At 39.1% G+C, this 72089-nt stretch overlaps 1 long non-coding RNA gene across 1 annotated transcript; it reads left to right on the top strand.

The window, feature by feature from the left end:
• The first annotated feature begins 33936 nt into the window (after window positions 1-33936).
• LOC109264756 (uncharacterized) lies at window positions 33937-65405 on the top strand. The gene is made up of 3 exons (XR_002078850.2): window positions 33937-34218; window positions 62210-62362; window positions 64668-65405. It is a non-coding gene; the product is annotated as an uncharacterized LOC109264756 (long non-coding RNA).
• Window positions 65406-72089: the final 6684 nt, after the last annotated feature.

Genomic DNA, 72089 nt, shown 5'->3' with positions numbered 1-72089 from the left:
CCATGCTCTCCCTCCCTGTGGTCACTGACCGAGTTTAAGCTGGACAGTGGTCATTATCTCCTTGCTCATCTTGCCCCCATTCTTTTCTGTAGTCATTGCAGATATCACCTCTTGCAGTTCTGAACTGGCCCCTGTCTCGATTAGAGGGGCAGAGAGAGAGGGAGACACAGAATCGGAAGCAGGCTCCAGGCTCTGAGCCATCAGCACAGAGCCCGACGTGGGGCTCGAACTCACGGACTGCAAGATCGTGACCTGAGCCAAAGTCGGACACTCAACCGACTGAGCCACCCAGGCACCCCCGTCTTCTCCTGATTTTTTTAAAATAAATACTACATACGTTAGGAAAAACCATTCCTTCCTACATCTTTTGTTCTTTTCACGCAAGGGATACTCACTTGGAGGGATGGAGTGACCAGCAAGTTAGAAAATCTGGGAATGTTGAGCTCAGTTTCCTCTGTCCTTCCTCTTGGGAATGGACCTGACTGCAGAAAGTGAGCATATGAGTCTGAGATTCCATGCTTTGACAAGGTGTCTGAATTTGTCTAATTCTGGCATCCATTTAGTGTATCTGAGCTATATTTTTGAGCTTAGTGTTCATTGATAATATGGTATTTTGCTATATAAAGTATGTAACTTCTGTGTATGGCTTTTTTTCCCCCCCCAGCTTAACTCCTTTGAGACCTGTGGTTGACAGAATAATGCTCCCTGCACCTTGAAAGGTGTTCATGCCCTAATCCCTTGAATCTATCAGTATGATACCTCACCAAGAAAAAGGGATTTTGCTGATATGATTAAATTAAAGATCTTTAGATGGGAAGATTATCCTGGATAATCCAAATGGGCCCAATATAATCACAAGGATCCTTAAAAGAGGGAGACACAGAAGTTGAGACGTGGCAATGGATGCTACGGGTTGGAGTGCTACAAGAGAGAGATTGTAAGCCAATGGATGCAGGCAGTACTGAGAAACTGAAAAAGACAAGGAAACAGAACAGGAAACAGAAAAGCAACAGTCTGAAGCCTCTGGAAGGACCGTGGCTTACCTGACACTTGGATTTTAGAATTCAGATCACCAGAACTGTAAAACCGTACATTCGTATTGTTTCAAGCCGCTAAGTTGGTGGTGATTGGTTACAGAAGCAACAGGAAATTAATACAAGATCCATCTTTGTTGTGCATATTCAATAACTTATTCCTTTTTATTGAGGAGTAGTAGGAAGGCTCCAAGGTAGGAAGGCTGCACACAATTTGTTTAATCATTCACCTGTTGATGGACATTTGGGCCATTTCCAGTTTTTAGCTATTATGAATAAACCTGTTATGAAATGTGTCTACTGGCTTTTGAGTGAACGTAAGTTTTCATTCCTTGAAGGTAAATGCTTAAGAATGCAATTGCTAGGTCTTGATGGTATGCACAAATTTCGCTTTGTAAGATACTGCTGTGTTTTTTCCCCTACTAATTTTTTGAGATAACCGAATTGAAAGATACTGCAAGACTGGACTAAAACTGCCTCTGACTATTTGAAGTTTAACATAAACCTTAAGTCTCTTGCGTTGCATAAGCAGAAAGCAGGATGCAGTTTCTAAATCGTCCCTAAGGATTATAAACCTCCCAATTGTTTTGGGTACAGTATAGAGGAGAATGGACAAAAAGGAATTCCTAATAGTGCCAAGGACAAGAAGTTTCCTTCCAAACAGCAGAATTGGGTCTAACCAAGGAACTACTCAATTATAGTGCAGAGAGACCTGATTATACGTGCCCCGTAGGATTTGATCATTGCTTTGAACAAGTGATGGGTATGTACCCCCCACTTTCTCTTTCTGAGCGGATGTGTTTATTGCAGTTCTATTCCTGTCCCTCCATGGTGACAGTGGAGGTGGCAGTGGAAGGGACATATGAATTGTCCTTTGAATTCGTAAATCACTGGATGACAAACAGTCCCATCCAGACCTTGATGCAGAGGCAGGCCTATCTCCTTGAATCTTGACTTTGAACCGATTTTCTCGCCAGATAGGACAAGATAGTGTATTTTCTGTGTGAGAACAGTGGAATAGACTTTTGGTATCTGCAAAAAGGAAGAATCTGTCAGCAACTGCCAGCTGCAGAAAAAACCCACTTTCTCTTCTTACTGAGGCGTCCTCCAAGAAAGTCTACATTTCCCCAACCTCTTGTAGTTTGGGTAGCAAGGCGACCCATTAGCAAAAGCAATAGGCACATGTGCCACTTCCAGGAAGTTCCATAAGAACTTTCCACACGTTATCCTCTCTTCTGTTTCAACTTGACGGGAGTAAATTCCAGACACATCACGTAACGAAGTCTCAAGATGGCAGGAGACTTAACATGGTAAAAGCTCTTAATTCTAAACAGGGACAACTTCACTGATCTGTGTTATAAGTGAGGAATAAGCTTTTATTGTATTAAATTTGGGATTTGTCTGTTAACAGCAGCAAGCATTTCTCTAGCTGATGTCGTATTCCACAAATAATTCTAATATTCCACAAAAATGATGTGTTTTTAGAGTTTGTATAGTCGCGTCTCTTCTTCAGATTAAGGAAGTTTCTTTCTATTCCTGGTCTTCTGAGAGTTCTTAACATAAATGCATGTTGAATTTTATCAAGAGATTTTTTTTTTACCTGCAGCAATTAATATAATTATACTTTTTTCTGCTATCCGATAGAGTGAATACATTTACAGATTTTCCATTGTTAGACTACCCTCACATTCCTTAAATAAAGTCTACTTGTTTCATATACAGTATTGGATTTGGTTTTTATTTGTGATTAAAAACAAAAAAGGGGCGCCTGGGTGGCTCAGTCAGTTAAGCGTCCAACTTCATCTCAGGTCACGATCTTGCTGTCCGTGAGTCCGGGCCCTGCGTCGGGCTCTGTGCTGACAGTTCAGAGCCTGGAGCCTGTTTCGGATTCTGTCTCCCTCTCTCTCTGCCCCTCCCCTGCTCATGCTCTGTCTGTCTCTGAAAAATGAATAAACCTTAAAAAAATTAAAAAAAAAAAAAAGTTTATTTATTTTTGAGAAAGAGAGTGAGAGAGATAGGGAGGGGCAGAGAGAGAAGGAGACAGAGAATCCAAAGCAGACTCTGTGTTGTCAGCACAAGTTCGACATGGGACTCAAACCCATGAACCGTGAGAACATGACCTGAGCAGAAGTCAGATGCTCAGCTGACTGAGTCACCCGGGTGCCCCTTTATTTGTAAGTTTTGAATCTGTAGTAAGAATCTCTCTTGAGGTTTTCAGTGGGACTAGTCTGCACATATATCAAGGCACATGTAGGCTTCTGGGGAAACTCATCCATAAGCAACTGCCTTTATATTCTGAACGGAAGCCACTTCCGCATTCCTTGCTTCTTTGTCCTGGGTTTCTCCCATGTCTTGGCTTATCTCTGGCTTTGGTGACCTATTTGGATCTACCTTCTCTGACTTGCCACACTTACTGTGCTCAGTTTTATGCTCAACCTCACATGTTCAACACTCTCATGGCTTCAAGTAAAAGAGAGCCATACATACATAGAGACTCAACCCCACAAAACCAAAGACCTTGACACAAATAGAGGGACTGATGCGGCAACCCAACAAGACTCTTTAATGTTTGCCTAATACTCTTTGCACATCACTCTCTCTGGCTTTGAATGTATTTGTTCCTCTCCCTGAAATAGCCTTTCTCATTTCTGCGCTTCTAAATTCTACCATTTTTCAAGGTTTGACTGATACGCTCTCTCTTCCATGACATACTTCCTCATAACCTCCATAATACTTTGGGTTTTTCTTAGAAGAGTTTCGGTTATTATTTAGCTATCTATTGCTACAAACGTATGGCAAACTTAAAATGACACAAGCACTGTTATCTCAGTATCAATGGGTCAGGAGTTCAGGAGTGGTGCAAAGTGGTTCTGCCGCAGGGTCTATATGGAGTTGTAGTCAAGGAGTGGGCTTTGCTGGATTTGGAAGATCGGCTTCTATACTTGTTCCCTCATATGGCTGGTAAGTCCACGCCGGCTGTTGGCAGGAGGTCTCAGTTTCTCTCTACATGATCCTTCCATAGGGCGGCTTAAATGTTTTCACAACATGCAACTGACTTCTTCTAAAGCAAGTGGTCCAGGAAAGAGCAAGGAAGAAGCTGCATTGTCCTTTATCACTAAGCCTCGGAAATCACGTACTTACTTCCTCCCTATCGTATCGGTAACACAGATGACGACAGTTCAGCATGGAAGAGGGTTAAGGGAAGGTGTTAAAACCAGGGCGTGACGATCACTGGGGACCATCTTGAAAGCTGAGCACTACACTTATTTTCTGCATTATGATTACTTTTATTTATACCATGACAGATCTAGGCGGAAATTCATTTTGGGGCTCTGATTTTCATCTTTTTTTTTAATCTGTTATGTAATTTTCATACAATAGATCCATAATTCGTGTTTCGTGAGAGAATAAGTAGAAAACAGACGATAGGTAATCCAGGGTGCGCATCGCAGAGACTACCAGTACTCCCATTTAATGGTATCATCCAGACACAGGTATCTTAGTCATAGCGCTCAGAATAGGAGCAGAAGTGCCTGTTTGGAAACTACTATAATTGCAAAAACAAGGTGACCTACCTCTGGCATTTGATTTCTCTTAATATGTTTCATATTTATGTGGGGGAAGGTGCTCATTCCTTGAAATATGGCGTGCTTAGAAATGTTTCTGTCAGAGCTATCTACCATCATAAAATGAATGCTTTCCTTTATGGAAAAACGGATGTCAATTTAGTTTAATCTGTAACATTTTAGTTTTGTACCTATTTATGCCAGTTTTTACGGTTGGCGTTAGAATTAAAAAAAAAAACAAAGAACTAAAACACAAGTCATTCTTTTTGTTGTAAAGGAATTCACAACACATTTCTATACCTACAAAATGAACATGGTGCAGAGTTTATAGAGTTAAGCCAAAGAAAGAAAGCACTGAGGTTTTAACATATTCGATTATCCAGAAAAGCAAATCCATTTTGTTTTTGTTAATGGCACCGAAATTTGCATGCCACTCTTTTAATTAAAGCAGTTGAGAACACATGTTGTTCACTTCATGTCTATATATTTCCTCTGGGAACAAGTCAAGCTTTATGATAAAGCATAATGAAAATAATTTATATGTAAAACAATAAACCCAATTCTCTAACCTAGAATTTTCCAAATGAGCTGTTTTCAGATCACCTGTCTCGGAGCCTCTCTGGGAGCGAGGGTGGTACTGGTTAGATGGTTGATTACTAGGACGCATCTGAAACCTACAAATGGAACCTCCTAGAGAGAGACCAGGGAATTTCACAAACTGGTCAGATGATGTGTAAATACACTAATTTTGGACCCCAACCTTTCAACAGCAGAAATCAGTGTATACAATAAACAATGGAGAGCAAACTTCTGAGGTTTATATGCATAACCTAAAAGACAGAAAAAGAACAGCTCTCTGTACCCTCCCCCATGACCCACCAAGCACCCGGAGATGGTGAAGACTTCCAATATATTTCCCCCAGACATTGTCATATCAATTCTCTCCTTGTGTAGAAGTCACGGCCCGAGAAGAGAATAATAATGCCCATAGCCACAAAATGAGTCAGTACATTCCTACCGAGTCCGGGACAGGAAGCAGAGGGAGGTTTTGAGTTTTTGGTTTTGTTTTCCATATCTCTGCAAGACCTACCACTGCAACAGGTGTGAGTTTGGAGTTTGGTCCAGGGATTTCCTCTGTTGAGGAAACCCTACCTCTCCTTATTTTCTTTAGGCAGCTAGAAGGCAGAGAAGATAGAGAAAAGTTTCAAAAGAAAAGGAAAGGAAAAGACAAAGTAAGTGGTGCTGTCGAGGTTTGCACATCCTTTCCCATAAACACTTCTCATAAACAAAAACACGGAAGGTGAGCAAATTTCTTCAGGTCTCTTTTCCACATGGCTGCGATTCTATTCACTCTGGAATCAGTAGAGGAGAACAGACGAGACCATGGTCATTCACTCTCCCACCCACTAGGTTTCCCTTACAAGAAGAGGTACGTTCAAAAAAGAAAATAAAGGAAGCCTGTGCAGCTCTGTCGTCCGTTAAGTGTCAGATCCTTGATTTTGGCTCAGACCATGATTCCAGGGTCATGGGATCAAGCCCTATGTTGGGCTCCACACTGAGCATGGAATCTGCTTAAGGTTCTTTCTCTCTGTGCCTTTCTCTCACACACTCTCTCTCTAAAATAAATGAATAAATAAATAAATAAATAATAGCTAGATATCAAGCATGCTTTCTTCTAAAAAATAAAAAGAATGCTTCTAGACTGTCAAGGCACCATTTTGTTAAATTTCACCATATAACTGATGTATGTGCACAGTGGTTATAAAGACACTAGAAACAAAACATGCATGTTTTTTAATTATGTTATATGGAATTTTCTAACCTATTCTTAGCTTCGTTTCAATGACTACTAAGGTGTTGCCGCTTTAGTCGGGATAATCCATGGAAGAGAATGGACCCCCAGGTCTCAGTGATAAAACAAGGTTTCTTTTTCTCATAACACAGTCCACTCAGGAATGCAGGTATAACATGACTCTATTCCAGGTTTCCATGACTCTCAAGGCAGGAAAAGGCAACAAGAAGAAACATGTCCAATGTCTTCAAGTATTCGCCCAAAAGTGAAATGTATTTCATTGGGCCAAAGTGTCACATGCCCACACTTAACTTCACAAAGACAGGGTAGTACAACTGTGTTCCAGAAGGAGGAAATGGAGGGATATTTGTTAATGACTACAGTAACACGCAAGCAAACCTAACACCCTCCTTTACCAAGAAATTGGAGTCCCAACTTGAAGCACTTGTAATTTTCCTTTTTCTGTTTTTTTAATTTTCCGTAGACCATGTTTATCATTGGTAGGCATCTATTCAATTTTATTTAATATATCCTCAGACATCTTACTATTCTTTTCCTATTTGGCTCACCTTTTATTAATTGTAATTCATATCAACATTCTCCTACTACCATTGTGGTTTTGCTAAATATTTATATGGATAGATGGTAGATAGATCAATTGATAGATATTAATACCGAGCCGTTTGTCATGTAATGGGTCATGGTTATTATACCATTGTTTACAGATTGTGTCTACATTGTAAATGGAGCAGGAGTCAGTCATATGAAGACAGATGGGTAAAGTTAAGGAGTGCACTCCAGATAAAGGGAAAACCCGTATTCAAGCACACTGACCAGAGATAACATGGAGCTTGTAGATTTACAAGCTTGTAGAATTGCAATCTATCGCTTCTTGCTTGTTAGACAATAGAATTGGCCAGAGAATGGTAAGAAACAGGACTAGAGAGCTGGACAGGAGCTGGGTCATGGTGTAGCTTTTGTCTTTGTTATTCTGAGATGATTAAAATGAAGAGGACGAAAGATAAGTGCAACAGCTGTCACCAAAAATGTTTTGAAATGATGTGATGATTAAAGTCATCTTGAACTGAAAGAAAACAAAGAACGTGTTCAATCAGAATGACTTTAATCTCAGTTACAGAGTCACCGATATTGCCGAAATTAGTATCAGCTTAGGGTTTCGTTATCCTAGAAGCACTAAGCACTATGTTTTGTTGGATCTGGGCACATAAAAATTCATGTTTTATTCCTGCTTTTTGTCACCAGGTAGTTCTATATCTTTAGATAGCTCTGATAACCCTTGTGAATCAGTTCCTTCATAAATAAGATTGATATTTTTATAGTTTTCTTATTTAATGCATAAGGTTATGACATAATGGGTGTGTAAAGGTCCCATGAAAAATAAAATTTAAATTAGCATAAATAATCAAGGTATTCTTGATCCCCATGATAAACAATTCATAGGACATGCCATCAATATTCAAAGTAATAAAAATCTGACATTTAGTTCAGGCCTTCAGTACTGATGAAATATTCTTGTAGTTGTTTTTTTTTTTTTTTTTTTTTTTTTACAATACATTCCATCAAGATTAGAATTGCTTCCTTAATAAAGAAAAATGTATTATTTGAAGATCAAGCCTTTCAAAAATTAAACTAATGTAAATTGGACCAAATTTTAAGCATTTCTTCTAAAGTACATAAGTACATACGATTCGTATAAAAATGTTTCGTCATTACTGGTTGCCTAGACTTTCATTTACAATCTCATCAAAATAATTAGCATGATCACTTTTGATTCTGGAATATGTCATTTTGTCAACTATTGTAATTTTCCATTAATTATAAATGTGACCCTTTGACCAATCAAAACATTTTCTATCAGTCCAATTATTCCTCATGAATCCCATTTACTTTGTCAATAATCCAAATAAATGCCATTAATCATGAACTTTTATGTGCCATTTAATAAAGGTTATGTTAATCTGATAGTTAAACCACTTCTGCATGTCCCTTTTGAATGTGGCGTTCATGTGCTCATTTGCACGTCTGGAGCTAGGAGAATCTTACTAAGCAAAAGTCCAAGAAGTGGCGGGTCATCTGAATAAACCCAAAAGAAGAAGAGCCAGCAGATTTCTCTGTAGAATCCAATGTACTGATAGGGATTAGGCTTTGTCTTCCTTTTTAAACAAAATATTTCATTCACATGTGTTTATGGAGGCCTTAACATACACCACGCACTATAACTTAGAATTTCAGGAACTTAAAATTTTGTTTTGTTTTTCTAACTAAGGCAAAATGTACATAGAGTGAAATGCCCAGGCGTTACATGCACAATTGCATGAATATTGACAAAGGTATTTATCTGTATAACCAACAGCCCAATCGTAATACGTGTCATTTCTGTCACCTCACAGTGTGTCTGCAGCTCTTTCGAGTTAACCTTCACCTCTGATGGGCAACCGCTGTCCTGATTTCTAGTATAGACATTAGTTCGGCCTGTCTCAGAACTACATAGAGATGGACGCCTATAATTTGTATTGTTTGTGTCTAGCATCACTTAGTGTAATGTTCTCGAGATTCATCTATTTTTTATGTGCCAGCAGTCCATTCTTTTTTATTACTCAGATGGTATTCCATTGCATGAACCTGTCGCTATTTGTGGTGTTTTGCATGTTTGAGTGAGTTCCTGTTTTGACTATAATTAATAATAATGATAAATTATAATTATAGTAATAAATAATGTAATTAATAATAATGCTGTTTTAAATATTCTATAATGGACTTTTTGGTGAACATGTCTTTTTTGTTTCCCTTGAGTAAATACCTAGGAGAGAATGGCTGGATTATATGACTGAAGTATGTTTAACTTTAAAGGAAATTCCTAAACAATGTTATAGCAAGGTGGTTATAGCATTTTACACTTAACCAGAAATATTTCATCATTCTGTTGGTCCTTATCCTCATCAACATTTGGTGCTGACAGTGAAGTAGCATCTTATTGTGTTGTGGTTTTTCAAGTTACATTTTCCTTTTCGTGTGCTTATTAGCTGTGTCTATGTATTTATTCTTTTGTGAAACTTCTGTTCAAGTCTTATTTACAGCTTTTAAAATTGGGCTGTTGTGCTGGGCTTTAGGAGTTTATCAAGACACATTCTGACTGTAAGTCTTAGATCAATATATTACAAATATTTCCCTAAGTTTTGGGCTTATCTTTTATGTGTTCTCAAAAAAATTTTTTTAAGAAAGAGAATTGTTTAATTTTTAGGAAGTATAGTTTATAATTTTCAATTTTTGGATGGCTAGTGATTTCTGTGTCTTCTCCTAAATTTTTTTCTTACTATAAGATTGTATACCTATTGTCTCATATTTGCCAGAAATTTCACAATATTAGTTTTTATATTTAGGTCTATGATGTACCTTAAATAAATTTCGTATTTGATGTGAGGTAGAGATCAATGTTCACACTTTTCCATTCATGTATCTACTCATTCCAGTACCACTTACTGAACAAAAACAAACAACTCTCCCACAGTAAACTGCCTTGAAGCCTTGTCGAAAATCCATTGACATCATATTTGGGAATCTATTTCTGGGCTCTGTTCTCCTCCATGGATCGCTGTGTCTATCTACACACCAGTGCTTACTGTCATTGTAACTTTATGGGAAGCCTTGAAATTCAGGTGGCATTAGTCCTCTTTTTTTTCCTGGATTTCTTTGGCTTTTCTAGATCCTTTATATTTCCATATAATTTTTATAACTACCTTGCCAGTTTCAAAAAAATGCTTGCTGAAGTTTTGATTGGAGTTGCATTGAATCTACAGATTCGTTTGGGGAGAAATGGTTTCTTAACAATATTGACTCTTTCAATCCATGAACACACTGTTTGGGCCAGACCTTCATCATCTTCTAGGCCTACATAGAATTTCACATCTCTGTTCAGCTCTCAGTTCTGCAGCAAGCACTTTCTCCTCGGCCTCATGGATTCCATCACTGTATAGGTACAGCCCAACCCTCGGCCAAGAACCCACTGGAAACTCTCATGCAGACTCTGGGCCATTTTCATTCCCTTCAGCAGCACTATATCCCAATCACAGATTTCTCAGCTCAGCAAGACCACCTTGCTCTGCTGGGATCACCTCTGTGTGCACCTGCTTGGAATGTTTTCCCAAGAAGAAAGCCAGAGCAAACAAACATGACACTAAGCTTGTGTTTTCCCCTTTATTCAAAGGTCAGGATCCTATGTTGCCTGCTGTCTGATGTATAAAAACAGTGGGCTCTGATTTTGTCCAATGTTATGGCCATTTATGGTGAGAAGACTAGTCCGGGATCAGGTACGTCATCACGGCAAGTAGAAGAATTATTGCATTTTATAGTTTTAAGGAGTCAAACATCGAATACGTAATTTTGGAATTTCAGAGAGAAATACTGCACCGTACGTTTCTGTGTTTGTCAGTCAAGGGGTACATCTCTACAGTTTAGAGGTTCAAAGGATGCCTCCTGGAGCACTTGATTTTAAGTAAAGATCTTGAAAGTTGAAGTGGAGTCAGGCAATACAGAGAGCAGGGGAGTCAAAATGCTCTGTTTTTTAATTATGAAGCATGGAGGCTGTGATCAGGAGCTATTGCCACGGAATCGGTGGGTAAGGCCCAAGCATGTGTGAACACACCATTGTATTCCTTGAATATCCTTCTCTGAAAGGCCATCATAGATGGATGCTTCTAGATGAGGAACATGCCTCGGACTGCTAAGGACTGCTAAGGATTCCCAGTAACTAAAATTTAAATGGGATTTTTTATGGATGGATACTTTCTGTCTCAAAACAGTTTAGGCCAAATTATCCAGATAATATAGGGTTACTTTTTATGATGCTGTATTTCTAGATAATTGAACAAAGAAATGCAGTTTGAAACCACAATTAACTAAGTGGCCTATCCATGTTCAAAATTTATTGAAGAGCTTCAATATTTAATTTGTTTGATGCATACAGGAATCTCCTATCAGTCTTCACCTCCACTCAAAAAGAGATAACTTCAGAATATATTCATAAATTAAACTATTCCACAAAAGGAAAAAAAAAACAGTATCTATTCTATCGTATAAATGTCAAATGATCGGGTTTATAATCTCTGTCATAGACTGTCCACGGAAACTGGCCCAAGAGGTGTAGAGGAAAGCCCTTCCTTCTCCATCATTTTGCTTTTTGTTATGTGTTGCTTAAGCTCCCTAAGAATATAAAAGACGTGTACGTAACCTACAGGGACTTACTTTTTTTTTTTTTTTTAAGTTTAGCAACGTAAAAGATCAGTACAATTTTCCTGGTATATTCACTCATCTATTGAGAGTTTAAATCACATTAGGAATTCTTGTTTTCAATTAAATTTCATTTTCTATATTCTTCAAATACCAGGAGGGAAAGTATCAGGCCAAAGGAAAAGTTATTAGGTAAGAACGTAATCTCAGTGTGTCTCATTATTCTATGGTTTTTAGTGTCTTTCCTGTCTTCTGCGCCTTAGAGACTGTAGTCAAGCTACATTTGTACTTGCAATCTGATGGTCTATTTTAGATTTGTAGTTTGACCAGTTTTTTGAAAAAAAAAATCTGTTCAGTCTGCAGTCATATATATTTATAGTGCTCTGAAGGATAACTCCTGCTGGAAGCATTAAACTTATAGACTCAGGTCATATTCAGCTCATGTTGTCTGAGGTTCAGAATGTACAAAAATATTTGGTCATTTTGGTTTGTTTTTGAACATGTACTTGCTGCTTGAAATGTCAGCAAACCTGCTCTCAAGTCAAAAGATGAAAAATAGGATTGATTCTTTCCCTGAGTCCACACACCTATTCCTAAGAACTTCTAAAGAAACTCCCAGGGACGGAAATTTGACAAGAAACAAGTTTAGTTTTTTAGAGGGCTTTCATATGAATTTCAAAATGAAATCATGTCTTAAACATTTTTTTTTAAATAAACCTTTCATTTTAGAATAGATTTAGGCTTACAAGAAAGTGGCAAAAGGAAGACCGTTCCCTTATGACCTTATACCCAGTTTCTTGTGTTATGAACATGTTGCATTAGTATGATGCATTTGTCACAATGAGTGAATGAATATTTGTACATTATTATTAACTAGGGTCTGTACTTTATTTAGATTCCTTAGATTTTACCTAATGTCCTCCTTGGGTTCTAGGATTACATTCGCTTTAGTCATCACGTCTCTTTAGGCTCCTGTTGGCAGGAGCGATTTCTCAGATTTTCCTTGTTTTAGATGACCTTGACAGTTTTGAGCGGGTACTAGTCAGGTATTTTGTAAACTGTCTCAATTTCATTTGTCTGATTTTTTTTTTTTTTCATGATCAGCTGTTCTTATGGATTTGGGGCAAGAAGACCACAGACTTAACGTGCCATTACATCAGATCAACGGTGTGTAATATCAATATGATTTATCACCGTAGAGGCTGATTTTTATCAGCTGGCTGAGATGGTGTGTGACAGGTTTCCCCACGTTAAGGTCATATTTTCCCCCTCCCTTTCCATTCTGTTCTCTTTCAAAGAACGTTGCTACGTACTGTTCACAGTTAAGGACTGTAGTGTTATTCTCCACCTCCTGGAGAAAGGAATATCTATAATAAATAATTTGAAATTTTTCTGCATGGGAGATCTATGTGTACTCCCCCCTTTGTTTATTCAGTAATTTATATCAGTATGGAGTCACGGGTATTTATTTATCCTTGGGTTATAATCAAATACTGCCTTATTTATTTTTTACTCACATTCTTCTAGCTTTGGCCCTTGGGAGTTCTGTCATCTGGTCCTTGACATAGCCTCATCATTGTGGTGGTGTTGTTTTCTTTATTTTTGTTAAAATGCAATAACAAAGGAAGTGTTAAAAAATACAGATGAAGTAATTTTTTTTTTTTTTTTGAGCTGGGAGTTTCATTATGAAACCAATACTAGATTGTCCCTGAAATGGTTCCAACAGGACCAAAAATATGCATGAAATTCCTCGGAAATACAAGTGTCTAGGACATACATATTGTAGGCACAATTTTATTGCCCAGTCAGGGAAAACAAATGGATTGAGGTTTTATTTTTTTGTTTGTTTTATTTATTTTTTTTAACATTTATTTATTTTTGAGACAGAGAGAGAGCATGAACAGGGGAGGGTCAGAGAAAGAGGGAGACACAGAATCGGAAACAGGCTCCAGGCTCTGAGCTGTCAGCACAGAGCCCGATGCGGGGCTTGAACTCAAGGACCACGAGATCATGACCTGAGCCGAAGTCGGACGCCCAACCGACTGAGCCACCCAGGCGCCCCTGGATTGAGGTTTTAAATAAACCTCTTTTTTAAGTATTATTTTTCTTTTGGAGGTAATAAACTTAATGTCAGTCTCAGAATTTTTGTGTTGTTTTTATGCCACTTCCTGGTTGAATCTCCTCTGATGATTCCCTTTAGTTAGTCCTGTTTTTTTTTTTTTTTTATTGTTGTTGTTTTCCCATCAGCTACCTCCTTCTCTTCCCTGGTCACTTTCCTCTGCCCTTCTAGACAAGGCTCTGTTATTGGGTCATCCTCTCACAGCGATTTCTCGATACCACCTAGACTTTGAATAAGACACTCTTCTTCCTGGACTTGAACTCCTTCATCTGAAAATATGATATATTCAATTAGCCTATGTTTCACATTCCACGTAGTTCTCAAATTTCACGATGCCGGTAACTATGGAAGTCCCAAGTGCAAAGACCCGACGCTTTGGAATTCCCTTTTCAGCCACAAAGCGGGAAAACGGGTCACACACAAGGGCAAGTGAAGGAGTCAGCAATGGCTCCAGATTTCTGACCAGAAGCCATCTCCTGACCTCTTCACTCTCTTGGGCGTGGCGTGTATTGAGAAGATAGTCACCAAGCGAACCTCTATGGGGTTCGATCTAATGAAGGACTTTATATGCAATTGTTATGGGGCTCTTAAAGGAAGTGACTTTGAGTTACATCTTTATTGGATGGAGGAGGTGATGCTGAGTTACATCTGTAAGGTAGATTAGAACGGTTGCTATATGTGAATGGCACATGCTCAGGAACAGAGGCATGAGAGTCGGGTGTTCCAACAGCTATTTGTTTATAGAATGACAGCTTTTCAGTGATGGGCAGCTTGACTTTTTTTTTTTTTTTTTTCTTTTTTTGCTACAGGCTCTGGGATTATTTACCCTCACAATTTCTCTGGCCTTTATTCCATTCTATTAGATCAGCACCAATAGCTTAAGAAGAGAAAATCATCTTCATGATCCTTGGTATCTGACGCTGTGAAAAGTGCCTTTACTCTTCTCCAAGCAGATTGAAATGCATAATTTTCCAGCCGAAAAGAGAAGAGGAGCAACACGGATTATTTAAAACAGTAACAAATTCCATTTCTCCTTCCAATTAGTCTGGGTTTAAGGAAGTGGAGAGAGAGAAATGCAATGATTTCCAAAGAACTGGCCCTGTTTCAAGTGCCTTAAGAGATAGGAAAGAAACATGAAATACATTCCAGGTATGAAATTAACTGCTTGCCCATAGGCAGGGCAATATGAATATGCTCGAAATGATCCATTTACCATACAACATTATATAGTTGATGACGAAATTGTGTGGCACTGCCCGTCTGCCCACTGTCACACCTAATTAATCCTGGATATCTTTTTGAATACACTTTGGCTCAGAATAAGAAAGTTATAACACGGTGAAAATAACATGAACTACTTTCTTGAGAATAAATGGCTGGCTTTTAAGTTTATTTACCTATTTTGAGAGAGAGAAAGTGTAAGTGGAGGAGGGGGAGAGAGAGAAAGAGAGAGAGAGAGAGAGAGAGAGAGAGGAGAGAATCCCAAGCAGGCTCGGCACCATGAGCACGGAGCCCGATGTAGGGCTCGAACCTATGTGACCTGAGCCAAAGTCAGACACTCAATAAACTGAGCCACCCAGACGCCCCTAGAAGAAGAGTCTGGCTTCTGAGTCATTGTTCATATTTTCTCTTTCGCCCAGTCATTGTAGATGTGAACAGTGCATAGTATAGGGTGCTTTTAAGATACGTTGTCTGAACAGGGGCTTCAAAATAGTTCATGTTCTTGAATACTTGTGATGCAAAGGTCAGCCGATGTGGAAAGATATGGCACCGATGTTGCCATTCGGCAACAGCTCCATAAATCTACATTGTGTGGTGTGCTTTCCAGATGTTCACGAAAGACCTTGTGTTTCCTCTGTTATCACAGAAGTGGGTAAGCAGTGAGGACTCATCAGAACTCACGGAGCCAGCTGCCAAGATTGTGTTTCCTCGAATACCCAGTCTCCGCAGCTGCTCTGTACCCCCTTCACTTGTGCCTGGTAAGGCTCCGGTCCCCATTTCTCAGAATGAGCATGCCAGCCTTCTCTCCATTTCCTTCAAGTCTCACTAGGTCCTTTCGGTCCCACCCTCAGCCAACTTTCCGTGAAGAGAGAAACTGAAGCTGCCTGTCACAACACCTGCATCTTTCGACCTCTGCCTAGAGAGTCTCCAAAGTCCTGCTCACCATTTCCTTCTCTGTACATTTTCTCAGGGGAAAGCTTATCTGCCCTCAATCCACAGTTGGCATCTCTGTCTGCGTCCCTGGACCCTTGTGATGAGTATTCTCATTCCTTAGAATTCCTTTTCCTCATGTTTCATGTAGTGAACTCGGTGGAAGTCTTGCCCCTCCCAGGAAGCATCTCTCCTCAGATCCCTCAAAAGATTGCAGACCCATGACTCTGCCGTTTCATTTGCCCCGTGATCGAAGCCTGTTTCTTCATTAGACCAACTCCTCAAGTGAGGAAGTGTTGGCTGGATAAATGCTACTCTGAAAGTTTTCATGTTTACTTTAATACTTTTTTGTTAGAAGTGTAATAAACCTTTACTGTGGAAAGTTTAGAAACCGGAAACACATAGAGAAGAACATCCTATCTACACTCCACTTCAGAGGAATGATTGCTCTTCAATTTTATAAATTTTTTTCCTGGCGTTTTTCTTTATCAGATGTATGGAAATAACATTCCATTTCCACATTGGTAAATACATATGATTTTATATCTTCCTTTCTTAGCTCAGTATCATATCATAAATAACTATTCATAACACTAAAAACTCTTCAAATGTATAATATGTCTTTCGATAACTTATTTAACCCCTTCTATAATTTTTTTTGCAATTTTTATGTATGTAGAAAGTTAAGGTAAATGTCCCTATATATAAATGTTGTCCACATTGCTTAGGATACGTTGCTTAAAGTAGCATTACTGGCTAAAATGTACACACCTCAAAATATATGATTAAAAATATTTAAGTTTCTTAACTGTTTTTGGCCTAATTGATTTCTAGAAGTTTCATACCTCTATCATACAAAAAATATCAATATCAGTGGCTACTCATTAATATTAATGAGTATTTTTGAAACCTCTGCTAACATGCTTGGAAAAAAATAGCATGTGACTTTGAAAATGGGATTTCCTTCATAGTAAATTGAAACTTTTTAATATATATAGTTACTTGTGTATCTTCCTCTGTGAATCATCAATGCTGGGTTTATGGCGGGTTTGTTTGGATTATTTGTCTATTGGGGTTTGGGTAGTGAACTTTTTAAAAATTAAAGATATCAACATTTATTATTTGAATTTTCAAAAGTTTATGGCTTTTTATATAATTTTTAAAAAAGCACATTTAGGACGCCTGAGTGGCTCAGTCAGTTAAGCATCCAACTCTTGATTTCGACCCAGGTCATGATCTCAGGTGAGATTGAGCAGCCTGTTTGGGACTGTCTCTCTCTCTTCTCTCTCTCTGCCCTTCCCCCGACTCATGCACTCACTCTCTCTCTCTCTCTCTCTCTCTCTCTCTGTCTCTCAAAATAAATAAACACTTAAGAAATCAAATTTATCCTTTTGGCTCTAGTAATTCACTTTACTTCTTTTATGTTTATCAAATACTGTTTTTATTTAGATGAAACAAACACATGATTAAATGTGATATTTTTATGGTTTAGTTATTTACATTTAATTAAAATTTTCTCTAGAGAATGATGTTCGAACCCTGCGCTGGGTTTTAATTTTCATCTCACTTAATTTTCAATAGTATCTCTTAAGTAGCCCACTTTTCACCAGTGTTTCTCATTTTACTATTGTATATATACCAAGTTTAAATATCGTTTATATAAATTTCTCATACATACATATTTGCATGTAATATTCACATTTAAAAAAGCTTATTTATACCTAGATTCACACCTATATAAATTATCTGTATGAAGTGCATATATAATAGATAGCTATTATATACTAATATGTGTTTGCTGTATAGTGTTATATTCATAACTGTGTTGTGTTGTGTGAATGTGTGTGTAAGTTCTCTGGGCTATCCATTCGGGGTCATTGATCTGTTGATGTATTTTTGCCATTGTAATAGTTTGTTTCATTATTGCACTTTTAAAATATCTGCTAAGAAAAGTCCTCCACTTTATTCTTTTCCAATTTTATAGCAATTGCCTATCTCTTTATATAAATAAATTATATTTTATTTTTTCTTATGTCATCTTGGCTCTTCCTTGTCATTTACCACCAGTGTCATTTAAATTCAGTTGAAATTTAATTCATTTTATACATTATTTTGAAAAGATTTGAAATGTTTATAATATCCACTGTTTGTCTTTGGGAATATGACCCTTCTCTCCCGTTTCGTTATCTTTCATATATTTTTTAAGGTTTTATATATAGTTCATATAGATGTAGTTTAATTTGAGGCTAATAGATTTTTTCATGTTTTATTTCTAATTGGTTATTTATAACATACAGAAAGTTATTTGTATATTTATCTTAATCTGATTTCTGGAATTTTATTTATTTATGTATTTATTTATTTCAATGTTTATTTACTTTTGAGAGAGAGAGAGAGGGACAGCGTGACTAATGGAGGGGTAGAGAGGGGGGTGGGGACACAGAATCAGAAGTAGGCTTCAGGCTCTGAGCTGTCAGCACAGAGCCGAAGGCCGGGGCTTGAACGCATGAACTGTGAGATCTGGCTGAAGTCAGACCCTTAACTGACTGAGCCACCCAGGCGCCCCTGATTTCTGGACTTTTTATTTTTTAATTTTTTTTTTTTTTTTTTTTTTACATTTTATTTATTTTTGAGAGAGAGACAGACAGACAGAGCACAAGTGGGGGAGGGGCAGAGAAACAGTCTAAGGTGCTCTGCTTGGGGTAGAAGGTTTTAAGTAGTGTACTTTTGATTTCAAGTTTACCTTCTAAGAATCTCTGACTTGGTTCAAACATTAAGATGAATCTATCCTGTTTCAAGTGAACTTTAATTGAGGGCCGCCTGAGGTAAGAAAATATAAAATATATGGAAGGGGAAAATTCAGATAGGAATTAAATCCTTGCTACGGGTGACTGGAGACTGGGATGTTCTACATGCAAGAATAGTTTCATTGTTCTAAATATGTATTTTGGTTCAGCCCTACATAAAACGAGATGATAAGAAGCAATTGAGCTCACAGTTTAAATTTTATAACATTGTAGGAACAGTGTTTAGACAACATAGAAACAGAGGGAAAGAAATAGGTGCATTAGGATAAAAGTAGAGGCTCACTTTTATCATTACTCTTACACTGCGAAGTTACTCTAACGTCTTGGCTACATCATATGTGTTATTTTAATATGTGCGTGTGTGTGTAATATTTACATGTTTGAACACCATTTGAAACTGTTAAATTTCAGTTTGTCTTAACAGCAGCTATATTTCCTGTCTCCTGGATAATCTTGTAGTCCTTAGGTGAACTGCAGTTTCTTTTATTTTCCTTTCCTTTTTTTTTTTTTTTAACTTGGCTCAGGTATACCTGTTCTATTGGCCTTTGTAACCATAGAAGGAGTATTTTTTATATACTCCTTCTTTCATAAACACTTGTCATTGCCAGTATTGTAGGAAATGCAAACATACCACAAGGCATCTATTTTGCAATTAATTGGAGATATAAAGAAGGAACAGCTTATTTCTCCAATAGCTATTTCCTGAGATAAGACATCATCCTTTTTTTTTTAAAGGTTTATTTACATTTGAGAGAGAGAGAGAGAGAGAGAGAGAGAGAGAGAGCGCAAGGGGGGAGGGGCAGAAAGAGAGGGGGGACATAGGATCTGAAGAGGCCCCCACGCTGACAACAGCAAGCCGGATGTGGGCCCAAACTCATGAACCACGAGATCATGACCTGAGCCCAAGTCAAACTCTCAACTGACTGAGCCACTCAGGCGCCCAAAGACATACTTCTTTACTTACCATTGGCGAATACTTTTCCACGGAGCACCCTGCCACTAAAACAACTAAAAATAAGTCAGCATTTCAATTCTCTCTCTCCTCCCATTGAAAGACAATTAAACCATTACATCACACATACGTCATCATTTCTATAGTCTGTGAATCAGGCCACGAGGTGAAATATTAGACGATGACATCTGAAATTATTGTGACATAGCATGAATCTTTATAAAAGATATATTTAAGTCTTTAGCCATTGTTTTTAGAAAAAAAGGATTAAATACAAACCAACTATTTAGCCACCTTCCTTGTTGGGTTGGCCTGTGTTAATAAACATTAAGAACGATTCAGACTTGGGGCGCTTCTGTGGCTCAGTTGGTTGAGCATTGACTGTGGCTTAGGTCATGAGCTTGTGGTTTGAGCCCCGTGTCGGGCTCTTGGCTAACAGCTCAGAACCTGGAGCCTACTTTGCAGATTCTGTGTCTCCCTCTCTCTCTGCCCCACTCCCGCTCGTACTCTGTCTCTGTCTCTCTCTCTCTCAAAAATGAATCAAAAAACATTCAAAATATTAAAAAAAATAATGATTCACACTTAACTTTGAGGTCACTTTCAGTTGGCTTTCAGTTGCTTTCAGTTGGCAAAAATTGAGAACTATCAAGTCAAAAGATGTACTTTACAAGCTGGTCCATCGAAGGATATCACATGATCCTCCTATATGGTGAAAAAAATCACTAGCTGAACTCAAAATATGTTACGTGCATGAATGGCAATGAGGGAATGCAAGTCAAAATAAATCAGGTTTCATAACTTTTTTCTCCTTTGTGTAAAATCACCTAAGAGTTTACGTAAAATACATGCTTTAACCTAAATAATATATTTACCATTACACTGAAGACAATTAATAATACAAACCTAAAGCCTACTGCTTTGTTGTTTCTCTTGTTTTCATCTAGTTTGGGTGGTGAGCAATCTACTCTCGTTCCTTAAAATGGTGCTTTCTGTCATTTAACCATAATCAATAACTTTACATTAATTCACCAAGGGAACTTTAAGGAGCTTGCTACAAGTTATTAACGGGAAGAGAAAGTCAAAAGCACTAACAGAAGAACACATTTTAAATGTTTTACTCCAATCTGTTATACCTCTACTTTTCCACAGGTTTCTATTTTGTGTTAAAAAACAGTACACTGTGGTCTGAAACTTGACATTCAGGTTACCAGGCTGTAAAGAATATTTGAGACAATAGTTTAAATAGGGTGTTAGGTAATATGAGTTTTATTCATTAGTCAAATGCCATTGGTATATTTAGAAAGATTGATTTCCCTTCAGCACTATGGAAGTTGAAGTATATCCTTTGGCAGCCACATTCTGAGGTGAATCTGAGTAAATTTACATAACATTTCATAACTTCCTAATGGGGGAAGGGAGTTTACAAAGGAATTAAGGGTCCTTAGAAAGAAGGTGCTGCATAGTGCAAACGATTGCGTAAATTAGGTTTTGGTAATAATCACATTCGGGGAGGATTTAATTGAACTTTGGGGGAGAGAGCCAGTTCAGAGGAATGGGGGACTGTAGAACTCAGTGCTTCATTTGTACTCAGCTCAGAAACAAAATTTAAAAAAACTCCAAAGAAAACTAAGACGTGGTGGTTGCTTTCATATTCTCTGTTCTCTATGATATTTCAGAAGGCATGTCGAGGTATCCGATTCACTAGCAAAGATTGAATGCATCTGCACAAGACTCCATAACTAAACCTAGAGATTAATGATACCAGCACTTGAACCAAAAATTCAAAGTCGTGAAAGTCACGGTGACTAATGACAGGGCAGGACTTATGGCTTTAGCAGGTATTGTAAGTATCCTGGGATCCTTCCTTTCAGATCTTCTCTTGACCCTTGACGTCAACTACAACCTGAGCTTGAGCTCACCCTTGAAGCTTACGTCATGCTCACCATACTCCTCAACTTTTCTTTACTCTCTTGTATCTTTACATTCTCCTGTATCCTTACTCCCCTCTGAAATGTAGTCCTTCCCTGAGCTTCATCCCAGAGTTGGAAGAAGTAGCTGTCAGGAATATGGTTGGGCTCAGAGACAGGTTGACTTAACTTGATTAAGCAAAATAACATTCTAAGGTCAATAGTTGTGGTTGTAAGCCTTATATAGACCAGGTATGGAAAGTCAAAATATCCCTACTAGTAAACAATTGAGTGTCAAAATGCCATACCTCCTCTGGAAACATATTTCCTTGGCCAATGGCTTGGTCTTGGGAACTGAGTAATAAATGTGCCATAGATTCTGACTGGTTGTAGCCAGAGGGATACAACTTGACTCCAGGGACTCATTGGGGCCTTATGAGATTGTCACTGCCAGCTTGATTCCAAAGAGACCAAGTTCTAAATTCATCAGGCATTCATCTGCTCAAATGTGGTATAATTAGAATTTGTTCATATGACCTATACAAAGCGGCCATTATTCTATGACCAAGTAGATATTCCTTTCATAAGTGGATCATATCTTTTCCTTAGCATTTTATTATTATTATTATTATTATTATTATTTAAGTAAGACTAGGAAATATTAATTTTTACATTTTTTAGGAATTCAGCTTTTTTTTTCTTTTTCTTTTTCTTTTTTTTTTTTTTTTTTGAGAGAGAGACCACAAGTGCGGGAGAATGACACAGGGAGAGAGAGAGAGAGGGAAAGAGAGAGAGAAGGAGAATCTCAAGCAGGCTGCATGCTCAGTGAGGAGCCCAACACAGGCCTTGATCCGCTGACCATGAGATCATGACCTGAGCAGAAATCAAGAGTCGGACACTCAACCCACTGAGCCAACCAGGCCTTCCTTAGCATTTTAATATTGATGCAGTAGGATCATAAATTGTATAAGCTGAAGAAACTAGAAGGAATCATTTGATTTATTCTTTTTCACTTTTTAAGCAGGTATGCCCCAGGTTGAGTGCCAAATAGGGAGAAAACTTCTCACAGAACTCTGTGTTCCTTGTCACCATTGACCCCCACCATGTTCAGGCACATGGCTAATGGCTGGTGGATTTCTCAAGGTCAAGAATGTTGAGAAGTTGTAGCTGGCCTGCAGCATTAGGGCAAAGTGACAAATTGAGAGTTGGTTTCTTCTGGGCCCTTAATGTCCCCTTTCTTTCTTGTGAAAATCTGGTTATTTATTTTTGGGGGGCATCCGCTTTATCGTGAAGCATAAGGCTTTAAAATAATGTCCTACATGACAGTATAAGTTGGGAAAACAACTATCTCATAAAGCTCTGGATAATGTGTCTGAATCATATATTAAAGGGAAGAGTGGAGAGGGTGGGTGAAAAAGAGAAGCAGGCAGGGAGTGATGGGAGCAGAGAGAGCAAAGCACCTGTTCTTGTGATGAGCACCTTCCCAAAGTGTGACTGAGTTCCCCAATGTTCTCCTTCCCTTCTCTCTGCCCTGGGGTGTTTTAGCATTAGCTACTTGTAAATGACCCCTACATCCTTAATCTTGTTTAATTTTCTAGCCCTTTTGTGGAGGATTGGACTGCCACCCAGACATGGCTTGGTCAGCACACACATCATCTCATCAAACATGAAAAGGGTTCAGGTGGCTCCAGGGAGACAGCATATGGTCTATACAGCAGCAATTCAGCGTGTCCCCCAAAACTTTTTCTTAACTGACCGGGCTTCTGAAAACACACATTCCCCTAACATATTCTACTGAAGTGTCACATCATCTCATATTTACACAGCTACACTTGTATTTAGTAAATGAATGAGGACATTTCTTCCTGAACCAGAAGTTTACCTTTCAGTAAGCAAAGGGATAGCTTTTTTCCTGGGTTTCACAGATACTGTTATTAGCAAACTAAAATTTTAGACCATAGAAGATAGTATGCACTTTTTCTTAGGACATGAAGGAGTGGTCTCTGGAAATAATTTATCGCATTCTAATATATAACTCCTTAAAATATAATGAAAATTAGATTCTAAATATATCACCTGGGAAATCTTTTGAAACATTAAAAATGGACTTGGAAAATGTATTGGTATATTTAATAATAAAGACATAAATCATTGTGGAGAGATGTATGACATAAATAAAATTTAAAATGCAACTTAAAAATTGAAAAATCATTGCAAAGTACATGACCAGGAAGTGTTAATGGTCTTACTGTAAAAAAGGTTCTTATATATGATAATAAATATTGATACAGATAGTAGAAAAATAAACACAAATGGCAAAAAAGTGAAATGCCTAGAAATCTGACGATCGCAAATTGAAAAATATGTAGACTTTTTCAAATCTCAAGTGAGCCTAGGTTACGCGTTTTAACACATTGTTAAAAATGAAGTTTAAGAAAAACTCTAAAATGCTTGTGGGAACTAAGTTATTTTACAAACTTTGGGGAAAGCTTTTTGGGAAAGGTGATTTTGCAATTTGAAAACTCACATCATCTAGTAATTTTGCTTCTAGAAATTTATCTTATGGAAGTTAAGGGTCAAGTTCACCACCCTTTCTTTTGTCAAATTATGTTCATGGCAGGTTTGTGTAATATCGCAAGTAACAGAAACCTACTCCATGGCCAGCAAAAGAGGATTAGAGACATTACAGAGTGTCCATATGCTAGAATATATTAAAAATTATGTCCTCATAAATATTAATGTATTATTAAATGTAAGGTAAAAGGTTTTTCACATAAACAACTTATACAAACAGTATTGGTTGGTAAAAATTGAAATGTACACTACTTAATACAATTCCTTTTAGATTCTTTATATAATATGTGTGTGTATGTGTGTGCATGTGTACATGACAAGGATAGTTAGTTCTAGGTATGTGATGCATAAAGATAGTTTGCTTCCTAGGCTCAACAAACAATTTATTAACTAAATCTTTTCTCTCTTTCTCCTCTATCATTCTCACATACCTAAACGTATATACCCTGACTCTATTGAATGCCCCAGATACCACCAGGAGGCTATGGCGGTATTGGGGCAGAGAAGGAAAATAAAGTTAATACTTGGCTCAGCTTCAGTCCAAAGACAGGCTGTCACTTCCCTTGAGTCTCTAAGAAGCCAGTAGCCCACACCCTCTTCTAGCACCTTCACTGTTCTTTGGCTGGCACTTTCCCTGCTTTGACACCCTTGCAAATGCTCCAGTTGGCTGTGTCCAAGAAAAAGCAGTTCCTTCAAAATCCTCACCTTTCATCCCAAAGAAACACCGGCCTCTTTACCGATCCACAACATAATTTTTACCACTTTATGACTTTTAACAAATACTACAATCAAAAGAAAAATATCTTTAGTTCACCCTGCAAGGTTCATTGTTGGTACTCACTCTCCCAAAATAAACACTTCATGGGAAGTAGGAGAAAGAAGGAGAGGGGGAAGGAGGAGAAAAGGGAAGGAAGAGGCAGTTATCCCTCAGTTTCAGTGACTGTAGCTTCAAGGGTTTCAAAATACTGCTATGGTAGAGGGAGACCAATTTATCCTACATAATTCAAAATTTTAAATAAGGTTTTCAAACTGGATCCATTAGATAAATGACCCTCCTGATTGCTGGTTAGCCGAACACTGTGAGACACTGGGATAGGAAATGCCTCCCAACACATGAGAACACGGGAGCAAAATACTCATAGTTACTTGTGCAAATGTCATGGGAGACATTCTTATGGTCCAGAGAGAGCTGTGAGCCTATCACTACCAGTCACAAGAAAGACCCTGGAGATACCAAATGCTGCAGAAGACAAGGAAGAACAATTTGCTGGGCATGTCTGAAAATATAAGCCAGGAAATAGTTCTAGTGTTAAAAAAAATCATCATCAAAACCTAACATATTTCTACCACACCTAAGTTTTAAGCCTGGTCCACTTTTTATTTTGTTTCTCTTTAGAACAACACAAAAGCAGGTCTTTATTTTTACAGGGGGAACCGATGGGAAATTCAATTCATTCTACATCTAACAGCTTGACCATACTTACCGTAACATGGAGGAGAAAGAGTTGGAAAATGAATATTATTACGAAGGTAGGTTTCCAAAAATAGAACAATCATAGAGGTAAAAATGCATTTAAGCCCGAAAGCTGTAGTTTGAACATAAGGTGAACGTTAACAGTTAGTTAAAACAGTATAAAATTATCGGGAAAGCGTTCATTTGAGTTTACATTTAAACTTCCAGAAGAAAAATAATCTTAAAATAGTCCCAAACATTTGGAGTACTTCTGAATTAGTATTCTTTGAAGCATGAAGATAAATTGGTTCCAGGATGATTCCACAAAGGCACCAAAAAAAAGTTATAAAGCTCCTGAGTGCATACAACTGTTGAATGTTTAGTCTAGGAGTTCAACACATTTTCTAGGCTCAGGATGATGGAGATTTTATTGCAAATGGGCAAGATGGTTTAAGTTAGGGTAAGGTTGTCATTTTGATATACTTGTAAGGCTTAATGTCTCTAATCTTTGAAAAATTCTTAAAATGCAAATGTCAACTGCACCTAATTGGGTCTGAAATTTTGGTTCATTGACAAGATTTACTAAGAGGAAAAATGTTTCTTACCTAGCATCCTGAACTAACTATGTTAGTCAGTTGTGTACCAACATATGTTAAACTCCCTAGTACAATTTTATTAAACAGCTTGAAAATCTCAGATCCAGAATGTATTATGTAAATATAGCAGCTCCTTAGTGTAAATTTTTAGGCATTGTCTTTTTTTTTTCACTTCAAGAATTTGGTTTTGGGGTGCCTGGGTGGCTCAGCTGGTTGAGCATCCAACTCTTGATTTCAGCTCGGACCATGATCTCATGGTTTGTGGGTTCAAACCCTGTGTCAGGCTCTGTGCTGACAGCACTGAGCCTGCTTGGGATCCTCTCTCTCTGTCCCTCCTCTGCTTGTGCTCTCTATCTCTCTCTCAAAATAAATAAATAAACTTAGAAAAAAAAGAATTTGGTTTTGAATGAAGGAAAGAGAACAGTACAGTAAACTATGAATGGCTACCTACAGTCAGTACTTCAAATAGCTTAAGTAAGTCAAAATGCTCATTTGGAGTCTTCTCCTCCCGCGATATTGATTAGGTGCTATAATCTGTATCCAGAAATCTAAAATGGGCTTGGCATTCTACTATGTAGAATCTCGGTCCATGCATCAGTTCCAAAAGAGCCGTTCATGTTTAATTGCATTCTGGGACCACATGCGTGTTCCTGCTTCTTTACAAGTCTCCTCTCCCCAGCTCCCCTGATGGCTTTGTCAATCTGCCATTTATCCTTCCAGTCTCTCAGGGCTCAGTGCCTTCTTCCCTGCAGAGAGAACAGAACAGCTTGTGTACTTCCCACGATTCTTTACAAGGTCTCATTTCTTGATGGTTGCATGGTGGCCTGTTAAGCTACTCTCATGGAGGGTACAGGATGCTGGAGAGGTGAGGAGATGGCACCAGAAGGGAAAGTCTATATGCACAGGTCCATAGACATTTGCATCTCTGAAGATATACTGGAGCTATACTGGACAAAAAGAGAGAATTCTGCCTTTGAGCAGAATTCTGCCACGTGAGCTCCATCCTCTCCTGTTTGGAAGGACAGGCTTGAAAGGTCAGCTTTGATGGCGCAGGACCAGGAATCGGGGCTCAGAGCCAGACTTGAACGATGATTCAAATCTTAGCTTTGCTCTAGGCTACAGTTGCCTTCACTACAAAATGTGGACAAAAATTCCTAGCTTAAAAAGTTACGCTGAATATGAAACAATATATTCTGAATTACATGCTTCCTAGTTAGAATTCAATAAATGGTAGCGATGACTGTGGTTACTACCCTACTCAGTGGTTCAGAAAACCAGTCCAGCTACCTGTCTGCGTACATACCAATGGCTTATGTAACCCTGAGGCCAAGAACGACCTCAGTTATCTTTCAAGAATGACCCAAGTTCATTGGCTGAAGTCCAGAACACGAGAATCCACCTCCTCAATAGTCTAATTCCAATAACCTGATGCTGTAGAAAAGGTTGGTTAACATGGATCAAAATCTGTTTTAAGGGAAATTAAACTCAGAAACCACAATCCAAGGAAAAAGCACCAAAATAAAACTCCCTTAGATTTTTTGGATTTAGGAGTTTGGGTTTCAACATATCCATATACGCTCAGAGAACCCAACATACGCATATGGTGCCATATTAGCCCCATGCTTTGCATTTGTTCTTGATTTTTTTTTTCTGCTGCTGCCTCTAAAACATCATCCAGAGTATTTATGCATATACTTAAATATGTACATACATATATGTGGGTGTTCATTTAGGTATAGGCATAAAAATACATAAAACTACCTGAAGGTTTCACAATCTATCATTAACTGGTAACCCTGGAGAAGTAAGTGGGATGGAGTGCTTGGCGAATGGGGATGTTTAAGATTTATTTTATGTACATCTGTATTTTAATTTTTTCAAAATCATATTTCATGTATTATTTTTTATTTTGACTCTGAAAGAGTAGTACTCATTTACCTTTTCCAACTCTTCATCTTCCATTTACTCGATAACTTACTGAAACCCAACTTCTGTTCCACCATTCCAGAGAAACAACACTCATAAATCTCATCAGTGACCTAGTAATTGTTAAATTCAGCAATCCCACTTAAGTTTTGATTGTACTTGACCTCCTGTAGCATTTGACACAGTTAAGCATATGGCCCCTCTTTGAAACTCTTGCCTTTTTTGACATTACACTCTCTTGCTTCATCTCCTACTTCTCTGATTATGCTTCTTTCTCTTTAATTTTATCCTTTTCCTTTGGTTCCTTAATTAAAAGCATCAATAGACATTTTTTTAAGGTATTCTCTCTTCCTAAGCAAGTTCAACAGTACTCAGGGATCTCACTGTCACCCTTTTTAGCAGAAGAGTCATAAATAGCATCCTAGTCTCTCTCATGATTTTCTGCACTATATTTCCGATTGTATTCCAGAGACTTCTATATCAACATACAAGGGGTAATTTATATTCTATATATAAAATACTGATCACATAATTTCCCTTCTCACAACGTTGTCCCCATCCTTGGTTTCATATCTTACTTATGTCATCTCCCAGGGGGTGAGCTCACATAATCTTCAGTCAAATGGAGTTGGAAAGCAATTCCTCAAATTTATCAGCTATGTCACCGGGAAGTTGTTAAAACTCTCAGAATCTTAGATTTAACATCCAAAAGGGAAATATCAATAATGATAATTTCCTTCAGTGGTTGATGTGTGATGTTTATATAATATGTATGACATATTACAGAAAATGTAAGTTTATATAATATACATTATATATTATATCATATCTATTGTATTTACATATTATATACATTATCCATATCTTTATATAACTCAGCAGGGTGTGAAAATGTTTTTCTTATAATCCTCCCAGACACTGAGACTGGAAACTTTGTGCAAGAATTTCTTTCTTTCTCTTCTCATGATTACCTTTCCCACAACATGCGATTAAAAGGCCATCAATTATTTTGCTAAGTTGTCTACTTATTTTACCCTCTTCCTACAAGGACCTCATGTTTTCTTTTTTTTTTTTTTTTCTTTCCTTTTCTTTTTTCTTTCTTTTCTTTTTCTTTTTTTTTTTTTTTTTTGAGACACACACGCACACACACACACACACATACACACACACATACACACACACGTACACACATGTGAGCAGGTGGGGGAGCAGAGGGAAAGAGAGTGAGAATCTTCACCAGGCTCCTTGCCCAGTATGGAACCCAAGGTGGGGCTCAATCCCAGTACCATATCCTGATCTGAGCCAAAACCAAGAATCGGATACTTAAGCAACTGAGTCACCCAGGCACCCTGGACCTCATTTTTTTCTGCCTTGGTTTATGACAATGCCCTTCATTAGTTTCCTTGCTCAATGTCTCAATAGCATTTGTTAGCTCCTATTGCCATCAGAAAAATGTCCGCATCCATCAACACTGTACTCGAGGACTTGGACCATCAAGACCCAATTTCTCCTTCCAGCCCGATTCCTCACCACCAACTCTATGCTCTAATCATTTTAAACAACATACTTCTTCTTTTAAATCTTCTACACCTTTACTCATGTATATTCCTTTGTCTAAATACCTCTTTTCCTTCTTCCTTTATCTAGTGAAACCCTACTTTAAAGTTCATCTCGAAAGCTTTTCCCACCATTAGACAAGTTCTGATGAACTCTCATTCCATAAATAATTCACTGTCTGCTCATTTTCACGTCCATGGCCATTGGCTTTTACTTCTCTGCCATTTTTACATTATACCTTCTTTCTACATTCATGCATTCATTCATTCAATCAATCCTTTCATAATGGGTTCACTCTGTTGGACACTGTGAATTACTCTGGTGACACAAAGGGGAGCAACCTGTGTTCTTACACTGTTTAAATTCCTGGAAGACACTTCTGAGTTTTTTTCACCTGTCTTCTTACACTCTGGCTCATTCTTTGCCTTCCATAGATGGCTATCAAATGTTCATTGATCAAACCAGGCCAGTAGATACGGCTCTTTCTGCAGTGTCTACCTCTAGAAACAAAGCATAGAGGCAAAGATACTTTCTTCAGAAAACTAGTTTCACCTATTTGCAATCCAATTCTCTCTGAACTTCAAAGAAAGAACTGGGCTTCCTTTTCTCAGGGAGCCCTAACCCTGCCTCTTTGAAGTCCACTTGTGCCACACCTATGAGAGCATACTGACTGAAAGTATGCCTAAGGTCAGGTGTCTCCATGGAAATATCTCTTCTCAGACCTGGAAGTTCCGAGGTACTCCAACAAACATTCCCTTGGGAATATGCTCATTAAGCCTCTGTGGAAATATGTAAACCACCTAGAGCTCTCCAGGAAAGGTGACACCACCATATCGCCAGTCCTAGATGATGTTATCCCTGACTTTTGAAACCTGGATGGCTCTGGTCTTGCCTTAAACTTTAAATCTTTTTAAGGACGGTGAGAAAAGGAAATGAGGGTGTAGGAGAGAGTGATGTTAGGAAAGTCAGAGAGTGAGGGGCTAGTGGGCGCAGGGGCCAAGCAGAGAGCTTGGAATCCTTGTTCTAACTCAGCAGAGCCTGAAGAGGAAGGAGGGTTAGTAGCAAGTTGTGTTTCGCAGACTGTAAATCATGTCTGCACTCCATCGGGTCAAGATGATGTTCCAGATTTCCCTTAGTATCCTGTCGCACGTTACACTCACCTTTTCCATGCAAAACGTTAGAAGTATGTTATTTTTTTTTGTATGTGCACATTTACATACGTAAAATGTCTCTAAAAATTAATTTCATTTAAAAAAAAGTCTTGCACAGGAATTTAAAAATTGCTGTATATTCAAATTCTTATTCTGCTTCTGAACCTTTCAAATATGTAATTCTGTATTCAATCATAATTCATAACCTTGTAACTTTATAAGAGGAAAAGGAACAAATGCTTTGAGAAATAATGATAGCCTTTCTTTTTCAAAGTCAAGTGCTTATTTTTTTAAAGGAGCAGATAAAATTATTAAAATCTGGACTTTTTTGATCTATGTGATTGTACTAATTGGCTCTGTGAATTTTTTATAGTTACTATTCTTACATATATAATATAAATGAAAGGGCTTATTTTTAATTAAAAACAGAGAAATAACTATGAATCTATAATCTCCAGAGAAAGGGAACAATTATATCACTGCAATAATGAACACATATGCGTAAAAGTATTTCTGGGGTAAAGAGTTTTAGCTTTGGAACAAGATCATCAAAGTTTTCAAATCTGACGGAGTGGATGTTGCTTTTTGACTTGTTTAGCAAACAATCTTGAAAATAAGATTAGATAAAGGAAAATCAGGATAACTTGGCAATTGTATGTAGTCATTCTAACATTTACCATTTCGTTAAATTACGTCGAGGGTATCAAAATTAACAGATCAGAATTATCTCGAAACAAATTTGAGGGTTTTGTGGAAAGTGTCTGGACAACCAAAAACAAAAGGATCAGCTTAAAAAGGAAGGGAGGGAAGATAGATAGGAAGGAGTAGGAGGAGAAGGGTTGGGAGGAAAGGAGGAGAGGAGAAGAGAGAGAAAGGAAGGGAGGGAAAGGGGAGTGCGAAAAAGAAAGAAAAGAAGAAATGACATTAAGAAATTCAGGAGTGGTGACAGGACTTTTGTAAACACTTGGTTTCTTGGAGCAAAATAGTTTACTGAATATCGATCTATGGTTTGATCCATACGTTACAGAGTATTTGGACTAAGTGACATCAGGTCTGGTGAATGGTACTTGATTTCCAAATGTCTAGGTGTCTGATGTTGAAACTACTTTCTTAAAACATTTGCCTAAAGTAACAGTAGCTAACATTTATTAAGCACGTGTGATATGCCAAGCTTGGTTTTAAGTTCTTCATGTTCTTCCTTCAAATGAATCACTTCAGGACCCTGTGAGGTGGTTATTATCATCATTTCCATTTTATGGATGCTTTAAGCGCTGTCTTTGTGCATATGAAAGAACACCTTCCATTCAGAAGCAGTCATCACTAAGTTTCTTTTAGTTTTGGAAGACCGAAGTCGTATTTCTGTCCTGCAGAGGCGATTCAAGGGAGGCCGGAAGCAAGAAATAAATGCCATCTTTTTTTTCCCAATCACTTCTAAAATCTTTTCAAGCACTCTCATGATAAACTCCGTATCAGTGTATTACCTACAAATAGTTGCTAAGGTCTAATGTTGGACAAAAGCTTTGAGCTTGAGAAGGTAGATTATTCCTTCTGTTACTTGTCCCCTCTCCCGCCCTGACCAGCTGCATTTAGGAAGTTTGGGTGCACCCTTACCAACGTACTCATTTAAGTTTCAAACATTTAAGCATTTACTCCAGGAAAGTAAAATACTGGTTATCCTGAAAAGCTGCCTTGGCTTTTGGTCCCTTATGGTCTCAGTGAAGTGACCTTGGCTTCCCAAAGTGACTGAGCTCCGTGTAAAGTGGCACACGGGTCCAGTGGCTCTTTTCATACTCTTGCTGTGAAAGGAAGCCTCTTAGCAATGCTTCCTTTATGCTCCCTCTTGATGCAGGAAACGTTTTGCAGATTTTATGGTATTCCCCACTGAGAAAAATGAAATGCTGCCTTTAGACAGCCCACATTTTAAATGATTGAATAGGTACTCAGCACATTGTAGTTGCTCAATAAAGACTTGTTGAAAGGAATTAAGTTTTATTGATGGCTCGATTCCAAGAAAAACATCTGTTAGGATGATGCAAGTCCAAATCTAGGTGCTCCCTGTGTGGCATATTTAGGCCAGGTGTTGAGTAAAGGGACTTTAACCTGAAACACGAAAAAGAAGAAGGCGGGGGGGGGGGGGGGGGGGGACGCGTTTTAGAAGCAACCTCGATTATGGCGACGCCTTACCTTCTTACCACAGCTGTCCGTGTTCTATTTTCCTGAAAATACTAACTCCCTTCTACGGGTGACACATTTGAGACTTGGAACAGTACAAGTGCCATCTGCGAGATTAGCCAGTTCTTGCACGGGACAACCTTAGGCTCCAGGTGACCGCACCACACTGCCCCTCAGAAGAAAACTAGGCAACCCCTGAGTGCAGTCTCTGTGCCAGATCTCTTTACCTCCATCTGAGTTGTCTCCCTCCCACAAGTCTTAACCACGCATTGCGAGCACCGTGCACATTGGGGAGTCATGTGTGTGGTGTTCATTAAGAGAGAACGAAACATAAAATAGCTCACAGATGTATCTGCTTCCCCCAGGAAGGGTGAAATGACTCCCACAGACAGCAGAGCCTTAGGGTGCAGATGATGGAAACGGGTGGGAAGGGAGGAGGCGGCAGGAGACAGGGGTCTCCGTGGGTGGGGTGGCTGTTTACCGAAGCTCCTGCCTCACTCCATCAGCTTGGTGACTCACCCGTGCGAGAAACAATTACGCCTCCTTCCCTGAGAGTTCCCTTGGACGCATTGGCTCATTGTGTTGCTCACATTCGTAAGCTTTTGGGGGGGCGGGGGATGAGTACCCTTGAAGGTCAGATAAATTTTGGTTAACAAGGGATTCGTCTTGCACAATTCTTACAATGCAAATGGAGCTTGACTTTCAGGCCCTATGTGGGCCAGACTGGCTGGGTTTAGCATGGAACTCAGCCAGGCAAGAGCTTTGTAGTGCGTGCATTAATACCCAGATTGTTTGCGTTCAGCAAAGGAATAATCCCAGACTCTGCCTCCAAATATACACTCACCTGATTTCTTTATTTTCCAGATTATGTTGGGCCTCCATTGAGGAGATGAGGTAGGAACCCTAAAATCTAGGAACTCAGCCGTGTCTGCAAATAAGAAACATTGAAAATGAGGTCCAGTGTTTTTTGAAAACATATCAGATCTGTTTTGGATATCCAAATAAATGCGGCAGAAGTCACTGATTGATTTACGCAACTCTGGAAACTTGCAGAGTGAAGAACACATACGTTAATTATTATATTTTCTCATGGCAAACCTCCGCTGGGAACAGGAATTTAAAACCTCACTGCCCCAGGAATACAGACCCAAATTCCAGGAACTGGGACCCATATTCCAGGACCCCAAGAAATGACATCAGCCCGAAGAGCCGAGGTGAGTCTAGAGACACTTGAGCCATTGGCTCTCCTTTGGCTTCCCTTTGTTGTTATAGCAACAAAACCCTTTCAAGGGCAAACACTTCTGTAGGTGAAATAACTCCGCCATGAAAACACTACAATCACAAGCCTCACATATCTGGGCTCTGAGTAAGCGAGTGGAGCACCACAGAATACTCATAGTTAGTCCATGACTGGGACGTAAACTGAAGCCCTATATCTGGACAGCTTTGAACCTCTTTTCAAAGAATAGATGTTAGGGGTGTCATTTATCTGCCAATCGTACCAGCCTGGGTCACTCTGGCCACTGGTAGCCAAGAAGGAAGTCGCAGTGGAAGCTCCAGGGCCAAGGGTGCTGGGGAAAAATGATCTGATTAATCCGGGTAAAATAATGCTCATTCATTTTTCTTCAGCAGAATATACATACGGAGCACCCACTAATACAAGGTGTAAGTCCAGTCACTTCAGCACGTCGACTTGGACATATATTTTACTCTCACTGGATATAATATATACCCATAAATACTGCTAATGAATGGCAGAAAGTAATACATTTCATAAAAGTGTAATAACAAATGTGCTACGTCAGCTCAAAGGAGGCTAGAATCGCTCCCAATATGGGAAGCCTGGTAAAGCTTTTAAGCCAGAATTAAAGAAATGTAGGACATGTCGAGGCCCAGGGCATTCCAGACAAAGGGGATATTATATGAACAGATTTATTATCTTATAAAACAAAATTAACAAGTGTGTAAAACTGCGAAAGTATAAAACGGGCATATGAAGCTATCTGCTTGGCTAAAGAGATACAGAGAGGAATCAAGATAAAATCTATGTCAGGAAAATTGTTTAGAATTCCTTCTTCAGGTAATTATTAGCGAAGGTTTTATATATCTACTTACCAAACAAGGAAGTTACACAGGGACTGTGTTTAGGATTAATACGGCAGATGAGTGCATGTCCCATTGGTGAGGAGACCGTTGCTATAGTTTAAGTTAGAGGTACTAGGGTCATGACATGCTTCATGGCCCTGGGCAAAAGGAAGAGACAAGGACACCAAGCATTTGGGGCGACTTCCCAGAGAAACTGGTGGCACCATTAGCAGAATTGAGAAATCAGAAGGGGAAGCTTTGCAGGGAAAATGAATGAGCTCAGCCTCAGATAATGCCTTAGAGATCACAATTCGGATAATCTAGCTCCAACAGGAGTTCGAAATCCAATCTTGAAACCCAGGAGAGAGACCAAGATGGTAAATAGAGATTCGAGAGTCATCCGCTGCCTAGATGCAATCACTGAAACTGACAGATGAGATGAGAGTTTACAGGAGTGATTGCTCAGGGAAAAAGGCAAGTCAAGGACAGAGACCCTAATGTCTTTCTTTTCGGAGTGAAGATGCTGGATTTCTAAACAGTCACTGCTTCACCAGCTGCAGTTTTTTGTCTTTTTGTTTTTGTTTTTCCCCAAAGATATTAGGGTTTGTAGCAGCCTAAGGGCAGGGGTTCTCAGTAGTTGCTTAGCGGTAGTTAGCATTTTATCCTAGAGACTGGGGCTTCTAGCGTCGCCCCAGTGTGGTTGCGTATGGCGGTGGTGATGGGGCTGATGGTGGTGCATGCATGTATTTTGGGGCGTGGGATGCAATAGCCAGATTTATTTATCAGAAAACCACTAAACGTGTATAGAAATGTATACCGTGTTCGCCGCAATCGTCACAGTATTACTAAAAGCATTAACAGCTAAGTACAGTGCATTAGCATTTACCCTCACAACGACTTTTTGAGGCGGGAATTATCGCCACCTGCGTTTGATAGATGAGGATGTGAGTCTCGGCGTAGTTTAGCATCTCTCCCCACATCACAGAATTATTAAGTAGCAGGAAAAAATTCTAATGACTGACCCTAAAACTCAGATCTTAATCATCATGTTTTCCCTGCCTTAGGGTTATTTCTGAAATCAGTGGTAAATCGTGGTCTACTAATTTATCTTAATATCATTATGTATTCATTTATACCTTGCCTGATTCAATTCCATTTTTAAATAAGTATGCAGTCAAATCGACTCCGTTAGTGTACAGATCTGTGAATTTTAACACACGTGTAAGCTCGCGTAACACTCACCGTGATCAAGATACGTACCAGTCCGATCACCCCAAAAGCTCCATGGCGCTCTCTCTTTGTAGGTCAACACTCTAACCCCTGGCAACCACTGATCGGGTCTCCATACTTGTGGCTTTCCTTTTTTTTTTTTTGAGAGCGTCTAATCGAAATGGAACCATAAGGTATGTAATCTTTTGAGACTGGCTTCTTTCACTCAACATAACATCTTTGAGATTCAGCCAGTGTGTTGCATATGTCACTAGTTTGTCGAGTGGTTTTCCGTTATGTGGAATCCAGTTAGTTGATCCACTTACCAGTGGATGGACATTTGGATGTTTTCTCAGGTTTTCACGATTGGGACTAGAACTGCTATAAACGTTCTCGAACATGTTATTATGGGAACTTAAGTTTTCATTTCTCTAGGGTAAACACCCAAGAGTGGAATTACTGGGTCACAGTGTAAATTTCCTTATGTTATTATTTTTTTTAAAAAGTGTCTGATTGGGGCGCCTGGGTGGCTCGGTCGGTTAAGCGTCCGACTTCGGCTCAGGTCATGGTCTCATGGTCCGTGAGTTCGAGCCCCGCGTCGGGCTCTGTGCTGACCGCTCAGAGCCTGGAGCCTGCTTCGGATTCTGTGTCTCGCTCTCTCTCTGCCCCTCCCCTGTTCATGCTCTGTCTCTCCCTGTCTCAAAAATAAATAAACGTCAAAAAAAAATTTTAAAAAAAGCGTCTGATTTAAGAGCAACTTGTTGTAACAGCTACAGCAAGCCATCTTAGTTTTCTGTGAAGGAATTCTTCGAAATACGCTGCAAGACAAGAGAAAAGTGTCACACTACTATAACTGCTGGGGCAGATAAAGTCCGGCAAAGAGTCACCTGAATCTCCAGAAGTTTGTGGAAATCTTCTGGCACATCTTCCACAACCTACTAAGAAAGGCAACTGAGGCCCCCAATGCACTCTGACTTGTCTATGGTGAGTTTTGGCATGACTGAGGCCAAAACTAGGTTCCTTACCTCCCAGGTCATAGGAAAGAGGCATTCTGGAAAAGAAAACGAAACTCTTAGGGAAAGCCACAGCCCTGACGACTGTACAGCTAACAACAGCCCTTGGCATGTTTTAAAGATGAAGATATATATGCTCCGTTTGGGACTTCAAGGATTTTTCCAACGGCATACATGAGTATGTTTATTGAAAATTGCTCTATTCCAATGGTCTGAAGTTATAAACACTAATTTAAAGTCTTCTATAAATATTTAAATATGAATGATATCCTTCTGTAAATATAACATCATATAAAGAAGCTGTGAAGAGTTGGTTCCATTTGAGGTATTTTGAGGTCATTATATGTAAAACAAATGTTTAATGCTAACAAAATACCCCACTATGTTAATAACCTGCCTCAAGTTACACTAAACAACCTGAAGTATAATAGCTTAAGATGTCTGTATGTTTAAGAGCAATGTTCATCTGTTATACATAGAGGAATTATTATAACATATTTGCCCATTAGTAGAATTCTTCGTGAAATGCTTTAAGGTCTGCTGACTTTGGCAGTTAAAAAATACTAAAAATTCTAGTATTTTCCCACACAGAAAAAGAGAAACATAAAGGAATGCAGTGCTTGATAAAGGCATATTACAAGTTCAGGTATACCTCAAATATAATTTCAGTGAAAAGACATGCTGGTCCCAGAAGTGCAAATTTAGTGGGAGAAGAGATGGCAGAAAAGGGTAAAAATGATGAGACTGTCACCCACTTTACCTGAAAGATTGTTGATCTCACTGCACAGAAAGTCACCGTGCACTTCTGGTTTCCAGTTGTGCATGTAAAGAGCTTAGACATCACCGCTCCGTCCTAACAATAAATAAAGAGCGGAACAGACACAAAATCAACAATTGTTCTTGGATCCATAAGAGAAGGGAGGACACAGGCCGAACTGCTGTCTTCAAGATTTAGAAAGCCAGAGGAGGAATACAGGAGACACGGCTTCCTGGAGGCAAGACCCAGGAGGAGCGGGATCAGCCTCGGGAACCAACCAGCTCCGGGATGGAAAACCCGAGCTATAAATGATAAATTGATGGAAGTTCAGTGGGGAAAACTCTGAGAGTTAGAAGCTCCAGGGGGACCCAGTCACAGCCCCACCCCCGCTCCCATTTTATGAGATTTAATTCCAGAAAACAACTGTGGCTAAGAGACCACCACACATGTGGGACCTCTGAGAATCTCCTATGCTTTTATGGTGTGGGCCAGTATCCTACTTGCTGCCTAGCTCTTGATTGTAAAGACGACAGTTTAATTCTGGGGCAAAGACAGAGAATGTGCCACGTGGATGATTTCTTTTATAATAAATACAAATAACTAATTGCTTTAAAAAAAAAAAAAAGAGGAGGAGAATAATGAAAGTGCCCCTTGGAGAAAAGAGTAGACAAGACTCTGGGTGACAAGTAGAGAACCTGATGAGGAGGAGAGGGAAGGTGGTACCCAGAGCACAAAATGGTTCCCGGGAGAAAATTCAGGTCCCTATCATCTCTCGGATGACAATGGGCAATCTCAGTGTTTCTGGAGAAACTAGTTCCTTGCAGATTTTTAAATATTCATGGGCAATCTATTGACTGAATGCTTCATGTTGTTTCATTGCAAATGAAATACATGTTTTTAATGGCTTGAAGGACCCCTCTCTAAATTCCAGGATCTTATTCAGGTCCTGGGGAACTAGTCCACTGGGGACAAAGGTCTGCTCAGGCTGGTCACCTGTGACCTCTCCTTCTGGTGACCTCTGTCTGCAGCTTACTTTGGCAGGCAGAGTGTGGAAATACTTGAGGGCAGGGAAGTGGAGAGGAAGTGAAGCAAGAGGAAGATGGGACTCCATGAACTGGAGTGGTTTCGTCTCCGTTCACAAAGTAGCTGCTTTCCCAATATCATCCCCATGGTGGTCCTGCTGTTGAAGGACCCCATTTTTGGACAGAGATCAGGTCATTATCATGTGGCTGAAGTCTAGAGTGAAGAAGACTTACTCAAGGAGAGAAAGTATGAAGACCAATTGAGTCAGCCGAGAATGGAGGTATGAAAGAGTATTGAACGCCAGAAGAACCCGAAGTTCACAAGTCTGAAGGGATCAGAGTAAAAATCTGGGATTCCAGAGCAAATAGACGCATTCGCGGAGAGCTAATTGCAGATGCTAGTATTAATATCATTTTGAATAAAACTAGGCTGGTTGACTACCTGTGATTTTTTTTTTTCTCCCAGCTTGCCTCAATTATAACATTCTTTTCAAGCCAGGTGTTGTAGGGATGGATCCCTGGTTTTAATTCACTGATTAACCGAGGGTTAACTCTTGTTAATACCATTGGGCAAATTTCTATCTATGGGCTCGGAGAGCTAGAAATGGCAAACTGTGGAACAAATCGTTCTCGCTACCCTCTGGAAACACTGCCATAGAGATCTAAGCAGTCAGTGTGAAAGTGTAGGTTCTTTTTGATTACTGTGCATTCAGACCAGACGTACTAACTGGAGAAGTATCTGCCATTGACTCTCACTCTTCTCAAGGGCCTTATTTCTCACTGCTGGAGGGAGTTTACTGGCCTTAAGAGATACGCTGCCTCGCTCACAGTGGAACACACACGAAAACAGCCAAACATACACATTACTGTCCATTTATCCTACACACACATACCAGTGTGAGAAGGGTACGTACAGTTGTACTTAGAACCAGATGTAACCTTTACGAATGCTGTTTCACAACAGACAATTGCATTGTTCATCCGTGGAACTGAGCTGAATACGGAAAGAGTATTTTACCATCTTTTATCCCTGTCAATTTTTCCAGATCCTCTCTAAACGAGGGCGTAAAACTCAAACTCCCACATTTCTAGACGCCACCTTTTAATTTTTCTCAAAGAAATCATGACGTGCCAATCATATGAAAGAAAGTTCTGGCCTAAGAATCCCAGCCTCAACCCTCGAATACCAAGTATTTCTTTTTTTCAAGATATTCCTTCATCATTTTCCAAATAAATACACATTTTCATAGTAACAGCCATCGTATAATCTACTTCTTCCCCACATTACCTCCTAATCTTCTCTGTTTTCACTTAGTTTTCAGACTGATGATTTTAACAACTACTAATTAATAGTTTAAAACTGACAATATCTGCCAACCTGATTTAAGACAAGGACAATATGGTGTTTATTTACAGAGAGAGAATAAATACAACTGTAATCTAGCTATGGACGCCCATTGCTAAGAGCACATTGAAACAACAGATTTTGGGCTCTATCACTTTAAAGAAGGCTCCATTCTTGATTTGACAGCCCAAGCAGTTTGATTTTCTTTTTTAATGTTTATTTATTTTTGAGAGAGAGAGAGACCCAAAGTGCGAGCAGGGAAGGGTCGGAGAGAGAGAGAGAGAGAGAGAGAGTGAGGATCTGAAGCAGGCTCCAGGCTCTGAGCTGTCTGCACAGAACCCGATGCAGGGCTCGAACTCACAGGCTGTGAGATCATGACCTGAGCCGAAGTTGGACACCCGACTGACTGAGCCACCCGGGCGTCCCAACAGCCCAGGTAGTTTAAAATTGGTTTTGTTTTTTGCCATGGTCGATCTGAAATTTAGGGATACCTTTCTGGCAGATAGTAAGAATGTTAGATAGGTCTAAATGGATGTGAAAATCCACCATACGTGACCATTCGTATTGTTACATGTAAGAAGGAAAACGTACCTAAATATGTTTGTGGTTCACCCAGCACTAATCTCCTTAACACTGAGTGGCAAGACTCTCAGGAGTGCCCCGAGGAATGTTTTGAGAATCAGTAGGCCTTTGTACTTGATTCTTCAGCTAACTCTTTGGGTCGATGACAGCTGCTCTTGCAATTAGCCCTTCCCTTGACCTCATGGTCAACCACAATAGCCTTGGAGATTTCAGGAAGGGAAACTATTACTTTTAAGGTATCTGGACAAGACCTGCATGTGTGCAAATTAATAGGGGAACTGTTTTCTGTGCTTTTTTCTCCTTCTTCTCTCTTGGTTACAAATTGTCCCCATCCATATGTGACAGGCACATCTGGTTACCTACTCTAATGGGTGAAGAAATGGATCTAACAGGAAGGGGAAGCCATATAATACTCCCCAGGAATGTGTAAAAGAGAATTCCTCAGCCTTTTTCTGAAAACAGGAGTCTTAAGGGGACATCCTGGGCTGAACGATAAGTTATTTGCTCAACTTACCCCTCTTAGTTCAGAGGTAGAAATATGTAAAATATGATGATACTTAGTAGGCTGAGTACCAACAGTATAACAATACAAGAAACACAGTTTTAACAGATTGCAATGATAGGTTTGTTATGAGCTAAACTTCCTTCCCTCTCCTTATCATCCTCGAATCTCTCCATCTCTGGATGGGGTCCCGGCGGGGGGGGGGGGGGGGGGGGGGGAGACGGTGAGGTGTCGCCGGCCATAAGCATCCACTCTCTTCAAGTCTCTGTCGGCTGAGCCCTAAAGCTAGACTGTGATTCAAAATCTAGTTAGGAGTCATTTTGTGGGTAGTAAACAAGGCCAGCTCTGTCTATGTTTCATGCTGCCCTTAGATTTCGGGCAGGTAGAAACTCAGTCGTTCAACAACCCATGTCCGCGGAAGCCTGCTATGTGAGAAACCTAAGCGTGAGGAACAGAGTTAGGACAATAAGAAAAGAATGGCTGGGGAGGGAGGCACTAAGAGTCGTGGTGCTGGGGGCTGCGGGAGACAGAGGATGACGGTCAGATTGATAGCGGAACTGCAGCGCACGTGAGCGGTGAGCTCTCTCAGCAGAGCTGACACAGGAAGCAATGATGGCAGAAGCTGAGGACTAGATCAGAATACCATAGCACAGCAAGGCGTGTTTTGAAGCCCTTTCAATTGGTGACATGTACCAACTTGCCTAAACAGGGCCCGGAGAACAGGAGTGACCGAACCGAACGATAGTCTCAAAGGAAGTGGAAAAATGAATTCTCATTATGTTTTTACAGGTCTACGGACACGACATTCCTGAAATGCTGCTCACTCTATTCCTTAGTCACCCCCCCAGAATCTTTCATAACGAAGACAGATACACTACTACCTTTGCCAAGTATATGTTGTGTATTATGACAACTCTGCCTCACTTACTTTTCAGAAAAAGATGGAAATATAAATTGATAAACACCGGGAAAGGCGATTTGATAGAATACAGGGTATTTTTATGTAGTAGTAGCCAAATAGCCCCATAACATGTTACAATCAAATGATCATGACAAAAATCATCTTTTGAATTATAGTTTTTTTAATGTTTATTTTATTTATTTTTGAGAGAGAGAGAGAGAGAGAGGCAGAGTGGGAGTTGGGGAGGGGCAGAGAGAGAGGGAGACGCAGAATCCGAACTGAGCTCGAACTCGTGAACCTTGAGATCATGCCCTGAGCTGAAAGGTCAGACAGACGCTTAACCGACTGAGCCACCCAGGAGTCCCTGGAATTATAGCTTCAATCGACTTTTGCCTGGAAGAGTTGCCATACTGTGTGTAACAATTCTTTCAAATGTAGAAAATGCTTTCCAAACTTACCCTCTAAGCTTCCTTAGCTCCCAAGACACATATGGAAACCAATGCCATAAAGAATATCAACTAAGTACTTATATGACAATGTAAGGTGACAGTGGGAGCTACGATATTGCACGGGAAGCATTCCATAAATATTTGTCAAGTTAAATAAAAAATAAACTGGGCTGCAACAAGTCTTTAAATAGCACAAACTGCTGTCACATAAATGAAATACTTTAAGGTAGCTCTAAAGGGGGAAGTGCCCTCCTGCCAGGGATACGACAAGGAGACCCAGGTACAGACAAGGAGTAAGTCATTAAGGACAGTGGTCATTCCAGGAATTCTTGATGAAATTAGCATTTTAAAATATTTCCAGTAGAATTAAAATCTAAATCCTCCTGTGAAACATCACTTGGCAATAGGGTCTTCACCCATGGAGGTCAGAGAGCGGTTCTCGAGAAGACTGGAAGAATAGATCACTCTTTTATCTCAAGTCTCTTACGCACTCTGCCAAGCCTTCGGTGTCTGTTTTTACTTAAGCTGCATCAGAGCGGTGCCTGAGAGATTTTGGATTAGCCTAACATTGCTGCTTTGACTGTATTAATCATATTAAACCAATAAGTACATGGATTATTCAAATCAGTGTCCTTGAATGAGCTAAAGATCTTTTAACGGGTAACTTCTAAGTGCCAAGAAATTTGACTTAATTAATGCTAATGGCATTGCTCTTTAATGAGAATTTTCCTGTAAGAAAGTTAATTGTTATTATGTTTTTTAAAGGTAGAGCTATAATATGTACTCCAAGCGGTTCTTGCCCGGGGTCAATTTTGCCCCCGGACCCCAGGGATCACCTAACAATGTCTAGAGACATTTGAGGTTGTCACAACGGAAGGGAAGGGTGCTTCTGGCATCGGACGGGTAGAGGCTAGAGATGCTATCAGACATAATGCACATAACAGTTCAATCTCACACCATAAGGTATGTCCAAAGTATGTGAGTGCCACTGTTGGGAAACCCTGGGGTACAAGTACAAAGATAAATTATCATGCAATTTGAGAGAGAGCACACAAACAGCTAAAGACACTTTGAAATTTTGATTCATGGTCATGCAAAATTCTGAAATAATGCATTTCTTCTGTGCCTAAACTACTTCCTAATAATAAATTAGACTTCTTCTGACGCTGCATTAACTGTTTAAAGCCACTAGGGAGCTATTCAGTATGTTAGTACTTTGGTGTATTAAATACAGCCCTGGGGTATTTAAAACGTTAATGGAACTTTCAAAAGTACCTAATTTACAACTGAGCATTAAGAGAACCAACACATGTGAAAAAGACATAAATGCGCTCAAAAAGAAACACATAAACAAGCTTAAAAGTTCAGAGGACGCAAAGTGATCTGAGTTAGGCGTGTGTGTATGTGTGTTGAAGGGACGGGGTTCATTAGGAATGGCCAGACGTGAGTTTTGACCTGGGTTTAAAGAAAAAGAAAACTGTGGGTTAGTTGAGAGAATCTTCTAACAATTCAGGAGCCCTTGTTAATGTGAAACAGAAAGTGGTTAATTGCTAATTCAATTTCCGGAGGGTTTTCAACAAACAGGAGTTGAAGAAAGTGATTAGTATCTACTGAGTGAAAACTATTTAAAATTAATTCATCTTTTGATGAATTTTAAGTGGGTTTTTATGATAATGCTTATAATGTTCTGGGTACCTAGAATATGGTTGATTACTTTATTGAGGTAAATCTGCTAATTAAAAAAAAAAAAACTTGTCATATGTCACAAATTGAACACACTAGTCACGAGGGGGGAAAAAGCTGATTCAGATCTATGTTGGTATTCTTCACTGAAAATAATTGACAAGTTTTATAGGTGGTCCCTATAACCATGGGGTTTTAAATACAACGAGGATAGGTGCCATCTTTGCTTTCCACAAAGGTTTCTGGATAAGAGAAGAAACAGCTCTGATAGATCCTTTCTCTTCCTTGAATATCCAGCAGAGCACTTTCTGCACAAGGAAAGAGACATAGGAAATGGTATCAGAGAAATTTGTGAAAACTAGGAGATGCACCATTGATAAAATAATATAGTTAAGAGCAGATATTTTTTTTTTTTCTTCTCTAAATATGCTTTACACATTAACTTTGGGAGACATGATATTTCAACTTTTGGTTGAGGAACCAACCTTTGGTTGAGGTTCCTTGAGGAACGAAAATAATTTCATAACTGAATGATTATTAGGGTAAGTTAAGAATTGTGGAATATCATGTCCTCCTCTGTCAAGGCCCTGCTAATGTTTGGCCTCGTTGGTGACTAGCAACCTAAAGAGAACATAATTAATATTATAGCTATCAACAGACTTATGATAGTTAATCTTACGTGTCAGCTTAGTTGGTTATGGCACCTGGGTAGCCTGTTAAACATTAGTCTAGATGCTTCTGTGTATTTTTAAGTTGAGATTAAAATTGGAATCAGTACACTTTGAGTAAAAAAGATTATTCGCTATAATGTGGATGGGCCTCACCTAACCAGTTGAAGGCCTCAATACAAAAAGACCTTCCCAACAGAAAGAGGAAATTCTAGCAGCAGACTGTTCCAGACTCACTCAAAGTGCAACTCTTCCCTGGCCTGTTCTACCCGGCAGATTTGGACTTGCCCCCATCTCCACAACCATGGGAGTCAATTTTTAAAAACAGATCTTTCTCTCTTGGTAGAGAGGGAGATCACATATATCATATCTGTATCTACCCATCTATTTATCTATAAATATACAGGAGATAGTATTCTCTATTCACATACGTGATAATAATTGTATACATATGAAAGAGTAATTACATACATGTGTGGTGCTAATTATATATCACGCGTATATCCTATTTGTTTTGTATCTCTGGAGAACCCTCACTAATACAAGATTGCAGATCTAGAATGCAGGGCATGTATATTCTCCATTCTTTCACACACTCCTCCCTTCCACAAATATTTGGTAAATCTTTCCCTGAACCAGATACTGCGGTAGTGTCTGGGGATATGACACTGAGCAAAATCAGACATCCCTGCTCTTACAGGGCTAAAGTGCATATACGAATCTATCTCAAAGTAGACTGTGAGGCAAGAAGAAATACTGGAAATAAGAAGGGATATTTCATAATTGCTAGAGGTAAACTGGGACGTTTGGAATATATTACAGGCCTAATATGAATATACCAGATGCCAGAGCTTCTAAATACGTAAATGGAACTGATAGAACGAAAAAGGTAAGTAGAGGAATATACAAAAATGGTGAAAATCTTCAACACACCATAACTGGGAGATATAAAATGAGTAAGGATATCGGAGATCTGAGTAATTAACAAGGATCAGAAAATTATCAAAGTTGACCTAATTCTTATACATGTGATTAAAGTTTTCTTTTCATGAGTGCATGGGGTGTTTATAAAAATTAACCAGTGTTGATCATAAATAAAGCCTCAAAATTTTTTTCAAAACTTGAACTAATTTAGGGTATATTTTCCCAGAAGTTTGAAAGTAAGCTAGAACCAAGTAATTAGAAATTCCATCAACAGCCTGAGCATTAAACAGAACACTAAACAATAAATTTCACATTAATACATAAGTTAAAGGAGAAAAGAAAATGACAATAAGAAAATATTGTTAAATGAGTGGTACAGAATATCTAGAATACAGCTAACTAAAGCAATTCTTAGGGGGAAAATGTATACTTGAAGTACATATTAGATAAGAAAACTAAAATAAATGATTAACTTTCCATTTCAAGATGTTACCACAAAAATTAAAGTAAGCAAATTAAGTAGCAAATTAAAGTAAGTGGAAGAAAATAAATTACAAATAATAGACCTAGAAATAAAAACTTTTTGAATGTAGCATAGAAAATTCAAACAAAGAAAAATCTTGCTGGATCTAAATATAGCATCTTTCCCATTAATCCTCAAATCTATCTCCTGGTCAATCTCAGTTTCCAGAGGAACTAACTTGACCATAAAGCCTTTCCTCTCTTTTTGAACTGATGTCATCAGCCAGATGTCAGCTCAGCATAACATCTGTGTGGCATCTCGAATCACCTGCAAATCGGATAGTAGAGAGAGGCAAGACATACGATGAACATCACAAGTGTCCTAAGAAAATGTTATAACTTACTTTGTTTCCGGCTTTCTTACTGGCCTAGGCCTAACCAACAAAATGTTCTCAAGGATCAGTATGACCGACCTTAGATAGCTAGGTGATGTATTATCTTAATTGATTAATTGTTTGTTTAACTTTTCCTGACTGTCTCTCCAAGATAAAACCAGATATTTTAGTAATTGTGTAGACTCTACCTTTGATGGCCAGTAAATGGTTCAGGACAAATTTATTGCCTAAACTATTTTAATGGGTTAATGTATACTGCCATTCGCCCTCTCACACTTGTGCTGGTTTATTTACTATCTGGGCCCTAGTCAGGGATAAATTGCAGAATACATAGCTCATTTTGGGAACTCCTAGCCAAGGGAGAAGTTTGTACAAACCAGTGAAACCCAGGGTCTCAGAACCCTTCTAAGAAATGGGCATAGTTTTATCTTGATAAAATGCAAGCAGCTTGGAAGTTTGCATTGCAAATGAGCCAGATGGCCAGATGCAAGGCACAAGTCTGATTTCGAAGTGATGAACACAAGAGGGCATCTGATTTCATAAGAATAGCCCCCTGGGTACAAAATGAGGGGATACAAACACTTTGCTTCTGGTAACTGGTTGCTGCAAATCGTTGTCTGGACTTAACTGGTCTTATCACAGAGGAACCAATCTTTTGGGTAAAGCTAACTCATGCGATCATTTCAATTAAACATACTTATATACAAAATAAATGTAACTATAAGTCCAGTTAAGACCTGTAGTTCTGCTGGAATTAAAGATATTTATTCTGCTACTAAATACAACAGGAGATGCGATTATTAGTGCAGGGCTACATTGGAGCTTCTGCGTCTGGCTATGAAACTCTTATTAGAGGGTCCTGGTACCAGATGACAAATCTCACAGCTGGAAAGATTGGAAATTGCTGTGAATGTTCGGGAAAGAAAAATTGGGGGCTCAAGGTTCAGAAGAAGTAAGATAATTGAGAAAAGGGCAAAAAGACTACCTGGTCATTTTAATTGTTTAATTTATTGAACCAACCCAGGGAAAGAGTACAGTAAGCAATCAAAGAAATGACATATGAGAAAGAAAATAAGAAACTATAAGACTGTTGTCTTCATCAAAGGTTTGAATTTGAAGGTCTTAGAAGGAAGTTATCGACACCTGGTAACATACTCTTGATCTGGCGATATTTGGTACAACTCTCAACTTTTAGACTGAAACTATTTTGAGGAATGTGAACACATTTAACACAGATCTGGCCTCAGAGCTAGATTTCCAGTGAGAATGGATATCCGCGTTGTAAGATCTGTGGCACATTTATTCTGGGAAGTATGGGTTCATGGAAAGCATGCTCTGGAGTCGGAGAAATTGCTGAAGTAACAAACATGGCCCTTTCCAATGGCTTCAATCTGCGGCCTTTTCTGTATATCTCATTTCCTGGTTGCATATCATGAAGGAGTATGTCCAGTTGTGTCACTTAAGAGTAGTGGTTTACACCTGTTAGGCAGAAGGCTGTGTATGTGATAATCATTATTTATAATACCTCACAGAATCAGAATAAAACAAGGTTGACTTTGATAAGAAGTCCTTAGATTGTCACTGCTATTAGAAACAAATGCCGATTTACGATACACAGCCCTTAAATTCTTTTCTTCTCATTTTCCTGTTAAAAATTTTAAAAATGTTTCTTTATTTTTGAGTGGGAGAGAGGGAAAGTGAAAGAGAGCATGAGCAGGGGAGGGGCAGAGAGAGAGGGAGACACAGAATCCGAAGCAGGCTCCAGGCTCTGAGCCGTCAGCCCAGAGCCCGACGTGGGGCTCGAACACACGAACCGCAAGATCGTGACCTGAGCTCAAGTCGGACGCTCAACCGACTGAGCCACCAGTTGCCCCTTTCCTTCCCAGTTTCGCGTGGGAACCGGAACTCATCTTTCCGGAAGTTTGCCTTTGGTATGAATTTCATTCCAAATGATCTAGCCAATAACTTACATGGTTGTTTCACCCTCACATGCCATGTCCATCCCAACCCTCAAATCATTGGGTGATCTGTGCCTTCACCTCCCACCAGATCGGAGAACCAGTCTTCCATCTCCTTGTCTTTTATTTTGTCACCCACCATCCATTCCCATTTCCAATCTCGCTAACAATTAGCGACCATGACTGGAAACATCTGACTCTGACTAACTTAATCCAGGGAAGAATATATTGGCTAGTCATAGCATCAGCAGGTATCAGGACAACATAGTTCTAAAAACTGGTGGAAACAAAAGGTCACCAGAAACGCTGCAGAGACCACTGAGAGGGTTAAACGGGTTAAAGAGGCCCTGGCCATTGCTCCAGAATAACGCTCACACACACCGACTAATACCGTCACGGCCACCGCCACGACCTGATGCTGGCCACCACTGCTAATGCCACTGCCACGGCCACAAAACTGCTGGGTATAGAACAAGGGGTTTTCTGACCCTGCATCTCTGTATCACGACATCTAAACTCAAAGTTTAGGATGGGAGCACTGGGGTGGTCAAGCATAGACTTTTCATTTGTGTTCTAGATGCCAGGGATCTGGGACAGTTGGAGACACAATAGAATATCTCACAAATGCCAGGCAAGTTTTAGATCCTGGCAGAAAAAAAAAAAAAAAAAAAAAAAAAAAAGATGACAAATTTCTACTATGGAAACTATAACATGTTTTCCTGCTAGATTAGATGGTAAGAAATCAATTGGTATATAGATACATACATACATACATACATACATACATACATACAAAGAACAAAGATTTCTCAGGCTTTGAGAGAGGAGCCCTTCCTTTATCTGGCTTAAATCTTTCATGCTTCTTGTCTCTTTTATATGTTTACTATGACATATAGTCCTAACCATAGTGTAAGGTCCATAGGAAAGAGAAAATATCTTCTAAATCTAGTATCCTCTACAACTTTAAACAGAAGATGTTGTACAGAATATGTCCCTGATAAGTAACTATTGATTTATTGATCCTTTATGTCAATATCTCCTTGAGCACTAATTGATTCAAGAGCAAGAAGAAAGGCTGGGATGTCAGAAGTAACCCACAGGTGGGGAGGAAATTATGGCTCTCAAGCCATGGGCAAGTTCAAAGAGGGTGGCATTGAATCCAGTAGGTATTAAAAAAGACTCATGGATTTCTTTCTTTGAAATCCAAGGAAAACATCATTAGAAATCATAACCACTTAAGATTAAGAATTGAATCGACATGTTTCATTTCTTTAAAAGCATACTCAATGGAATTATGATATCTACTAATTATAATACTATATTTAACTATCTTAATAACATGCAGTTTTTTTTTTCCTCTTTCCAAAAGCACAAGTAAAGGAAAAATATGCTATTTTATCCCAGGCTAGAACCAGAGTCACCTGCTTTTAGATATGTACAAATTTAACTTGTAAATCTAGACTAAAATAATCTTGTGGAATATCTCGTACTGGCTTATTTCATGGCTTCCATTTGTACGCCTGCCATTTTGTACTATTAAGTATCGGCCAACAAAATTGTACTGACACCAAATGATAAGTTTTACCCACACAAGTAGGGTAAAACGATGGCAAGTTATTTCCATGGCGAGCCTAATTGTACTTTTCAGGCAAATTCTGAGGAGGCAAATTCTTACAGAGAAATACATTGAACTCTTAAAAGCCCAAGAACATTTCTTAATTAAAATGTCATTGCTGAAAAATTCAATTATGCTTTAATGTTTACTCAGCTGGCTATATTGACATACAGAGATGTATTTCAACATGATGGCAATGTTGAATGGTCTACAATTTTTAATATGCAGGAGTTATTAGTGATTATGGAAAATAACCATGAGGCAGATCAGCGAAGGTCTAAGTAACCTAGGTCATGGGTAAAAACTATAAGTGAGAAAATGCAAAGACAAAGAACAAAACAAAACAAACAAAGCAAAAAGGAAACCTGGAGTCTTTAAATCACTTATCAAAAAGAAAACAAAATAGCTGATAGAAAGGCATATAAATAAGAATGATAATATTTGTACCTGTGAAAATAAATCTGTCCATGCGTACAAAGATGCTTGTAAGGCAACCTGGGGGGTGACGGTGAGGTGTGCATGAGGAGGGAAGTGCAAAGCTGAAAACAACTGCTAAAACCACAGCAACCTTGTGTCTTCAGGGAGAACGTGGCTGGGTTGCTCACAGGGGAAGCGTGCCATGGACAGTGGACTTGGGGATGGTCTCACGGTCAGTTGTGGTAGAGATGATCTGGACCAGATATTCACATGCTACTCCTGATCCCTGTACGAGATCAGTGGACAGAGGAGGATCAGTGGACTGGAGGATCAGTGCACAGAGGAGTCTCTAAGGGAAAAGGACATACATTAGCTATCACCAGGTAGCATTTTGTTCGCAAATCACAGAAGGGCCTCCTACCCCTGAGAAGCTGAAATGAGCCTACTTAGCCAAAGGCTCTCCTGGCCTCTTTACTGCAAATCGTGGTCCACAGGCAGATTTCAGTGGTCTTTGTCATTGTTCCTTTTACCCAGGCCAACACCTGGACACTGTCCCTTTGGGTCCCTATAAACTCTGAGGCGACGGGCAGATGGCTGCGGGGAGCCCTTTAACTCAGACTCAAAGCAGATGTGGCCCTCTCCACTGATCTTTTCCCATAGACCTTGCCATGCTTCCCACGTGAACTTTCTAGGATTGGAGAGGCCAAATGATCTAGGCCACTGATTCTCCTGTTCGGCTTGCATTGAAATCACCTGGGCAGATTTAAAAACTACAGCTGCCTGGACCCAACCTCCAGAGATTCTGATTTAATTGGCCTGGGTTTATGGCTTGAGTGTTAGTTAAAAGCTCCCCAGGTGATCCTAGTAGATAGCCAAGGGCGAGAACAACTGATTTAGGCCAGGGGTAATCCAAAAGCTGCAAACAATGAGTGCCCCGTAAGAGCACACGCTACCCTGAAAGGTAGGAGACAGGCAAGAAAAAATGATGTAGTAAATGGCAGAAAGCCATGTGAAAGAGCCTTTTTTGATTTCTTTCATTTTTACCACAGAGGTACACTCCCTACCAATTCCAATTGCCTAATCTATTTTATTTTTTCTTTTACTCTGCTTTGAATTGGGGAATCGATGATCGCGCCAGAGATTTCTCTAGATGTAGGAGCCTTTGCTTATTGGCCTTTTTGTTTTCACCCAAAGACACAAACCCAAATTAATTTCCTATCATCATTTTCTTCAACAAAGTTGAGTCTCGGTTAACATAAATGGAAAAGAGGGAAAAACAAAAACAAAAACAAAAACCTATCCCTTGAAAGTGTATCTTAATCACTGTAGGCGGCCAGGATTCCTCCGAAAGAAAATTTTTAACTTTTTGCTAGCATATCCAATAGCAGTTGGCCTTTATGATCAAGCAATAGCTTTGCACTAAGGAAGCATGATGACGGGAAGGAACTCTGCACATGTTAATATGCTTGGATGCCTGGAAACAAAATTCAACTCAAACAGGCTAAATAGTATAAAGATATATAAGCTTAGATAAAATGGAAAAATCTAGAAGTCAGGGAGATGTTAGCTGCACTTTGGGCACCGGATCCCACCTCAATTTCCCTGTAGTCCTCTAAGTTCTGGCTTCTTTTCTGTTCTGGCCTTGTCCCCAGCCTAGCTTCCCTTAGGGTGCCCAAGGGCAACAGCAGGTACAGGGTCCCCTCTGATGGTCCTTTTCATCTGCGGCAAGAAGACATCTTCCCTTCTGGCTGTGCTCTTACAAGAGTCGGGAGAGTCTCTTTTATACTTTCACCCCCTCCCCCAGCACCCAGACCCTAGAATTTTATTGTCCTCCATTCAACCAATTTGTTGATCCCTGAACCCATCACCGTGGCTGGTAAGAATGGCTTGAGCAAGTCAGGGCTCATTCATGAGTCTGGTAGTAGGGTAGACTTTCTGGAATCATAGGAGTCCCCAGAAGTGGGGAACAAAAATGGAAGAAACAAGAGAGAAAGAGAGAGAGGGAGGAATGAGGCAGACAAATCACAGACACGTACAATGTAAGCTTCTAACAGGGGGCCCGTGGAGAAAGCAGTGCAGCTGGGTTCCGACTTAAATTCTGCCAACTACTTTGGTGCCCTTGGCTGCACAAGTCACTTCCATTGTTAAAATGAAGTGTCGGACAAGGTAAGCAGGTGATCTTATCGCTAAGATCCCGTTCAAACCTAGAATCCCTTACATTTATATCTCCCAAATAACTTGCGTCTTAGCTGCTGTTTTCAGTCCTATTTTTTGAGAGGCATTTAGAGAAATCGATCTGATTTATGGCCTTGGGCAAAATTGTCAAAGGGAATTAAAGAATGTTTCCACTTGTCTTTGGTAACATGGGTACGTCTGGTCCTTCTAGCATCTGCTGAGGTTTCTCTTCTACTGACTGCCTCCCTGGGCAACTGATACATTAGAGCAATTGCTCTGACTTGTGTAAGAATGGATTTTCCTATATTTGTTTTAAGACTTCCTAGAATGATTCACTTCGCTACCACAATTCTGTTGCACTCGCAAAATGGTATGTGACACTGCTAAGGTAAATTTATTGAGGCTTTCCATTTTAATTAGTTTTTTTTCTCATATTTTCCCTGAAAAGTTAATCCCCTTTTAATGAAATTGTAAAATATAAGCAAATCTTACATGACACGTTTATCACCTGCTCGTTTGAGATCAAAAGTCTCCCTGTATTGCCTTCTAAAATTATACCAAATTTTAAGTGCATATTAAAATGGTAATTTTAATTTAATTTTAATTTATCTCAAATCAATGGTTGGACTTTAATTTATTTGAGCAAAATAAAACAATGCAGATAATGGGTTAGTGCTGCATTTCAACATGTCTTATAGTACTAGGATATTATTTCGGTGATTTTATCAGTATTTGAAGTTTGGTAGGAAGCAGATTCTTAACTTGAAAACTTAATAGGTTTAAACTTTCCATCAGAAAGGAATCTGCCAAATAGCTTCCCCATAATGAAAAAGGGAGACGGTCTCATATCTCTTCCAAGTTTTATGATGTAAAATAGTACCTGCTGTTACATTTTGATGATTGTAAAAATCCAATGCATGTGTGAGTTTGCCAGGTTAATAGGGTTATTACTTCAGCTCAGTGATAAAGAAAATATTTGTACTCTAACCTCTCTTCCAATTTTCCAACCATATCTCTTACCTCTAAGACCTGAATGGCATTTTTGGATCCATGAATGGGTATAATCATATCCTCTATTTAGTTGGGGCGCCCCAGTTCATATTGTTTCAGCTTTTGTCTTTGTTTATGATCAAAGTATAGTCTCACTTTGTAGCGTTATGCTGACAATTTACAACCAGCTCATAAATGCCTCTTGTCTTGTGATTTATGGTGAACGCCCTGCTTGCTGTCCCTGACCTCTTTCTCCTGGGTCCCCATTCATTGCTCATCTCAGGCAACCAGTCGAAATTAATTAGCTCAGGTACCTGTTGATAAAGGAAAACCAGCATTTAAGCAATGTCTACATTACCTCCAGGCTCTTGAGGCCAGAGCGTCAGTGGAATATCACTCCTTGTAATAGTTTGACCTGAGAACTGCTTAGAATATAACTGAACTTTGTTGACAATTCTAGGTAACACTCACCAGAGGAAAAATAAAAGGCAAAACAAGTTTTGGTAATGAAATTAATTGAGAAAAAGCCAGTCTCACTGTCAAAAGAGAGGAACCTTGAGAAGAAAGGCAGCTTCTAAAGGTCAATACTCAGCGTGTGTAATCTTTACCATCTGTGTGCAGGCTGGTAAGATTCGGAGACTGTCATACGCAGTCTTTTTTTCTGAAAATAACAGACAAGGAAAAACGGGGTTGCCCAACAGGGAGCCTGGATGTACTTAGCTGGATAGAAAATGAAAACACTATATGGTATAAACTTAGGATGACCTTTAATTTTCCTTCCCCTTGACCTACATGGGTCCTCGGATAGTTTCAGAAAAATAGTGCCATGGCGAATTGAAATAATTCCATCACCAATGAAACGTAATGTTATATTTACAAGGTGTAACGTTAGGCAGTTCGATTCAGTGTAAGCACTCACCATCGTCTGACTGTATTCTGAAGGCCAACAAGACCTTCTCCATTTTTTTCTAATAGGAAATTAAAAAAAAAAAAAGGAGAAAATGGACTTGATATCACTTTGCCTAAATGTTTGACAATTGTATTGAAAATCTAGAATGTCGTGATTCTACATGTAGTAATACAAATTTCTCCTGTTAGAACACATTTAGAGGTTTGATGTTCTATAGATTTTTGAGATTTGTACTAAATATATGAATGCTTTCTTACTAACACTGATGATATCATAAACTCTAATCTCTATGACTCTGTCGTGTTTTTACACAAATTAGGAAGTTATGAAAAAGAAAAAAAAACATATTTACCTTAGATGTATGTATAGTATTTATATATGTGGATGTAAATATTACATAAGAATTACATATATATTTGTTAGATTATCATACATAAACTTTATGCAATTTTATTGAAATTTTGTGTATTTTGATCAATTAAGGCATAAAATGATTTCCCACCATTATAAATAAAGTCAAATGTTTTTAATATTGTTCTTAGAATATCAATTTCCATCTTTTTCTAAAAAGCCAATCCTTTAGAGATTTTGAGCTCTCATTCTAACTTCTTCTGTGATTCCACATCCATTCGAAGGGTTCATTTTTTATGCATATTACTCCATTTGTCCTCACAACATTCAGGAAGCTCGTGAAGGCCAGATGATTTTCAAGATCCGTGATGCCCACGTGCTGTCATTTAATAGAACACAGTCCTTGTATCCTTAGTGCTATTTTCACGATGGGGGCGGCAGATTTTACAAAGTATGCTGATATCTAAACTTCACAGACAAGGTCACAGGCTAACTGATTTGTTTTGCTCTTCTGTGGATTCCTTGCTTTGTTCTAGAAACACGAAACAGGAGGCTAGCCTCTGCAACATTTGTCGCTGCTCCCACAGCCTCCCAGGAAAGTAGGACCTATAAAATCTTAGGTGTAATACACAATAGCACTCTCCAAATGCCAGTTAATAAGACGTCCACCTCTTTAGAGGAAAGAGATATTTTATTTGTATTCATTGGGGTGACCTAACCACTCACTGGTATGCTTGATGATACCTCTCCTGTGTGATGTCATAGCGTGAACACGTGAAAAGAAGGTACGCAGACTGTATTGTCTCCTCTGTCCACATATTTAAAACACAGCACCCTTCATTTTTCCCTTTCTCCAGCCTCCCTTTTGGTTTCCTCCTCTTCCCCTTCCTCTCCTTTCTCCTTCTCTACCTCTTCCTTGCTCTCTCCACCAATGACGCCCCTAGTGAGCCATTCGCTTTTACATTCTGGAGGCAATTTTGTTGGTTAAAGCTCCCGGGAGATTACACAAGTGGGTTAGGTTTATTTTCTTGCTGTTGCTTCGACGTCGTGAGTTACGTATTGTTCTCCTCAACTGGTTATGTTGATCTAAAGACCTTTTCTTTTGGAAGAATGTATTGTTTTATAACTAATCATTATGAGTAAATAATCTCAATTCATGAAACTATAAGCACAGAATGAAAATCTGGTTCTAGGAAAAAAGAAACAGAGACAAAAGCTGTTTACACATAGGCTGCTAAATAAATGTCTCTTTCTCTTAGTTTTAGGGAAAGGGATCTCACCATTAACAAATGATACTGCTCTGAGCCCATTATGTTGAATATTATATGTCACTGTCAATCACTTTGCAATCCACAGGGCAATAATTCTCCATAATAACTGCCAACTCTAGTCAATATATTTGCATCATTTTACTTTAGAGGCTTATGAAATGCAAATGAAAATTCTAATAATAATGCTTCTTATTTAATTAGTTCTGCCTGATGGATATTCTCTTTCTTTAGCAAAGCTTTAAAAATAAGAATTCCAGTTCCAAGCCTGATATGGCCACTTGCCCATTCTTTGTTTGTGCTGCTGGCCCATTCATTGCTTTGAAGTTGCTGACCAAGGAGACAGGAGTCGTGACACGAGAAATGAGACCCTTTTTTGAAAAAGGGGTCAAAACGTGGTCCGCCGTATTATTTTAAACCCAGAGAAAATACCATACCCGCATCCTGTTTTTAATTAATTAAGGGAAAAACAAAATCTTCGAGAAAGGGATACTGTGCGTCCTTCAGAAGTCACTGTGAATGTCCTGCCCTGTTACTGTACTTGATGTGTGTGCATGTGTATCCAGCATCCTTCATTTTGGGAAAATACTGCTCTTCCTCACTCCATAGTAATTCTGCTTACGCATGTGGTGGTTAATACTCCATTACCCTGAGCACAGTTAGGGAGAGAGGCTGTACAGCTCCTTGTTATATTTACAAGGTGTAACATTAGGCTCCTTGCTTATGGAGCCTAGAATCTGCCCTGCCCTGCCCTACCCTTACTCACCGGATGTCTACATTCTTTCAAAAAGCTTTGGCCCCGTGGAGCATGACCTCTGGTCAAGATTACCAAGGAGGCATGGAAGTTGGAGCATGCTACAGGAACATAGGTGTTTTGGGTCCCAAATGTTTATTTATTTATTTATTTTTGAGAGACAGAGCGAGGGCACGAGTGGGAGAGGGACAGAGGAAGAAGGCGAGAGAGAATTGTAAGCAGGTTGCACGTTCATGGTGTGGGGCTTGATCCCAAGAACCGTGAAATCATGACCTGAGCCAAAATCGAGAGTTATACAATGAAACGACTGGGTCACCCAGATGCCCCAGGTTTAAACCATGAGGATGATGTGCTTACCAACAGTTGGGAATGATATGTCACATACATATGGCATGAAAAACCTTTTATAAGACATTCCAACCTATCGCTGTCACTGACGCAGCATCGTCCTAAACTGATTTCTTTCTTTTTTCTGTTTCTTTTATAACCCATTTATAGTGACCAATTTCACATGAACCGAAAAATACATTTTGTAAAGAAGTGAAGTTGCTCTGTTGGAGCAACCTAGAAGTCTCCTCTCCCCTCGTTCTCTCTCTGTCTTTTCCGCTAGATCTCCTCATTTTCCAGTCTCTTCTGCTCTACATGAGTCTCAAGATCATTCTATGAAAACATAAGCCTCTTCAGAATAAAGGCTTAAAGTTACAAGATGAAGACATTGAATTATTGGATCTCTTCGGGCTCAAACATTCCATGTAATATATACCTATAGTGACTATTCATTTCATTAATAAAAATATATAGAAATGGGTGGATGGGTGGTAGAAAGGATGGATTGCTGAAGGCAGTTAAGTATTGATGAAGAAAAGAATGGGTGTAGATCATTCTGGAGTTCTGAGTAGAGTTGATGGTAATGCTAAACTTCAGGGGAGCACTGAAATGCCAACAGCATTATAACAGATCCCTAAAGAGAAGAAGTTAGTTTAAGAAAATGGTAAAAGTAACAGACACGGAGTCAGGAATACATCTCATCTACTTACCAACTTTGCTGGGGGAGGGATGGGTCTGGCACAACCCATTTCTTCCTTGACTCAGTATTATATAGATACAGTCATTTCTGAAAATAAGGGTGGACCCATTTGGGGCATTAAGAAACTGCCACCCACACCCATATGTGCTAATTTGTTTCCTGCCAAAACATGTCTTTTAAATCGTGTAGGCTGTGCTAGGGGAGAAATCAGGCAGCATGTTTGATGGGATGCAGAAGAATATTCATGAACTCATGGGTCTGTGACTTCCCACAGGAAGTTTTGGTTTCTGCTTTCAAATTAACCTGTCCAGGCGCTGCTCACAGGCTTACAGATTATGGAGATCAATCCAAAATACCTGCAGTAACTGCCTTTGTAATTAAGATCCTGAATTCCTATTAGAAAATTCCTAAATTGGTAGCAGAACAATAGGCAGAAAATACGTGTCACAGTGCTTGAAACATTTATTGGGCACAAGGGTCTACGTGGGTTGGTTGTTCCAGTGTCAAAGAGGGACAAACAAAACAAAAACAAAACTTGTAGATCACACTTAAACCCTCAGGGTAAATATGAACAAAGAATAGACTCTATTTTTCTAAGCCATCTGGGTGTAAACCTTCCCCCCCCCCCCCCCCCCGCCATTTGCCAGAAACCATAGTGTTTATAGGCATGTTTTACTGGAAATCTGCTGCTTCTCACAATGTTTCCTGCACAACTGTCTTAGTAAAACTACATCTGGAAATGACAAGCACACAGTTGTAAATCTGGAAGTCAGGGTGTTGTTGTAATAGCTTGCAGCTACAATATGGCCGTCTCGCTGAATGCCAAAGAGAGTTACAAAGACAGAGGCCAGCTGTAGCTACTGAAATGGATGCTATTTTTCTGAGGGCATAAAATGGATTTTAAGAGGGTTGTAATGTCGCTTGCCAAGCTATCAAAAGAACCAGGGTAGCGTTGAACTTACTGTCTCTTGGACGCATCAATTATTTCAGAGACCTGGACAACCAGATTGGATTGAGCAAGCATGATTTGTTGGATGGTAACAAAACAGGTAGAGAGCCATTGAACTGTAGCTTTCTAGAGTTCGGCTGGGTCTGAGAGCCCATCTAAGTCAGATGCCTCCCGGGATAATGAACCTCCCTTCTGAAGAGGTACAAGATGTCATCCTGAAGTATAAGCTTGAACAGCTCAGCAGTTCTTGGTCCTGGATGACTGGTGTAATCCATAGAGGTTCCTAACAAAGCATCCTCTGAGGTAAGCCTGAAGCTTACTGCAAGAGTGTTTCTTTCAGTTTATATTAACCTGGGGAATCAAAGATTTGTCACTCTGGGAGGTTCCTCAAATCCCATTCTGACATAAAAGCCACCAGAAAGAATGGCAGTAATTAGTTAAGTAAACCTATTTAGTAACCAACAATAATTTAAAAATTCAGGCAAATCCTTATGTGTTTCTTATTTATGTAATAATCGCGTATTGGTTAAGTGAGACAATGGGCTTTCATTGTTACATTGATGTATCTTAGTTTTATCTTTTGAAATGGTTTACACTTTCAGTAGTATCTCTAAGCTTGTTTTTTAAGAGGTATAGAGTTGATATCCACAATGGAATATTACTCAGCCATCAAAAAGAATGAAATCTTGCCATTTGCAATGATGTGGCTGGAGCTAGAGTGTATTATGCTAAGCAAAACAAGTCAGTCAGAGAAAGACAAACACCAGATGATTTTACTCATGTGGAATTTAAGAGATGAAACAGATGAACATAGGGACGGGGGTTAAAAAGAGAGGGAGACAAACCGTAAGAGACTCTTACTGATAATGAACAAACTGAGGGTTGATGGAGGGAGGTGGGTGAGTGGAGGGCAGGCTAGATAGGTGATGGGATTAAGGAGGGCACTTGTGGTGGGCACTGGGTGTTATATGTAAGTGATGAATCATTAAACTCTACTCCTGAAGCCAATGCCGAACTGTACGTTAACTAGCTAAAATTTAAATAATGAAAATATATAGCGGCACTTTGTTGGCTCAGTTGGTTAAGCATCTGACTCTTGATATTGGCTCAGGTTCTGATCTCACGGGTCCTGAGATGGAGCCCCAAATATGGGCTCTGCACTGCCAATGTGGAACATGCTTAGGATTCTATCTCTGCCCCTCCCTCACTTGCTTGCTCTCTCTCTCTCTCTTTCAAAAATGAAACATAAACTTTGAAAAGATATATATATATATATATATATATTTATATATTAATATATATATCTTAAATATATAAATATATATATAATAAAAACTAAATAAATAAATAAGAGGTGTATATTTGAAATAACTACAGTGTTTTGCCTTTTATTTACCTCTACTCTGTTTCTAACATGTTTCTTATTTCCTTCCTTTCTACCCAGAAGAAGAGAAGAACCATTTCTTCTTGGAAGGCTAAACTCCCTTCCCCTAGTTCCTCCATTCCACTTCCTCTGTTCTACCTCATTCTACTTCCAAAGGGACTTCTGTCTTCCATGACTGATTCTACTTCCAAAGGGACTTCTGTCTTCCATGACTGTGGTTTTTTTTTTTTTTTTTTCTTTTTCATTGTTAATGTTCAGGTTTCATTTCTAGGTCTTTTCTCCTTGCTTTTTATCATGCCCAAATCTCTCCCATGTGAAGATGAAGGTGGTCAAAGGCACAAAGTTCCAGTTATAAGAAATGTAAGTTCTGGGGATGTAATATACGGCATGATGAGTGCAGTTAATAATACTGTGCTGTATATATGAAAGTTGCTAAGAGAGTCCATAAGAAAACTTCTCATCACACACACACAAAAACAAATTTGTAGCTATATGAGGTGATTAAAGTTCACCAAACTTGTAATTGTTATGCATATGTATGTATCAAATCCTTACATTATATACCCCAAAGTTACACAATTTTATATGTCACTTATACCTCCAAAAAAACTTGGGGGAAAAATGAATTTTAAAATGAACTATACCTCCTAGTAAATCTGCCAGAATCAGAATAAAACATTTTTTTTTTCAAATAAGTGCTCTTATAAGATCCATGAGGGTGGGAACAGTGTCCGTGGTTCATTAGTATTTCCTGTATCTAAAACAATGCCCAGACACAGGACATGCTCACTAAATATTTGTCCAACAAATAAATGAAAACATTAGGTGAATAAATAGATAATAAATGCATGTAGATGAGCTGCCTCAACTCCCTCACAATTTATTGGCTATTTTTATTTTCCCCATGCCAGATTTCTCAAAAATCACCCTCAACTTCTAGATGACAAGTCATGATTCCTATGGCATTGTTTTTTTCTTATCCCAACAGAGAGAAGAATGGAAAGGTTTCAGCAGAAGTTTGTAGTTGGAGAATACTTTTCTAAGTGACCCCAATAGTTGCCCCTCTCCTCCTGTCATTCTCTGTTTGCCAGATTGTGGCCCCTGCACAACCCATGTCCGAATTCTATAATTATATTGATTTTCAGCCTCAACTTTGGTCCCTTGGTTCTACTGAAGCGGAATTACAATGCTGGGCCCTCCAGAATATCTATTAAAATACAAAAAGTCCTCAGATGATTTTGATTTACATCTGGGTTTGGGGACCACTGAACTGCCTAATACGACAGACATGTGGAGGCGGATACATTTAAGGACAAAAAAATGAGGGAGGAAAACTTATCCATTCAATGGCTGCAGCACCTGAGTCATTCATCGCGACCCACAAAATGATCTCAGCCCTCTCCCTCCCAGTGTAACAACAGTCCTGCGTGAGTTCAGCTACCTCCAGAAGATTATTATCGACCCACGTCTTACCTTCACCATACACTGATGCCTCATTCTGTAGGAGACGGCTCTAGCAGGTAGTGCTTTCTGAGTATGGGTTTCCAGAAGAGTTTCCTCAAGGTAAGTGCAACACGGTCCAGACCTGAGTTGCACGATTAACCAAGATTTCAGTACTTTGATTTCATTCAAACTTCTACACAATTTTGCTTTTCTTTCATCTTTATCTTTACTCTGTATCTTTACGACTACATTTTTCCATTTCAGACCCAAATCAGTATCATAAAAGTCATCTGATTTTTCAAATGGAAATATTTTGGTGAGGATATTACACGTGTCAGCCACAAGCCTACAGTTGCTCCTAAAAATTTAGGGCGAAGGGATCGCTCCAAATAGTTGATACAGGACATGGTTTATTTGCAAAGCACAAGCATATAATCGGGACTCGTTTGTTGCTATCCCCCAATTTAATGACATTTCTACATAGTTACACATGTGGAGTAAGAAGAAAGAGAAAAAGAAAGAAAAACCGATTAGCAACCAATGATGCTCTCATTAATATCTGTTTTGTTGATGTACCTGCAATTTTACTCTGTGAGACTCTTGAGAAACAAAAGGTCTGCACATTCATAGGTTCTAGTCCTGCCCCGCCGCCCAGTCACATTCCTCTGGGGCATTCGGTACTGACAGTTCTCCTGAGTGGTTTTGCTATGGCATATCTCCTCTGTATGAGGAGAGGAAATACCGCCCTCAAAAATGGGTAAAGCTAATGCCTTCAGAAGGACACTTTGGTCAAGACCCTACAGCTTTCTTATCTGGCCCTTAAGTTAGAAAAAGGAACACCCAAAGTTGTTAATAGTAATGATACTCACCGGGTCATATTTGGGACTCTTTATTCTTTAATTTGCTCTGTTTTGTTTTGTTTTGTTTTTTTCTTTCCAAGCCAGTATTCTTTGAGAGCCTCCTCTTTGCTATCTGGCATGAGATATCAGAAAATAGGATTACAGAGTCATAGACGTTATTAGACAGCTGGGTATGCTATAACCTTGACATTTCTAATATGCGATTCAGTCTGAAATACATATGCGTTGTTTGCACTCTAGTGATTCCCGAAATTTGGGTGTCGTTACCTATCTTGACCTCCCTCTTACACTTGGGAAAAGCTGTATCCTCATTACTATCTTTACATCTCCTTCCCTGTATTCTCTTGCTAGTTTGTTAATGTTGCACTTCCTAAATATATTTGGAAAAATATGGAAAAGTCTAAAGAAAATAATAACTCATAATATCACACTACTCATAATAGCGTCGCCCAGAGGCTGTTGACATTTTAATACTTCTTGCCGGTCCTTTGCCTTCTCTGCCTTTTGAGAATTGAAATTATAATGTATATTTTTTCTATGTTGCTTTCTTTTCCTCAGCATTTTATTATAGGTATTTTGCATTTAATTAAAAACTCTTGATAAATATCACTTTAATGGCTGCTACTCTACTAAATGACAATAGCATAATTTATTCAAACATTTTCCTAATTGGGAGACATTTATACTATTTTCAAGGATGCGAATTGCATATATTTGAAAGATGAACATAGAAAAATACATGTGTATATGTTTTTTAACTAGTTCATTTTCGTAGAATGGAATCACTAATGTATTATCAGTAGATCGGAGAGTAAAAGCATTTTTTATGACTCCGGATACCTTAAGACTCTCACCCATTTTCAAAACGGATTTTTTTATTCTACCTAGCTCGGGATTATTGTGACTATGTGTAATCAATATTTATTTATGAGAATTGTTAACTAAAGGTAATGCAATGTAATTGAATAGGAATTTAAAAGGAGAGAAGTAATTTTCTAGAAGTGACTACTTTGAGGAGTGACTTTTATCCTTGATTAAATCATACGTGAGTTTTAATTCGACTTTTCTGACCATAGGGAACAGGCCAGCCTTTTTAGTTTTGCTACAAAAACAATCTTCAGGATCCTGCTTGCCTACTTTCTCTTTCCCTTTGTAAATGAGTTTAGAGGGGGCTCTTCCCTTGTTCTGATGCAAACATCTATGTGGTCTGAACAAAGAGAAACATTCTTCTTTCTTCCTTCCCTCCTGTTTGGTTCACTTTGATCTGTAACACAAGACAAGTTGTCCCTCTGATTTCTAAATATTCTTGTGCCTTCACTCCTACCCTGTCCTTCAGATTCCATTTTTGGCTGCCTTTATCAATTCTCCCAGCTGATTCACACAGACACTTCAGGCTGATACTTGTTGGTTCAGGTTAATAGCCTTATCCAAACTGCGGCTTGAGGATTATATGCTCAGAAGGTCGTCCAATGTCATCGTTCCACAATCTTACAGTAAAATTCCTTTAGACTGTGTTAACGCGTTGTTCCCAGTCTGACATAGTTTCCTATCTTTTCTCTTCTCAGCAAGCAGAACTTAGTTCTCTAGCTGACACCCTAGCCTGGTGATCCTCCCTGGAGGCACAGCCGCCGAAACTCAAGAACAACACTAACCTTCCGTAGGGGGACTTCCGTTAAGAACAGCCTGTCAAACAGCCACCAGGAGGATGGGTAACCGTGGCTGCTCTTTCATTTTTGAGTTTTGTGCATCTCTGTGTGAGTGGCGGATGGCAATAAGACGGGTGGCGCCTAAGAAACTATGCCTTTTATCTTCAAGTTGAGGAAATTATCACTTTACTGACGTCATTCTGCATCTAGCAACCTTTCTGAAGTGAGTTAGGACTTTAATTGCAAGGGTCACCGGTGTTCTGCAGGAGGACTTCACCAGTCTTGCCCGTAAATGACGGAGCACTGGTATGTAAAGCATTTGGTTTTTCGCAAATGCTTTTACTTGGGTTGGAAGCCGTGATCTATGTTTCAGGTCACAGGCAAGAACACGCTTTCCCCTAACTGTTTCCAAGCGATCAATCATTTATTTCCCAGGGGAATTGTAGTTCTTGGGCATGTGGCCTGTTTTCCATTGGCTTCTATTATCATTTGCTAATTAGATTACAACCTAGTATTTACCTTACTCTGTGGTCTCGAGACCTTTCCCTGCAGTGTTTTTCTGTTAGCTTTACAAATGCTGCAAATCATGCTTTCTCTCGGCTTATTGTGTGAAACCAACAAGAGTGGGGAACTTTACAGTCGCATCTTTTTTTTTTCTTTTTTTTTTTTTTTTAGTTGGGGAAAGAGGTAAAAATGTTAAAATTAATCTTACTTTATGTTTAGACATGACTCAACTTTAAAGATATGCAGTGAGGGCATTCCAGAGATTTTGTCAACCAGGGAATACTTCAGGTTTAAAACATAACTGTTAGCTTAAATTGACAGCCTGCTTAAGCTTAATAAAAACTTCTCCTTTAACATGGAATAGTATCATGTCTCACAGTGATGATTAATTTTATTTATTAATTTGCCAGAGTGTGGTGTCCTGTTCCCTGGTCAAACACCAGCCTAGATATTGCTGTGAAGGTATTTTTTTAGATGTGATTAATATTTATTTTTAATGCTTACTTATTTGGGGGGGGAGGTGAAAGGGCAGAAAGAGAGAGAGGGAGAGAGAGTGGGGGAGAGAGAATCCCAAGCAGGCTCCATGCTGAGCACAGAGCCCAACACGGGGATTGATCTCACAACCATGAAATCATGACCTGAACTGAAATCAAGATTCAAAAACTTAGATGACTGAGCCAAGCAGGTGCCCCAGTGTAATTAATATTTAAAGCAGTAGGTTTTGAGTCAAGCAGATTACTCACCATAAGGTGGGTGGGCTTTGTCTAATCAGCTGGAGGCCTCAGAAGACTGGGTCTCTTACAAAAATCCTGCCTCCAGATTTCAACATAGAAACTTCACCTGAGTTTCCAGCCTTTGTACTCGAGAACACAAGAACACAACTTCAACTCTTCCTGAATTTCCAGACTGCCCTGCAGATTTTAGACTTCTAAGTCCCCCACCCCTGGTCACATAAGCCGATTTCTCAAAATGAATCTCTGTCTCTATATATGTATACGTGCTATCGGTTCTGTTTCTCTTCCCCTTTTCTCTCTTTTTTCTAATTTTTCCCCGAAGATCCTATTTCTCAAGGAACTTTCTTCTAAAATACTTTATGAATCCAAAGCCAATACACTTCAGTTTTTATTCTGACCCCCGAGGGATAGCTAACTTTATTTTTTGTACATTACAAGTTCTTGGTACATTTCAGGACAGTAGGCATCACAGAAAACAAAAGATAGCCCAGATGCTAAATGCAAGAAGCAATTTCGCTATGGCTCAGGGGAGACATTTATTATAATGGGATCATTGGCTGTAAACTGTCTCAGACATTTTTACAAAGTGGATAGAACCTTGTTTACCCCAAAGCTTGCATATTAGATAGCATTTTTAAGTTGGCTACAGAGGTTTCTGTGGGATTGGGGGAACAGCATGGGGCATGAAAGACGATCTCCTGTGAGCTTTCCTCTCACTTCTGAGAAAACACCTCGCTGGGTGCATCTCTGCTCATGCTGTTTGCATGAGTTTTCCAGGATATCCCGGCTATCACAAGTCCTCTCTTTCTGTACTTGGCCCCATGCTGTCTTCCACCACCATTTAACTACCACTCGTAGGACGAATAAAACAGGCAGAAAAGAGAGGGCTTTCTGATGCAGAGAAGGCAGAGAACATTTCCGCCTGAAGGGGTGATCCAAGTTTATTTTAAACCTTCCAAAATACTCTGGACTCTCCTAACTGGGACTGGTTTCAGCAGATCAGTTGCACATTTCTTTTTAGGAGTCCTGACAGGGTTGGCCATTTCTGTTTTACTCTTTAACCCCTAAAACTCTACCACAGTCTAAAATATGGGGTGGAAGTCTTTGGGAATAGCCAAGTGTAATGAATGCTCATTAGAGAGTTCACTAATGGCTTGGCTCCCACGGAGTATTTCTTCATAAGTGACATATCAGGTGAATGCGTGTAAGGTAAATGTGAGACTAAGATGATGTCCTCAACGTACAGACTAGCCAGACAGTAAGACATTTCACATGGATGAGTACTTAGGCAACACTAGAAAACAAGAATCTGGTGCATTTCCTACTGTTACCAAGACTCCAATTTAGTTGAGAACAGAGGACAAGAGACCCCCAAAACATAATGATAGTACCCCAGAATTGAAGGATTTCTCAGTATGAGGGTCCTTTAGTGCTAAAACCCGAGGAACCCCAGGCAAACAAGGCTGAATATAAACCTCAGACAGGAATTAATACCAAAAATACTGGAGAATAAAGAGGAAACATCCAGATCAGAAAAGACCTCCTGGAGAATGGAGAACTCCAGGAATTTAAGAATGGGAAGCCTAAGTAGAAGGAAGGAGATGTTTCAAGCAGAAAGCTCAGCAAGGACCAAGAAACAGGCAATATTAAACCTAACTGTCCAGAGGACAGTAGGCAGTACTGGCTGATGGCCAGGGGCAAGGGTGGGGGATGGGGGGTAAGGAAGGCAACTGAGTGGGGAGGGGGTAGTAAGAGATAAAACTGGAAAGGCTGGTTGTGGTCATGTCCAGGAGTCTAGATTTTATTCAGTTAACATTAAGAACCAATGAATTTTGAGCAAGGCTCTGCCATGACCTAAAGAATGTTTTGGTTTTAGGGTATAAAAAAAAAAAAAAAAAAAAAAAATGGAGAGGGAATAGGAGATAGGACAGACCAGAGTCTGGGAGATCAGGTATTTTCCTAATTAAAGTTTGAGGAAATGGTAAGATAAATTGGTTTGATTGCAGTAGAAATACATAAGTAAGAACAAATATGAGAAACATGTCAAAGAAAAGGTTGGCAGAATCCTGTAACTGATTAAGAATAGGATTAGATAAAGAAATCAGAATCAGTGATATCATCAGACCTTCTGGAATCTGTATCACTATGAAAATACTGGCAACCTGAGAGCTCACTGCCTTCTGGGGAAAGCTAATGCCCTTGGCACTTAGGATCATATCTTCCCTTGAGACAAATAAAGGAATTTAGTCTCCAGATTATTAATACGTTAGATCATCGGGCGGCTGGTTTTGAGTACGTGTTTGTTTTGGGTATGTATTACTCGTTGGCAAACTAAGAAATATATAATTCTATTCCAACCTAATTTTTATCTTTAGCTTGTTTAAGTCAGGGTAGCAAAGTATTAAACTCAGGGTTTGAGCCACAATTCTTTCCCTAGGACTGTACCTAAATTCAGAGTCTGAGGATTGAAGGAATGACAGAAAAAAAAAAAAAAAAAAAAAAAAAAAAAGCTTGAGGGAAGGGCAGCCATAATCTGGCTTTATGTGTTCTTTCCAGGGAGTCTCTGAGATATCAGTCATATTCTGGGGTTCCATAAAGATGGCTGCTGAAATGACCCTCGGTTTTTCCCAACCAACCTTTGTGCAGCCAATGTCTCGTTCAACCATGGCCGCACCTCTTCTTGGGGACTTACATTCTGTGCCTTCCATGACTTGTTGGCGCATAGAAATCTGTGCCAGTTGATCTAGGATTCCAACCACCTCAATTTACTGTGCAGCCACCAGTTTCCTGGGGTCTGTTTGGCCCCATGATGTTCTGTCGCAAAAAAGGACACAGAGCCCAGTAGCTGGGTCTGACTAAGTATTCATGGTTTCTTTTCATGCCTACTATCTATTTAGTCCAGAGCCTCTCAACTAACTGTGTTGAAGCATCAGTTTCCCCATCCCCCCCTTCATCACGGATCAATACTTTTATAAACAAAAATGAAATAAAGTGAAATCTAAAAAAGACAAGCCTATTTACTTTATTGTATGAAAGTCAGCAGACAAAAAGTTACTATTGTTATAAATAAATTTTATAAATAAATAAATTTATAAATTGTTATAAATATTTCTAAATGCTTCCTCTTAATATCTCAATACACATGAAGACTGTTCATATGCATGGGCTCTAATCCGTAGTCTATACCCCAACTGGCACAAATCTAGCCCTCCGTTTTCTGCCTGGAAGTGTCTTTTCTGGTTGGGGATAGAGTGGAAAAGAAACGATGTAAACTCTGAAAAAGAAGATAATAGGCTAATTTGCCACATACTCGGTGTCCAAGTCATGATTCTCTGAGAATTTCACACATCCCTCTACCCTCCTCCATACACATGAAATCATTTTGAAATTAAAATCGGGGAAGATTACTGAAAATCTGAGTTCCTCCCTCACCTCAGCTATAAAATGTAATCAAACAGTTGTACCTAAGGGGCTTAATTAGGTATGTGAAGAATCCGTAAGGCCACGTCCACAGAACATCTGGCATGCCATAGGTGATTGGGAATGGTAACCATTACTGTTACCCTGAAGACATGAGCTCAGGGAAACATGAAGTCAAGGGCAAAGGGATCCTGCATTTCATTTCAGGAGGTAGACTTACAAAAACAAGAAGGATCAGACCTACTTGGTATGTCTTCAAGGTCTTGATCATGGAGCTTTAAGTTCTTGCTAAGTGTGATCTAATTCATCTTCCCCATACTTATAGAGGTGACATGTACTAAAGTATAGTGTAAGCTGTTGGGTTATTAACTACTGGGAGCGTCACCACTTCTGTGACTCAGACACCTATCTCCCAGACTGTTTTACCACTTGAAAGTTAAAGGAGTCCCTTATATTTATGGTTTTTAAAGCACTTTTGGATGTGGGAGGATTAAATGCACTCTAAGAATGTCTAGATTGCAATAATAATATCATAGCTTATTCTTGCAATGTTAAATACCCCAACGTACAGGATATTCAATATACTCTAATGCAAACAAATCTTTAGGCCATCTTTCTTTTTAACTAAAAATGACACAAACTTAAATTAATAACTGATACAGTAATAAAGCTGCTAGAAGATAGGATTCATTGTGCATTAAGCTCTAGATTCTTTATTTAGGCTGGAAGTGATTATGTGATAATAGAATAAATGCTTTGCTAAGTGTATAAAAACTAAAATACTCTGTATATCACAGAGGCACATTACATTTGCAGGGCATTAATATACCTCATTATGCAATAAAACTTTTCTTTTTAAGTGAAATATCAAGGAGAAATCACTTTGCTGAATGGATCTCAAGATATGTTAACCTTGGATAAGAATCTGCTTTTGGCATAAGTTCCATGTCATCCAAATGGCGTTCTCTTGACCCTTAAAAAGATGAAAAGATTTTAGAGAAATCCAAACACATCTTGGCAAAAAGTCAAGTATTCTATCCTACTCACCCAAGAATTTTTCCTTGGAAGAATCATGCCTAATCTCTAACACCTACAGGCAATGAATTAATCATCATTTTGAACACAGACACAGCTACAACTCAAAATAGGTCATCACTATATTGGGAAAATACTTTAGAGTAAATAGTTACAATTTAGTACTAACTACAAAGTTGGTGATTCAACAAATAACCAATCAACCTGTGGAACAATTTGGGTCAAAATATTCCACTTCATATCATTCAACTATTTAAAAAGATACATCTGGTTCCATTTTGATAGTCTTTGTTTAGGTATCCATGGAAGTAAACAGAAGCATAATCTACTAAGTTGTTCAAATCAAAAGCCAAGAGTTAGCTCCTTCCTCTTTTTCTTTCCTTGACTCTCCTTAATCCAATCCATCACCCCGTTCTGCCAGTTCAATTACCAAACTTTCTCTCAAATTCATCCACTTCTCCCTATCTTTACCAGAATCTCAGTCCAAATCATCATCTTCTCTTACTTGAAGTCTGCAGTTGCTTCCGAACTGGGTTCTCATCTATGTGTCTTGCCCCATTAAAGTCTATTCTCCACATAGCAGCCAGAAGTATATTTTATTTTATTTAAACATTTTTTAAGTTTATTTATTTATTTTGAGAGAGGGAGAGCAGAGGAGGTGCAGAGAGACAGGGAGAGAGAATCCCAAGCAGGCTCCACACTGTTAGTACAGAGCCCAGTGTGGGGCTCCATTTCATGAACCATAAGATCATAACCTGAACCAAAACCAAGAGTCGGGTGCTTAGCCGACTGAGCCACCCAGGCGCCCCTAGAAGGATATTTTAAAAATGCAAACCACGCTCTACCAGTCCACTGGTCAGGCTTCCGGTGACATTCTTATACACTGGAATAAAACCCATGCCACTACCTGGGTCCACTTCTCTGCTCTGGTCTCATACCACTCTACTCCCTTTTCACTCTGATGTGTCCTTCTTGACCTGCTTCCTTTTCTTTAGATACTCCAAAGTTGTTTCTATTTTAGGGCCATTATACATGTTATTCACTCTGCCAGAATGTTTCTCCAAAATTCTTCCAAGGCTGGCTCCCTCTCATAAATCAGGTCCTACCTTCTCAGAAATGTCTTCCCCAACTGCCTTATATGATATGACCATTCCTAGTTACTTTCTTTTCTATTCTCTTTTCTGTAGTACTCATCACTCTCCGTGGTTTGTGGTCTACTTCCTTGGACATGACGCTCCATGAAAGTAGTGATTAGGTCTTTCTTGCCACTGTTGTAATCCTAGAGCCAGCACTGTGCCTGGAACTAAGTAAGCCCTCAATAAATCTTTATTGGGTATATTCATGGACAAATGCGTGTAGATTCGATAAGCACAGTGATAGCCGGCGAAAGACTTTCTGGCCTGTCCAAAATAAAAATGTGAAAGGAAAAGTGTCTAACCTATTTGCATCATTTTATCAAACCTTCATCAAAGACCATTTTCAAACAAGCTAACTCATCTAGAAATGATTGGGTTACTAAGCCCTTTGAACCGTCTCTAGAGGCTTATGATTGACTGATGGCATTTCTTGCACCTTTCGAGAGGAGTTCTTAATGTTATACATTCTCTCGTGGACTATTTCAGAATATGTGTTTCTTTTTGCCATTTTT

Source organism: Panthera pardus, unplaced genomic scaffold, assembly GCF_024362965.1.
Source record: "Panthera pardus isolate Hobbes unplaced genomic scaffold, ASM2436296v1 HiC_scaffold_10, whole genome shotgun sequence".
NCBI lineage: Eukaryota > Metazoa > Chordata > Mammalia > Carnivora > Felidae > Panthera > Panthera pardus.
This window is presented reverse-complemented; position numbering and strand designations above follow the sequence as displayed.